The sequence below is a fragment of the Eptesicus fuscus genome, chromosome 11 (assembly GCF_027574615.1).
Source record: "Eptesicus fuscus isolate TK198812 chromosome 11, DD_ASM_mEF_20220401, whole genome shotgun sequence".
NCBI classification, from domain to species: Eukaryota; Metazoa; Chordata; class Mammalia; order Chiroptera; family Vespertilionidae; genus Eptesicus; species Eptesicus fuscus.
In genome coordinates, this window is record NC_072483.1 from 10,734,186 (window position 1) to 10,806,274 (window position 72,089).

General features: G+C 40.7%; 1 protein-coding gene across 3 annotated transcripts; it reads right to left on the reverse strand.

The window, feature by feature from the left end:
- Positions 1-23,833: 23,833 nt before the first annotated feature.
- INSIG2 (insulin induced gene 2) lies at positions 23,834-51,617 on the reverse strand. Of its 3 annotated transcripts, none has more exons than XM_028148124.2 (6): positions 51,586-51,617; positions 42,706-43,085; positions 33,066-33,190; positions 28,208-28,374; positions 27,943-28,042; positions 23,834-26,869 (listed from the first exon to the last, which is right to left on the reverse strand). In XM_028148124.2, the coding sequence occupies exons 2-6, from the start codon at positions 42,947-42,949 to the stop codon at positions 26,828-26,830; spliced, it is 678 nt and encodes a 225-aa protein (XP_028003925.1). In that variant the 5' UTR covers positions 42,950-43,085; positions 51,586-51,617; the 3' UTR covers positions 23,834-26,827. The 3 variants fall into 3 exon arrangements, with proteins under 3 accessions (XP_028003925.1, XP_054579167.1, XP_054579168.1); XM_054723192.1 differs by lacking the exon at positions 51,586-51,617 and adding an exon at positions 49,391-49,411; XM_054723193.1 differs by lacking the exon at positions 51,586-51,617 and adding an exon at positions 45,341-45,363.
- Positions 51,618-72,089: the final 20,472 nt, after the last annotated feature.

Genomic DNA, 72,089 nt, shown 5'->3' on the forward strand with positions numbered 1-72,089 from the left:
GGGCCTCGTATGGAGACGGAGGATTCAGAGATGACTAAAGCAGAGCCTTGCCCTCAAGCGATCACAGTCGAATAATAATGGTTAACACTAGTGCAGGGGCAGTCCTGCACCACACTCTGTCCCCAGACCTCTCCATATATTGGCTCATTTCATCCGCACCACAGCCTGAGAAGCAGGCACCATGATTACTCTCTCACTTTGCAGGTGGGGAAAATGAGGCACAGAGGGATTAAGAAACTTGTGCCAGGCCCCATAGCTGATGGGTGGTAGCATCAACATGTGAGATGTGAGGTGGCTCTGGAGCCCCCACTTTTCAGCACTACCTCATACAGGGAGCTGGACAGTTAGGTAACCATAACCCGATGTTATAAGTGCTATGAGTGTTATGATACTGTTAGTGTACTTGATGTCTGGGGACAATAAAGGAGAGCAAATTGAGTGAGGGGTGAAGTGTTGTCAGCAAAGGTTTCTTAGAGATGGTCCCTGAGCTGAGTTCTGGTGAGGAGGTGGGGGAAGGTGTGCCCAGCAAGAGGAGCATGTGAGAAAAGATGCTGAGGAGTGAGAGCAGAGCTTCGGTCCTGCAGTGTGGGAGGGGCAGGGAGAGAAAAATGGGAGGCAGCAGGATGTGGTTGGAGAGGTGAATAGGATACAGGTCCTGAAGGGCCTTGGGCACCATGCCTGGGGGCCCTGACTGTCATCTGAGGGCAGCAGAGACTGTGTCGAAAGGGTCACGCTGACTGCAGGGTGAAGGCTGTATTGGGAAAGGGATGGGTGGTAGCTAAGAGCAGAGAGACAGTCTGGGGCCACCAAGGAAGTCTAGCTGCGGTTACTAGTGTCTGAAAGTAGACTGAGCCAGTGGGGATGGAAAGTCTGAGAACTATTAAGATTCGGAGGAATGAAAGAGAAAGAAGAGGAATCAAGAGTGACTGCTGGGTCCCGGTCTGGATGGCGGTGGGTCAGGGTGGGTGCAGCAGACCCTGAGGAGGACCACCTGGAAGGCACCAACGTTGAAGAAAGGGTGTAGGAAGCAGAGCCCAGAGGCAACTGGCAAAGGGTGAGCGGAGAGGAAGGAGGAAAACAGCGAGTGCCTGCCCAAGGAGCCAGAGGAAGCTGAAGGTTAAGGTTTAAGGTCAGACACCAAGAAGTTCCTCCCAACAGAGTCCTGAGTCCTTAAACCCAGGCTTAGATATCTAAATGGCGGTGCTGTCCCTCGTGACTCGGTCTTATTTTTTTCCGGCCTTCATTTTCCAAGATTTCCATTTCACTGCCCACTCATTTATTATGTTCAATTAATTTCTCAATATCTTGGTTTACTCATCACTGCTCCCTGCACACATAGACATAATAGGATGAAGGAGGAGGCTCTGCTGATTGGTATTTGTAATGTGCTGAGGCTGATGAATGAGCCGATAAGCACACCATCAACATCACCAATGATAATAGCAACCCCTATTATGAAATGAGAGTCTCCTCTCTTGTTTATTGAGCAGCTATTATGTACCAGGTGTTGTGTTATGAGTTTTACACACATGGCCAATAAACAGAGTAGAAATGACATTTCTCTTTTATAGAGGGAGAAACTAAGGCCTGAGGAGTTAAGTGAGCAGCTGGAGATCAGGCAGTAAGTAAATAGCAATGGGGCTTATGCGTACTACCCGCCAAGAGGAGAGTCTTCAGTCAGCCCTTTGAAATGTGTTTGCACCTAAACAACTGACTCCCTTGATATCCTTGCTATGGTTTACGGGGAGAGGAGGAGTTCTGTGTGGGGAGTAAAGAGTAGGGAGGGAGCAGAGCAAAGAAAACAAAGAATTAAGTGGACTCGGGTCAGGGCATTACTGTTCCCAAGTATTTTAAGTTTAGTCCTGCCCTCAAACACTCTGCCCCACATCGTCCCTTTCGGAAATGAATAAGCACACGAATGGTTTTCTTGCTTGCCAGAGAGATTTATCCCAAGAAAGAGGACATGCTGAAGCAAAACTTCCTGGCCAGCTTTCCTTAAAGAACACAACTTACAACTCATTTATTCATTTAACAAATCTTTACCAAGCAACAACTGGATGCCAAGGAATGGGCAAAGTCCTAGGCGTGCATGGCGGACATGATCAAGCACACCAGCCTGTGTGGGGCAGAAGGGCAGAGGGTGCCCTTCTTGAATTGTCTTTGTGGAGGGGACTTGAGGGCTAGAGTGGTTGGAGGGCCTTTCCAGCAGAGGGGAGGCTTGAGCCAAGGCCTCTTGCTCTCACTCTGGGTTCTCTTTGTCTTGCAGCTCCAACTTCCCCATAAAAATTTGGGAAGTCTTGGCTGGCTGGAGCTCCCTGGCTGCGTCCCTCTGTAACTTTTGTACGTGTCTGCAGGAGCAGGTATTGCTTCAGCGTGTCCTCTTTCTTGGGATAAATCTCTCTGGCAAGCAAGAAAACCTCCCCTTCTAGTCTGAGCTCTCTGCAGGAAGGGGAGGAGTCATTTAGCTCCATGCCCCTGGTGCCAGGACAGAGTAGGTCTTTGATAAACGCAGGGCAGTGCCTATAGCATGCTGGAGTGGGTTTCTAAGGACCCTTTAGATAGTCCTGAGCAACACGACCCATTTAACCACTTCACTGTTCCTTTCTAGGAAGGTAGCTGCGTGTAATAGAAAGATTGGACACTGCTTGGGAGAATGTATTTGTCAATGTTATATTTGATAAGGGCCTAATCTAACTGCTTGGGAGAATGTATTTGTCAATGTTATATTTGATAAGGGCCTAATCTCCAAAATTTATAGGAACTCATACATCTTAACAAAAGGAAGATAAACAATCCAATCAAAAAATGGGCAAAGGACTTAAATAGACACTTGTCGAAAGTGGACATACAGAAGGCGAAGAGTCATATGAAAACATGCTCAAAGTCACTAATCATCCGAGAGATGCAAATCAAAACAATGCGGTACCATCTCACACCTGTCAGAATGGCTATCATCAACAAATCAACAAACGACAAGTGCTGGCCAGGATGTGGAGAAAAAGAAACCCTCGATCACTGCTGGAGGGAATGCAGACTGGTGCAGCCACTGTGGAAAACAGTATGGAGTTTCCTCAAAAAATTAAAAATGGAACTCCCATTTAACACAGTGATTCCACTTTTAGGAATATATCCCAAGAAATCAGTAAGGACATATGCACTCCTATATTCATAGCAGCACAATTTACAATACCTAAGCTTTGGAAACAGCCTAAGTGCCCATCAGCAATGAGTGGATTAAAAAACTGTGGTACATCTACACAATAGAATGCTATGCTGCTGTAAAAAAGAAAGAACTCCTACCATTCGCAATAGCATGGATGGACCAGGAGAGCATTATGCTAAGTGAAATAAGCCAGTCGGAGAAAGATAAATATCACATGATCTCACTCATTTGTGGAATATAATGAACAACATAAACTGATGAACCAAAATAGAGCCAGAGCCAGAGAACCATTGAACAGACCATCAAACTTCAGAAGGAAGAAGCGGGGAGGGAAAGCAGGGGGAGGTAAGAGATCAACCAAAAGATTTGTATGCATGCATATAAGCATAACCAATGAACACAGACACTAGGGGGGTGAGAGCATGTGCTGGGGAGTGGGGGTGGCCGGGAAGAGGTCAATGGGGGGAAAAGGAGACATATGTACTAGTAATACTATATGCAATGCTTTAAACAATAAAGAATTTAGAAAAAAAAGATTGGAGGCCAGGCTGTGCCAGAATGACTTGAGTATATCACTTAGGGCTTCGTTTTCCTCTCATCAAAGGCTGGAGAGACCAGCATTGTGGGCTTGGGACTACAGAGGACTTATCAAAGCCCACGAGCAGGATTGTTTGTGCTAAAGCAAGAACAAGGTCAGCCTGCATCCTGTGGTCAAGATGGCACAGAGAGAGACAGTCTAGAAGGAGAGTGACAAGCACATTTGGTCTTTAGTTTGGTTACCTCTGACCTACAAGGGATTCACTGGAAGCTTCATTTTTCAACAAAAACGCAGTTCAAAGTGCCTGGCATAGAATTCAATGGTAGCAAAAATAATATTTGTCAGTTACAAAGAACTCTAATTTTCAAATGGCTAAAAGGATCACCTGGCTCCAAAAGAAAAACGACATAAGAGTTACACTGAGAAACTTGCCCACTCATGCTTGCCTCTGCCCCATTTCCTTCTCCTGCTCTCTGCCCCATGATCACCCATTTCATTAGTTTCTCAACTGTCCTCCTAGTGTTTCTTTATGCAAATACAAGCATGTGTGGAATTTTGTCAAATGCATCTTCAGTATCTATAGAGATGATCATATGATTTTTCTCCTTAGATCTATTTTGATGAACTGTCTTTTGTTCTTAGAATAAGCGGCACTTGATCATGAAATATTATTCTGTTAGTGTGCTGCTGCATTCTGATTGTTAATATTTTACTTGGGATTTATGCATCAATATTCATATGTGAGATTCATTCATCATTGCTTCTTTGTACAGCGTCAGTTATCAATGCTATCTTTGCTGGATAAAAAGAATTTGGAAGTTGTTCTTCATTGTCTATCTTCTGGAACAATTTAAATAATGAGCTCATCCACTCTTTAGGCTTTGGTTCAATTTGCCTGGGAAACTTCTAGCCGTGGTGCTTCTTAAAAATTAACTCCTTTACAATTCCCTCTTCCTTTTTTTATGAAAATTAGCTTATTTAGATATTCTGGAATTGGTTTCAGTAAATAATATTCTCCTAGAAAAGTATCCACTTCTTTCAAATAAAGTTATGCAAAACTGTTTTTAAAATTTCTTTGCTTCCTGCATTATTTCCTTCTTGTTATTTATTTATTTGCTGATTTATTGCATTTGTTCTCTTTCTTGGTTTCTGGAATGCTTACCTATTTTACTGATTTTGCTCCAAAGATCCAAGAATTCATTTATTTACTCTGTCTTCCCCAACCCCTATTATCCAACTCATTATTCCTTTTATTTATTTTTGTTCATTTTGCTTTCCTTGGATTTTTCTTTTTTTGCTAATTTTTGAGGTGATTCTCAGTTTCATTCCTTTCATACCTTGTACAACTATTTCTTTTCTATTTTAGCCCATGACATTTTCTATGAGTGTTGCTTTAGTTCTAGCCTCTAGATACAGAACATACTATGTAGTCTTTTCATTATTAATTTAATTTACATATTTTTAAAATTCTGTAATTTGGATTTGTACTTTCCCTTTAACCCAGAAGTTGTTTAAATGACAACTTTCTTAAAATTCTGATTTTTATTTTATTTTTAAGTTTACTGCACTCTGAACAGAAAATGATCTCTAGTTTTGAAATTTATTGTGGTTTCCTTTGTTTATTGTGGTTGTTCCATAGCACTCAAAGCAAAAATATATTCCCTACCTTCAGGGCACATAGTTTGATTTATTTTCATCACATATACCTTTATGTTTATGTTGATGTTGTCTTTTGTGTCCTTAGTTAATTTAGGTTTAACTGGTCTGATAGAATGTGTTGCCATCTCCTGAGATGTGGAAAAGCTGAGCAGGAGCCAGTTCCAGGGGAAGGGGGTGTGGAGAAATCATAAGATCTGTTGGTGTCCATTAAATCATCTCCAACCAAAATTCACTCTTACCATAAGAAAAGGGCTCCCTTAATTTGACCAAAGTCTATATATTTTTTATTTTTATTAGTATTACTTGAAAGGAGGAAGAATAAACTTTTAATTTAATCAGATAATTTTGTAGTTTTCTAACTTTTTCAGGCATAGATGTGGTTTCAGAAACCATGTTGGAAAAGCCAGTCCTTTTATATATTTCCATGGTTGGCAGGACAAAGTCCTTTCACGGGTTGGAGGGGTTTTAGATGGTGATGTTGCTAAATAACATTTTTACACTTACTGTGAGCTAAGATCTCTTCTAGGTGCTTGGATTATATAATGTCTTAGATTATTTAATCCTCACATCAGCTCATAATATCCTCGTTTTATGGGTTAAAGAGCAAATCAAGTGGCGATAAAGAACTTGCCCACATTCAACCTGCAATTGAGTAGCACAGTCAGGATCCCAACCTTAGTCATAATGCTCTGTTGCTGTTTTAGAGACCAGCTCATCCAGTGGTTTCATTTTAGAGGTGAACTTAAGTTGTTGAGTCAGCCAACAAACTACCAGCAAAGCTAAAAATAAAACTATATCCCTGATATTTGGACCTTTATTTAGAGCCTTCCCACCATACAGCACTGCCCCTCACTATGCATAGAAGCAATATCTTGTAATTTGCTGGATGATATGGGCTAATCGCTGAATACCAACTCCTGCCTGCCTAACTTCATAGGGCTGCAGGGCTAACACCACAGTCAATGCAGAGATGTTTTAATCTAGTGCTACCTAAATAGTGTATACATTTTTAAAAATAATTTCTTTTTATTTTTCAATTAGAGTTGACATAATATATTATATTGGTTTCAGGTGCATTCCCTTGTGTGGGCTATGTGCACCCACCTGTTGTAGTTAATCTTGGATTACTGTTGGCATGTTAATGAGAGAGATTGACCTAAGGCCAGTGGGTTGCAAAGACTGGCTGCAACCACTGTGGAGGAACAGCTGTGCAGAGGCCCATCCCATGAAGTAGGACTTATTTCAGTGGGTCTTTGGTGCACACTGAGTCTGCCCCTTGAGTGTGTTGCTTGTGGAGGTGCTTGGGTAGTGCTTCAATGTGATCTGAAGCTGTCCACCAGGTGCATGGGCTTTGGGGCCTTTCAGGAGGTGCAGGCCGAAGTCAGCCATCCTTTGTGTTCTGCCCGGGACCACCTGGCATGAGCTACAAAGCTATCTACAAATGGCTACTACTTGTGCTGGGCTTGTAGGTGCCCAGGAGAGGCCAAGCTGCAAACCAAGGCTGGCTTCCACTAGTGCTGGGTCTGGGGCCGCTTAGAGAGGCTACAGGACACATCAAGGCCAGATGCTGCTTGTTTGAGAGATTTGAGGAAAGTCTGAAGCATGCAAGACATGCCATTAGTATGGAAAAGCCACTGGAAACAGCTTGGGTGGGCCCCCAAGTTGGTGGATCAGCGTCTCAGGAAATCACCAGGGTGGGGATAGCAGTGATAGCCAAGTTGATAAAGACTCAGATATGGTGCCCATCTGCTTACTTTGTAGGAGAAGGGGCTCAGAAGAGAAACAATGGCCCCTGCCAGCACTTCTGTCTGGGAGAAAGCTGCCCCTCCAGCTCTCTCCCTGATGTCAGACATTTCAGTACCTCCCTATCTGTCCTTTTTGAGCTGCTGCCCCAGTACTGGAACTCAGGGAGTGAGTTCGAATAAGCCCATGAGTGTGAGCCTTTTAAGAGGAATGTTTGTGACTCCAGCAGCCTCTATCTCCCTCAGCCACAATCACTGCTATTTTTATTATTATTGATTTATTTCAGAGAGAGAGAGAAACAGCAATTTTTTGTTCCACTTATTTATGCATTCATTGGTTGCTTCTTTTATGGACCAAGACTGGGGATAGAACCCACAACCTTGGTGTATCGAGAGAACACTCCAACCAACTGAACTACCCAACCAACCAGGGAAGGTCTTTTCCCGGCACTGAAACACTGGGATGAGGGGCCTGATGTGGGACTGGGAGCCCTCACTCCTCAGGGGGTACCTCCACAGATGAAATATCCCTTCCAATTTTTATCTACCACAGGTGGGTGCAGGACCAGCCTGTTCAGCATCTCCGCCCCTCCTGCCAGTCTCCATGTGGCTTCTTATTTATTTTATTTTTTTTAAATATATTTTATTGATTTTTTACAGAGAGGAAGAGAGAGGGATAGAGAGTTAGAAACATCGATGAGAGAGAGAAACATCGATCAGCTGCCTCTTGCACACCCCCTACTGGGGGTGTGCCCGCAACCAAGGTACATGCCCTTGACCGGAATCGAACCTGGGACCCTTGAGTCCACAGGCCGATGCTCTATCCACTGAGCCAAACCAGTTTCAGCTGGCTTCTTATTTATATCTTTAGTTGTAGTACTTTTGTTCAGCTAGATTTCAGGTGGTTCTGAATGATGGTTGTTCTGTAGTTGAGTTGTATTTTTATGTAGTTGAGGGATGATATGAGTACCATATTTACCTATGCTGCCATTTTGACTGGAAGCCAATAAGGTATACTTTTTAATTCCTAACTAAATCATGCAGCTAGAGAATAAGTTCACTTTTAATATGACTAAGATATTAAAATGACAGAAAACTAAAATTCTACATGGGATTAATCTTTCTTGGAGGCTGTATTTTTAATAGGCATCTCCCATGCACATGACCTTCATTCTTTGTTTATGGATCGTGGGTGTCAGGCGTGGAAACAGGCACTTTCCCAGGACAAGTTGAAACTAAAGATAGCCAATGGAAAAGAACACTAATCAATCCTTAGGGGAGAAGATGATCATTAAAAACCAACACATAAAGGGGTGAGTTTCACATATTTCTTGTATCTAAGCCCAGTTCTGAGAGCCTTTCTCTCTTGCCAAAAGTGATCTAACATCTCCCTACATAGCTTGGCTTCAGATGGCAAGATTTTTTTTCTTCATTCCATACTTATTCCAGTAATTATGAAAAGAGAAAGTAGTTTATGACATTTGGAGGGAGACTGACCCAGTGTATCAACTTTACTAATAAAGGACATAATGGTGTTGGCAAGATAAGAGAATTTCATTCTGAAATTGTAAAGATGTCTTATCCCAGTGAAATTATTTGGCTTGCCAAAAATCAAAGTTATATGACTTGCTAGGGCAGGGACCTAAGCCAAATGACTAGATGTGGTATTCTCGTACAACTCCACACAGAGGCTTTCAAAAACTCAGGTTAGGGAACCTGATTCTGATGCTAGAGTTAGTGTTGTTCCACTGGTTTCATTCATGATGAGCCAGCAAGATGGGGTCAATAAACAGCCCTGGAAACCTGTCCTCTAGTTGTATGGAATCTCTATGAAGAATGAGAACAGAAACACTGATCTTTCTCTCAAATGAGGGCATCAGGGAAAGATTTGTCCCACAAACTGCCTACTTTGGGGTCTGCAGCTGAAACTGCATAAAATGCATTCTTATCATCTTAACGAGCAAATTGATCTTCCAAGCTTTCCAACCTAGAATTTGGTAAATTCCAAATAAGGATAATTGCAGATGAAAAATTGGGATGAATTTCTTGGAGACTTTCTCACCTTTCCCAATTTTCCTAGTTTTCAAGAGATGTAAATGATTTGGTTGTGGCCTAGCTCAGGTTCAAGGGAATTGTTTCAATGGTGTCTCTGGGCCCACTGACTAAATGTTCTTATTTGCAAAAGAAGAATCTATTTAGAAGGAGGTGTGGGCAATTCATGCTTTACAGCATATCAGGAGCCTCCTCTCCTACCAAGTGAGAAAGTTGAGCTGGGAATTGTCTCACTTGGTTTAAATTCAAGTCATAAATGACAAGGTATCTGATAAAAGTGATGGAAGTGTTAAAAAGGGTGAATTTTGCATGAAACTGCGTGTAGATATATTCTGAGAACCAAACACCCTCAGAACAGCAGGTTTCCTGGGGCCTCCAAGATCACTGAGTTCAAACCATACATCAAATTGCTCCAAATAATCTTTGGATGCTTTAAACAGGCTTCTCTTTCTATTGAGGAATACAAGTTATCTGTAGGACATCTGTAATTTACATATTACCCAGAATCCATCCTGACCCAGTAGAGGGAAAACTACCACACTATCTTAGTTTTGGTTATTTAGTTAAAAGAACAGAAAACCAGTGAGTTTAAATCCTTTTTTATGGCGTTTATTGGAGCGGAAGCATAGGTTTCATGGGAAGTAGGAAGACATCAGATGGTTTTTCTCTCTCTTCTCTTTCCTTATAGCCTCTGATTCTCCCTTTGCAACTTCCACATCAGTATTACTTTTTGGCTCTGATAGAGGACACTTTTATATATATATATATACCCTTATTTTTGTCATCATATCCTATCTTCTCTGTGGAGAACCAGCCATGGTGATTGATTTGGTATTGGACCTGACCTGATCTGATCAGAGCCAATAGATATGATGAGACTTTTGCAGAGACTACTGAGAGATAGATGTGGATGGGAGAGCATCTGAGGTTGGAGCTGCCTACACCAGTGGTCGGCAAACTCATTAGTCAACAGAGCCAAATATCAACACTACAATGATTGAAATTTCTTTTGAGAGCCAAAATTTTTAAACTTAAACTTCTTCTAATGCCACTTCTTCAAAAGAGACTCGCCCAGGCCATGGTATTTTGTGGAAGGGCCACACTCAAGGGGCCAAAGAGCTGCATGTGGCTCACGAGCCGCGGTTTGCCGACCACTGGCCTACACCATCCTGCCTCTGTAAAGCCCAGACAAATGCCAATACAGCAAATAGAGCAAAGGGATGAAAAGAAGCTGAATCCTGATGTCAGTTTTTACAAACTGAATCCTAGCTATAATGTGAAGCCAGTCCTGCTCTTCAGTTTCATGAGCCAATAACATTCTTTCTTGCTTAAGTCATTTATGAACCAGGGATTCTGTCATGCATAACCCCTAAGATCCCAACTGATAGAGCTACGATAGGTCAGTAGGCTTCCCACTGAGCCAGCCAATCCCATCCCTCCACATGGCCTGTGCCTCTAGTCTCCTGATTGGCCTAGTTAGGAAGGGCGTGGTTAGGGAGGAGTGAAGTTTAATGTGGTATGTAGGACTATCCTTTTCAGATATAATTGTAGGGCAGAGGGAGAGGAAATAATTAACCTCTTGCATTTATATTCATTAATTAGAGTCCCCACTCTGATAATTAGCCTAATCATATTTTTTCTGTCTTGGCTTCATAAAGGTTATGAACTTTAAAATATAAGGAATAATATGCAGCAATTACTTCCAATTTCATCAATAATGTTTGTGATTTTTTTCATATGCAATTCTAATGGGAATTTAGAAAATAATGTGTCTATTTCATTATTATTTTCTTGTGGACATGCTAACAACATTTTAATGTTTTAGCTATGCCAACTTCAATTTTAAAATTGAAGAAGACAGAGTGGCTTGGAAGTTCATATTTAAGTCATAAATGAAAATGTATCTGCTGCTTTACATCTTACTTCTTCATTATGAGAATATTTAACCCAATTCCTTGATTATAAAATAGCTCCACTTTACTCTCATGATGCAAATAATCATTCCCCACACCTCTCTTTTAAGAAATCCAACTTATTTCAGCAAAAAATAGTGATTCTCGGGCTCAGAACCTATTGCTTAGCCAAGAGTTGTACAGTGAAGTTGTTCGTTCCTCCAAATGAAATTTAAAATTGCTTAGGAAGGGGAAGGGCATGATTTTCACATTATGTTTAAGCTCCACAGCCCATTTCTTAGGAATAAGCCAAGTTCTACCAACGTACTCCTGTGCTGACATCACAAGCAGTGCAGGTGCAGCCTGGGGACAGTGCGGGCTGGCTCCCTCCCCAGCTGTATTCTCCTGTGTGACATGGGCAGGTTACATTTGATCTCTGTAGTTCTGTTTCTTTACATAGAAAGGACTGGCTTTATACCTTTATAATCATATTTACCCCATGGTTTAAATGGGTTATTAAATCAGGTGGTATATGTAAAGCATATAATAGATACTCAATGTTAGTTACTAGTTGTAACTTAAGGTAACAAATAATTGTCCTTCATAATAGAAACATTCATAATTCATGAGTGTTCATTGCCTACCAGTTGTCAACATTGCCATAAATCTTCCATAGTTATAAAATTAAATCTACCTTGTTCATGAATTGAAATGTTAATGCCCTGTTAAAGCGACTAAAATGTCTCTTTCTGCCACTAATTGGCTCTGTGACCAGGGACGAGCACTCAACCAATGCCATTTGCAAAATGACAAGACTGGGTGGCCCTGGGTGAACTTAGGGTCCCTTCCAGCTCTACCAATCTTCTCTGTGAACCTTACAATTCATTAAGTGGCTATGTGACAGATATGAATCGGCATGAGATCACTGCATCCTGACACTAAGTGAATCCATAGTCTTCTTAGAAGAAAAACTGCTGCACTTTAAAACCAGTCTCCCAAACAAATATCAGCCTCAGAAAAAGAGAGAGAGAGGGAGAGTGGGAGAGGGAGAGAGAAAGAGAGAGAGGTGCTAGTTTAAGAATTCACATGTTCAGATTTCATAATTTTGAAAATCTCTAAAAATTATTTCTCAAAATGTAAAATGTGTTTGTGACATAGGTGTAGTTAAAGCAAAGTGCGCTGCAGGGCCTGGTCGACACTTACCCATTAGGTTTATAATCTGCTGCACACGGAAAGCTCCAAGCACAAGCTGTCTGTTATCAGAAATCCTAATGACTGGTATACGTCTATTTTTCTGAAAATGCACAACAGACTTGTCTAATTAACCATTCCTTTGGTATTTATTTCGAAACCAACCGCACATTTCTTGGCCTCTTCACATACAAATAATGCCAACTCCTACACAGTTCCATGGAATTCTTACTCAGTTCTCACTCTGCCCAATTTTTTTATCCTCCCCTCCATTACCTCATAAATGGTGAACATTTCAGAAATGATGATCCCATTAGAAAGAGGTGTCTACATGCTCGTCTGTAAGGCATTGGAGGAAAAATTCAAAAGATGCCTTCACCCAACAGTAGGGGAAAAGGGCGCATAATGAGGTGTCTAATGGACACAGCAACAGAAGACATTGCTGTGTGGGAAGAGCCCGGATTCTCTCTGGCAGGTGGCACGCAGTGCATGCTGCTGGCTGGGCAGTTCTCAGGGGCTTGCTCCATTGCAAATGCAGAAACAATAAAACTGCTTATTGATTTTCTAAGAGATCTGTAATTAAGTATGACATTCTAACAGACAAAGGTTTACCAGGGCAGAACAGCCGGATTTAAGGGGTCTTATAATGGGATACTACTTAATTGATACAAATGTCATCCCTAGGATGGCAAAACTTCAGGGCTCTGACGTGTGTGTGTGTGTGTGTGTGTGTGTGTGTGTGTGTGTGTGTGTGTGTTTATGTCTGTGACTACACACATGTGCACAATTAGTTCTAAAGTGTTAAGTGGTGTGCGCCCATTTGAAATTGTATCAAGCTTAGAAAGGCAAAGGTCGCCCCCTTACATTCAGCTGCCTTGGGCGAGCAAGAAAAATATCTGTCAAGACCCAGGCCTCACTACTAAGGCTGGAGTTGAGAAATGCCCTCCGAATGCCTTCAAGTCAACATTAGCTATGACAGAAGCAAGACTATTATTTAACAGTAGCAGCAAATGTCAAAAACAAACTGTGCCTGGCGTTTTGACAAGGCGCTATTGAAAGAGAAGCACTTCTTCCGCACTGTGTAACCGGGGAGAACTTGACAATTACTATCCTGAGGTCTGGTAATGGCATGCACGGGCTGCTGGGTGGTTTCCTTCTGATTCAGATGAAAGGGGTAGGCAGGTGGCGGACATGGGCAAAAGGAATCCGAACCGCTGGGGCCTCAAGGAGAGAAGTGATGCGTTAGAAATCGGGCACCTTAAGGCTAATGAACATGTAACTCTTCCTCAGGACACTGCACTCTCACGGTGGTGACATTGTAAAGTATGAGGACAGAGCCATCATCCCTCGTCAAAAAGAAGATGCTGACAAAACCTATCTCCTATTCCCCACTCCTTCCTTCCCTCCGGTGCCCTCCTGCCATCGGTGGCACCTTGCCTTCCCCTCCCGGGAAAACACCCAGTCCCTCCTGGCCAGACCTCCAGCCCAGTTACCAATTACGCAGCTTAACGCCACCAGCGACCCTCCCTGGGACCAACCTGAGGAGAGCAGCTCGCCAGGTGGCAGAGGGCGCAGTGGGCCCAGGCCTGCGCCGCCTTTCACTCGGACAGAAACATCCGGAGGATCCGCACAGAGGAAATGCTAATGTGCTGGCTCGCACCATGCTCTGAAGTAAAGAAGCAGCGGCAGGAAAGGAACTAATATTCCACCGATGTCCGTTTACATATTATCACATTTAACGTTACAGCCCTCAGAGAAAGGTGGTAGTGTGTCTCCATTTCACAGAGGAAACGCTGAAGGTTAGAAAGCTGGGGAGACTCGCCCAAGTAACTCACCGGCTGTTCAGGTCTGGAGTCCGATTCCAGGGCCGCCTCTCTCCCGACTCTGCCCAGCTCCCGAGCACATCGTGATCAGCCATCGTGATCAGCCGCTGGCGTTCTTTCTCAGTCGAAGTCTCATACAGGCGTTAATCGCGGGAATGCTGTGGACTGTGGTCATCGGCAGCCCCGACTTGCAGGCCGCCTAAAGGGAACCCCAGGGCCGATCTGCACGCTGCCTAAGCAGAAGCACGTCTATTTCTAGGCTTCATGGGAGCCAGTGAAATCCCCCAAGAGAAGTAAATCCCCTTGCAATTCCTGCCTCCCGCAGCCTCCCCCACTGCCATCTTCACCCCTTCAGAGTGCGGCCACCTGTCTGTCTATGTGGTTTCCTGTCCTTCCCACCCAGAGAGCAATGCCCTCACGTCCTCCAGCTGAGTGGGACCCTCCCTTCACAGCCGGTCAGCACCTGTGCCCAGCCTTTCAGAGGCCGGTCCTGACCAGCGTCTCACTCTTCCAGACTTCCACCCACACGCCCATCTGCATGGACCCCACAAGGCCAGTACTCGAGTCTTACGGGGCACATCCAAACTATACCACCCGGCACAATAAATCAGACTCTCTCACACTGAACTTTTCAAAAGGTCAGAAGTCAAAGCCTGTTTGAAAAATTTATCTCCTTCTATTCTGTCCGATTTCCATATGGGACTGTGCGTGTGGAGGCTGCCGCGGAACATCAGTTATGGGGAGGCGGGAGGCCAAGGCCCGGCATTCACCGAGGGCTGAAGTTGCTCAGCTTTCTAAGAATGCTGTCATTAATTTCTAAAACCCAGACTCCATAGCATGTGTCTGCGAAGTCAGGGTGTATGTGTGTCAGCAATGCCACAGTGCCAAGTCTCTCCTTTCAGCAACAGCCTTGGGAATGTGTTGGAATTGCATGTGAGAAACCGCTTGCAGGAACTTGCAAAGACGGTACAGTGTGGGGACAAGGGGAGTCCTGGGTCACTGCAGTGAAGTCAAACCAGAGTTTGAAACCCTGTCCTGCCATTGAGAAAAACATCGACACTGGCAGCTGTAAACTGGCCAACATCTGCAGCATCTGCAGGAGTGGGGTGGGGATGTTCGTAGGAGGCACCAAGGAAACGCTTGAGTCATTCCTGCCCCTCAATTCTCCTTTCAGAGGTAAAAAAGAAAAAAGAAAAAAGGCGAGTGAGCCCCTTCCTTCCTTCCCACCACTCCAGGACTGGATTACAGTTTATAGTTTATGTATTGTAAAGACTGTAATTTTAATTTTACCACCTAAAACTATACACAAATCACTTAGGAAGAAACATATCCTCCTAGGAAAGAGAATGCTACAAAACACCACACCAGGTGTGTGAGACATTACGTGGCTGCCATGCGTGGTGCTCCTGTCCTCGGGGAAGGCCTTACACATACCTGTCCCCTTGCAGTGAGTTTGGGGCCAAAGGAGCAGAACTAATCCCAGCAAATTTTAAAGATCACTAGTTTATTTTTTCTGGGATAAAATACTGAACCTTCTCAACTTTGCTACATCCTATATAACAAAAGCCTAATATGCTAAGTGTCTGGTCATCCGGTTGGCTATTCAACCAATCAAAGTGTAATCCTATCTAATAAAAGAGAAACATGCAAATTGACCGTACCTCCGCTACACCCACAAGCCACGCCCACAAGCCAATCAGGAGCGAGTATGCAAATTAACCCAACCAAGATGGCGTTTAATTTGCATATCCAGGCACAGAGCGGAGACTGGAGACAGTAGAAGGAAGCCAAGCACTGCAGAAGGGAGCGAAGCTGCGGAGAAGCAAGCAAGCAGGGTGGTGGCGAAGGGAGGGAAGCAGGTGGGGCAGGGGAGAAGGGAGGGAAGCAGGCGGGGCGGCGGAGACCACCGCAGGAAGCCCTATTCTTGCAGGAATCTTCCTGCAACAGGCCTCTAGTATGCTAATAATATGCTAAGGCCCCTCAACTGCTTGCTATGACATGCACTGACCATCAGGGGGCAGACGCTCCAACTGATAGGTTAGCTTGCTGCTGGGGCCTGGCCAATTGGGACTGAGCGAGACTGGCCAGACACGCCCTGGAGCCCTCCTGCAGTCCCTCCCTGGCTGGCCAGCCTCCCGCATCCCTCCCTGGCCCTGATTTTGCACTGGTGGGGTCCCTTGGCCTGGCCTGCACTCTCTCACAATCCGGGACCCCTCAGGGGATGTCAGAGAGCCGGTTTTGGCCCGATCCCACAGGCCACGCCGAGGGACCCCACTGGTGCATGAATTCGTGCACCAGGCCTCTAGTATTTTATATATAACTTGGAAAGAGTTACTTCAACATATGCTGACCTGCTTTCTCTTGTACAGGCATATTGACACACACTAGATCTCAGGCATAGAAAATTCCACAGAGATTTGTCTTTACACAGATCTTAAACATCACCCTCTGCGTGTCAGTCTGCAGGCTCCCCAAGCCTGGGAGCAGCCGCAGCCAGCTGCTCTGGAGTGATGGGGGGGCGCATCGTCTCTGTAACGCAATGCTGGAAAACCCCAAGCTTTTGTAGAAGCAGAAAGAATTGTTTCAAAACAGAACTGCCACTGTCACACTTTGGTTGAGCAGACATTCCCAGAAGATCTAGGAGTGACATGTGATGAGTATAAAGGGAATAGAAAAGAGTTTCATTCAATGGCAGAAATTCCCAGGGAATACATTTTAGAAACTTTTCTTCTAAAACAAACAGACTTAGCCCTTGAGTTCTTTCTTTCCTCTGTCTACTCAATTGCTCATCACAATGAATTGTCCAGGATCACATAGAAGTTTCTTCAAAAACTGTTTCTGGAAGAGACAAATCTTGCAAATGGAACAAGCTCATGGAAACAGTAGTGCCGGGTGAATTTGTCTTCAGAGCAGGAATAAAACAGATTATTTTTCAAAGGCCGTGCTTTTCCTAAGTGCTCATTACGTTTAAAGCCTCCCCTCCCCCCGCCCCGGGGAAGCCTCAGCACCTGAGCAGTTACAAACCCTGCCATGAGAAAGCAGAACAGGACACAGTGGCACCAGCACACAATTTCAGTTTGGAATCAAAACTGCCCCTTGTTCATGGAAATCCCCCCAGAGGCGGCGGCAGAGGCACAGCGAAAGGGAAACATCACACATACTAGTACATGGCAATCAGTTTTGACACAGGGCTCATCAATAGCCCAGGCTTTCCCAGGCACATCATTATCTATCTGATCTGCCAAATCTGATACTTAACAACATTGTCTTCAGAATAGTTGACATACCCTGGAAAGTCTGTCTTGTAAATCACAAAGAAAGATGACAGGTCTCACAGATTTCATCAGTGATCAAAAAGAAGGGAGGCATACAGGAACAGGCACTAGTATACTTACACTTCCTGGCACAATGAACTCAGTGAGCTAAACGTATTTCGGGGAGGGGGAGGGCGGGAATCACTGCCTCAATTTTTATTGAAACCAAGTAAGAGACCACTGACTTCACCTATTAAACTCGGCTCTCAACTAAATGGACTTTTAGAAATGTAAAGAAATATGAACAGGCAGATGGCATGATTCTGTGGTATAAAGAAGTGGTGGGGAAGGCTGAGTCGGGGCAGCAGACTCATCAAGCTGTGGCTCCTCTCCCCTATCCTAAATCCATAGAATGAATAGGAAAATGCATTTTTTTAAAGAAAAGAAATCCACAACTATTCTGCCAAATGAGGAGAAGAATCCTCCATAGGTTAGACACAAGAACTCCCTGAAAGCAAGAAAACACTGAGAGCAGATAGATGGAGAGAAACTGTAGCCCAAAACACTCAGGAGAAGACTGGCTAAAAATGAAGCCAGGGACGTTCGAAGCTCAAGGTGGTTGGTGCCAGGAGCCAGAAATGTCAAGGACAAATGATCTGGCAAGTTTGAGCAGGCTCCTGCGGAAGCAGCTCTCTGGCCAACCCTCTGCACTTCTACTGACCCACCTCGGACTAGGCAGACAGCACCGTATCTGCCCGCCAATGCTAGAGTAAGTGTGAGCAGTAAGGTCAGAGAGGCAGGGCAGTGTGCCCAAGGCAAACCAGGCCCCTCACACACAGAGACAAGGCCAGTCAGGTTCATCCTGCCCTTGCCCACAATGGTTCTTTAAAAAAGAGGTTAGAACTGTAGAATGAATATCCTCAGAAAATACAAGAATGACAACACACACACACACACACACACACACACACACACACACACACACACAAAAGAGATCTTGAAAATTAAAATTGAGATCACTGAAGTTAAATTCAACTGATAGTCTGAACACTGGATGGATACAGTTGCAGAGCAACTCATGGAGCCAGAAGATCCACTTAAGCAATTCTTCCAGAATGTCGCACAACAGAGAAAAAGTAAGGGATACACAGAAAACAGAAACAAAAGGTCAAAGATCTCTTAAGGAAATTTTAGTCCTAGCCAGTTTGGCTCAGTGGATAGAGCGTCGGCCTGCAGACCAAAAGGTCCCAGGTTTGATTCTGGTGAAGGGCACGTACCTCGGTTGCAGGCTCCTCTCCAGCTCAGGCCCTGGTCAGGGCTCGTGCAGGAGGCAACCAATCAATGTGTTTCTCTCACATGGATGTTTCTCTCTGTCTTTCCCTCTCTTCCACTCTCCCTAAAAAAAAAAAAAAAAAATCAATGGAAAAATATCCTCGGGTGAGGATTAAAAAAAAAACAAAAACAAAAAAGAATTTTAGAAACAAAAAATAGAGAAAGTAAACAAAGGAATAAAAACATTGTCCAGAATTAAAGAGATGATGTCTGAGTGAACAGGATTAATAGAAAAAGACCCACTCCTAAATATACTGTGGTGAAATTTCAGAACACCTAGCACAGTGCAAAAAGACTAAAAATAAATAAATAAAAGGAGGTAAAAAAGACTCTTATTAAAACCTCAATGCAGGCGACCTTCTTAGATTGCGCTTTACTTTATGGCACTTCACAGATATTGCATTTTCATCCATACTGAGGCAGGACCTTCCACCAACAAAAAGATTATGACTTGCTGAAGGTTCAGATGATGGGTAGCATTTTTTTAAGCAATAAGTATCTTTTAATTAAGGCATTTACATTGACTTTTCAGACAAAATGCTATTGCACACTTAGTAGACTACAAGATAGTGTAAACATAACTTATATGCACTAAGAAACAAAAAAATATTCATGTAACGCGCTTTGTGATACTGGCTTTATTGTGGTGGTCAGGAACCGATCCCGCATACCTCCAAGGTCTGCCTGTACAATCAGAGCATCTGGGTATTTCACTTACAGGTCATGAGACTACAGATGAGCCCTTCCTTTCCACCTGACCTGAGTCATTCCAAAAACACTGACACTAGTATTAACAGTCACCCAGGCCCTGGCTCTCAACTCCACTGCTGTTCATCTCCACCCACTTCAGTGAACTATGTAAACATGGTTGTTAAGATCACACCCTGGACCTCAAGATCTGGAAATGTTGCACCGAATTCCTCTCTGACTATGAGCTCCAAACTTATCAACCCTCTCATTAAAGAGGGTTTTAACCTCCTTAAGACTTGCCCTCCATTTACCTCACCCTATTCTTTTGTGCCATCAGGTCAGTTCTGCTGATTCAACTTCCTTCTCTGATTTGCCTGGATCCCATGATAAATCTCTTGATCTTTCATTGAATCCAACATTAATTTTTCACATAGCCTTGTCTACCAGTGAATCCCCAACTAGAATCAATTTACTTCATCATAATTGGCTTAAATTCCTGGGCTACTGAGCCCACTTAGATGGGCACAACCATGTCAATTGGCTCCAAATTGATCTGATCTCTAATTTCACCTGGGTTCTCGATGACCTCAAAACTGTCTAACAATTCTTCATCTCTAGTCATTTCCTGTGTCCATTCTTCATAGATGTTTCCAAATCTCCACCATTCTTTCAAGATCTCTAGCTGCCCCCAGTTCCTGTCACTTGCAATAAATGTCTTACTATATGATCAGGCTTTTCTGAAATATATTTTGTAAGTTATGTGTATACAATGAAAATATATTAAATTCTTAAGATAAAATAGGTTAGTAAAAGCATTTTTCAACATAAGATCTCACCTCCGTTGTCTAAGGTAATTATTCCTTCTAACTGCACTTCATACTACCAGTTGGGCTTTGCTTGAACCACCTTCCAGCCTTGGCTTTATCCATACCACTCTTCCGCTTTCCCTCCTTCTTCTGACCACACCCCCTTTATTTCCTCCACTGGTTCCACTGCCAACGTGCCAGTATGCCTCAGACCTCCTCTTTTCACTGTAACATGCTCCCTGGGTGACCTCATCCACTCCACTCCCACAGCTTCATTTATTACTGCCACATGCTGACAACTCCCTCATTTATATCCAAGAACCCTGACTCAAATATCCCACTCTTTATGACTCATCTTTCCCAGATGTCCCCTCCATATCTCAACTTCAATACACATCCAACTCATTATCTTTACCCATTCACCTACTTGTCTGCATACTTCTTTTGGCTTTCTTTCTTGGGAAAGAAAGAAAAATTAGGTTACCTTTAATACTTCTTCTTAACCTTTACACTCCAGTCACTAAGTTCAGATGATTTAATCCAAAATTTAACTCAATGTGTCCATCACTCTTCATTTCCAAAGTCACCACTCATCTCCTCTCTCTCACCCTCCACCTTATCTTATATGCATTACACCAGTCATCAGCAACCTGGGCTGCACATTAGAATCACCTGGAGAACTATAGAAAATCCTAATGCTTAGGGCACACTCCAGACCAATTATATCAGTCTCTGGGGATTGGAGCCAGGCATCAGCATATTTTTATAGGTTCCCATATTATTCCAATATGCAACCACATTTAAGAATCTTCCAAAACTGAAGACATAAGCCCACAGATTGAAAGTGCATACCAAACACTAAGCAAGAAAAATAAAAACAAATCTACAACCTAACAGGTCAATATGAATAACCTTGAAGATAAAAAGAAACTTATGTAACAGTGCCTAGAGAGAAATACAGATTATCTACAAAGGAAATTACACCAGTAGCAGACTTGTCATATTAGATGACGAGACAATGAGTTAAAAATCTTCAAAGAGCCCTGGCTGGGTTGACTCAGTAAATAGAGCATTGGCCTGTGGACTGAAGGGTCCTGGGTTCAATTCAAGGGCACATGCCTGGGTTGTGGGCTTGATCCCCAGTTGGGGGCATACAGGAGGCAGCCAATCAATGATCTCTCATCGTTGATGTTTCTCTCTCTCCCTCTCCCTTCTTCTCTGAAATCAATATATATATATATATATATATTTAAATCTTCAAAGAGATGGGAGTAGGAAGGAAACTGTGAGCCTAGAATTCTATGGCCTGCTAAATTGTTCTTCAAGAATGAAATAGACTTTTTCAGACACACAAAGGTAAGACTCTACTGTTCAAAGACCATTACTGAAAGAATTATCTTGCAAAGAATATACTCCATTATGCAGGTAAGAGAGCCAAGAAAACCAGAGAGGTATTTAATGATGCTGACTAAGTTTGGATTCTACCTAGAAAATACAAGATGTGTGAAATGTATGCATCACTCAAAGATGTCTATGACCTTAAAGATGATATGTAGTTCAGTGCAAACAAATTTTATAACGAAAGTATTAGCAGGGTTCTGGCTAATTTTAATTGTTTTCTTGTGTAGTCCCAGTTCAGCTCCTCAATTTCTATAACTTTAGATAATAAAAGCAAGAAAGCAATGCAATAGAGATCATCATTTCACCCAGGCGCTTGTGTTGATCTCAGCTCCAATTGGAGACCCGGGCAAAAACAGGGTGGAGAAGACTCAAAACAGGATGAAGATTGCTTCTGGAGTAGTTGTGTGTGTAGAAAGTTATGTAGGACCTAGGACAATAATCCACCCAAAGGTACGGATCATTGCAGAGGCGAGACCAACTGTGATTAGTGTAGTGTATGTCAGGATGTAAATACATAACAATATGCCTTTTCTTATTAAGGGCAGGCTTGTGTGTAACTAAAATGTGTGGCCAACATTTTATATAACAAAAGAAAAGTAAATCTGTAAATTATCAGAAAACTAAACATTTTATATAAAATATAAGGGCAGTTACAATGAAAATCCATTACTTTTCTAACTCAGGTTTACAAAATAAAGTCAACCTGTATTATGTTGTGACCTGCTAAGAGGACATAAACACTTGGCCCTTTCAAAAGATAGTGGTCAAAGACAAAATGTTGATTTCATGGCTTGTTCTCTGTTCTTAACTGGAGTTGAGTCTCCTTTCATAGTCTTCTGTAAGTGGTTTGGCAAGATTTTCATCAGGAAATCCAGCTGCAATGCCTGGGGCTGTGTTTGCTCAGTCTGCACCTGACAAAGGCAGTCTACACCATAGATCACTGTATTCTCAGGGATGACTTTACATGTATTTAGCTTGCACAAGCCCCAATAATGCAACCACTTGTCAATATTATGTTTTTGCCTACATATGCTTTTGATTCTTTAACATTATTATCTCCTATTTTCAAGGCTTGGGAATAACAGCCAACTTCCTGGGTTTGGGTTCTGGATCTTCAGTGTTAGGAGTGATACTATTAGGGTTGACTTTATTTTGTAAACCTGAGTTAGAAAAGTGATGGTTTTTCATTGTAACTGCCCTCTATAATTTATATAAAATGTTTATTTTCATTTTCTGATAGTTTATAGATTTACTTTTCTTTTGTTACATAAAATGTTGGCCACACCACGGGGGCATAGGCTACCAAGGAGACAAAACTGAACCTCACGTCACCCTGCTTGGCCCCAGAGGATGGCTGGTTAGCCAGAGCCGGGTAAGATTCCTCAAGGAAGGAACAACCTAAGACAGGCACAGTCGCAGAGGGGCGGGCCATCAGGATACAATTTGGGGATCAACAGAGGGGGGGCACAGACCCTCACTCCCCCCCCAACATTGCAGGGGCCTGAACCCTATCCCCTTCTGAGGGAGGTCTCCTGCCCCCATGGCTGCTTAGTGCTTCCCATGCCCAGCTCAGATCAGGACCCAGGTGACCGACAGAGACTTGGCCGACAGCATCTGCCCTCTTACTCCAACAAGAATTGTTTGAGTTGTCTTATACCCATGGTGTGGGGAAGTGGGTTTACGATATCTAAATCCAGCCTACCACCAGGAATGCTCAGGACCTACTCAAGAAGGCAAATAATCCCTTCCACTAATATTTACAGGGTAAAATAAGATTGTTGTTAGAGTAATAAATTTGACAGTAAAATAGTAGTCAAGTTTTCAGGCAAATTTAAATTAGCTAGTTGAAACAAGCGAATATTCTAGAAAAATTAATTGTACTGGACAAAAAGGTGTTCCTAAAGTGTTAACTAAAATTTTTATTGGTACTTCATCTCATGATAAAATTGTGCACCATGTAATGAACCTAAAACAGTAATATTATAGTGCAAAAAATTAAAATGTAAAAGCCATCAAGACTACATTATAAAATTTTCAAAAGCCTCCTAACATTTAAATCAAAAAAGGAGGGTATAGTAGAAGAATATCATGAAAGGAAAAATAACCTGTAAGTAAATTACATCTAGAAAATTAATACTTTAGAAAATTAATTGTAAGGCTAAAAGCAAGACACCCATGAAAAACACACAAGGTGTCAAAACAAGCCAGAGGAAAATCATTTGGGCAAAAAATGAAATAGGATCCCAAGTCAAATTTATAGAAAATATTCCTTTATTAACTTTTGGTCGAGAATGTGTTTGTTTATTTTCAGAAAACAACTCCGAGACCATGTGGATTCCAGCAACAGAGAGGAATCGACAGGACTACTCCAGCCATGAAGACAGAAGAGAAGCAGTCCAGAGATGGAAGACGCTGACGTGGTCTTCCCATACTAGCAGTTAGCAGCTGTGCATCACTGCAGGTTGCCCAGGACCAAACCAGAGAGAGTCGGACCTGCATTACCACCGTTTGTCCACCATCCAGAACTGTAATGTCAGTGCTGACATGTACACATAAGGAACTGTTGGACATTGTAATTGGGTCTCAAAAGAACTGTTGGCCCAGAAAGAAACTCACTACAGACTGATTCATTTCCTGTCACCATAACCATTATTGCTTGTCTCATTTTCGGTTCTTATAAGTGTATTTCTAATAGCACATGATCTCACTCATCTAGTGGAAATAATGAACAACATAGACTGATGAACAAGAACAGACCCAGAAACAAGGAGGCACGGATCAGACTGTCGGGCCTCAGAGGGAGGGTAGGGAAGGGTGGGGGTAAAGGGGAGAGATCAACCAAAGGACTTGTGTGCAAGCATATGCGCCTAACCAGCGGTTGGGGACAACAGGGGGATGGGGCATGTGTGGGGAGGGGTGTGAGATGGGAATGGGGGCATGAGGACAAATATGTGATACCTTAATCAATAAAGAAATTTAAAAAAAAATGTTGGCCACAAATCTTAGTTATACAAAAGCCTGCCCTTAATAAGAAAAGGCATATTGTTATGTATTTACATCCTGCCATATACTACACTAAATAAAAATGTAGATGACAGAAAAAAACAAAAAGCACTGCAAATATAACAATGTTAAGATGTTTACTACTTACTTTTATTCCAAAAAAAGATGTACTATATCTAAATACTTATCAAAATTTCAAATCAATTTTACTTTTGTCATATCTTTTCATATTTTCTAGATGATTTGAAAATAATTTAAGAACCCCCAAAATGACATCATTCAATTACTGTAAAACTAAACTTAATTTCCTTTCATCATATCTTAGTAAAATCAATACATCTTAATTTTATTAAATTAATCCTCAGTACAATATTCTATGAGTTAACACAAGAAAGAAAAAAAGACTCTTAACCAAGAATATAATTATGTATTTAATACACCTTGCTTTTAACAGCAATATTCAAAGTAAACACATAATAGACCTTATAACTTATTAAAGATTTATAGTGCTTACAAAGTTGATTCTAAAAATATACTTTTGTTCTAAATGAATAACATTATCTGGAAGATAGAATAATAAATTATAGTAGTATGTTAACCACCACTATAGTTAAGATTGTTTACATTTATTCAATATCAAATCCTCTTAGGATTTTAACACTTTCAGCCTTAAAATGTAAAAAGCATATTAAAATTTGGCATACAAGATCTCAGTCTGACAGCAATGGTTTTATATCCAAAATTTTTTTTTTAATTTCTAGTTAACATGTCAAAAGAGCATGGGCACATGCACATCCATATACGTACACACATACATTCTCTCTCACTCAGTTCAGCACATACGTACACACACAAACACAGAGTAAGCAGAAGATTTCATTCACCCTTATTGTATCAGAAAACTGCCATCAATTTCAAAACTAAAAATTGAGGGAAAAGTTAACTAAAAATATATTCAAGCCATATTTAAATGACTCTAGTTGTGTTAAAAAATATGCACAAAACTGTTATCAAGATTTCTAACATGAATAATATGCCATCTCAATACATTCTTAAACAGGTTTGAACTATTCACTAATGGGCATATGAATAGATAGGAAATTATGTGCCCATCCATTCCCCAGATGGCATTCCTCTGACAATGACCCAGCACAAAGAAAGGGTTTATTTTATACAGCCCAATAGATTATGGAACCCAAGAACGAACCCAATAGAATTAGAAACTTCATTAAATCTGTTTGGGATTTTTTAGGTGTTCCATGTGCAAAAGCAGCAGGATTCTATATTGTGAATGATAGTTAATATTACTCAACACTTTGTGGCATTGCAGAAGGTCATTTTGTATTTCTATAACATACATTTATTCTACGTAAATTCCCCAATGGCCTTTACTTTTAATTACATATACTCTTAGATTTGGAGGAAAAACAATTTAATGCTGATAGCCTTTTCTGCTCATCACTTTTACCTCCAGTAAAATCTGCCAAAACAGAAAATTACTCTTTGGACTCTCTCCAGTAATGCAGGTTTGAAAAATGTTCTAAGGAAGTTCATCTTCATTATATATTAAAACGTCCAAAGTTCTCCAAAACAACATTAAAATATAGGGTTGGGCAAAAGTAGGTTTATAGTTGTAGGTGAAACAGTTTATTCTTGTATTATTATTTATTAACTATTGTGTTATTTTCCATATGAACAACTATAAAACTACTTTTGCCCCACTGTGTAGAAAGTAACTACACATTAGGGCACCCATAACTCAAACTGCTGTAATTAGAAAAATAAACAGGAACAACAGTAAGCGAAAGAGAATATACCAGTTTTCCATTTGTTTTTTGGCTTTCTCCTTGTTTTATTATACTAAGTTTATAATTGTTCAAAGCATTCTTATACTCTGCATGACAGTAAGAGAATATTTTGGCACATCAACATTGTGATACAATATATGGTATGTTTAAAAAATTAATTTAAAAATTTCATCTATTAATCAACATTTTTAATGTAGTGCATATATATCTTACAGTTATTTAAGTCAAATACACAAGGTTTGTAGCTGATTTACAGAGGAAGCAATCACAGATTGCAGGAATATATGTGTGTGTGTATATATATATGTATACATATATATATACACACATATATATATATACATATATATATAACAATCACAGTAAAAACTGCATCCTGGCAATTTTACAGTCCGTAGTTTCATTGGTATATCTATCATTTACATGCCCTTTTCATCTTGTTTTTCTATACAAAAAATATATTTTTGCCTTCTTCATTCCTGATGAGATTTTTCTGCGATCACTTTACATTCATACTGCAAAATTGAAAAGGTTAAAAGATTAACATGTAAAGGTTTATTTTGAAAAGCAATTTAAACTTAAAAGATCTAAAAATTAATTCTTTATTAATCTATGCACATTTTATTCCTCAAAGAATATCAGAGTTAGACAACTATTAGGATTAAATGACAAATGTGATAGGGGGAAAACTTCACATTCTAGACGTGGAGGGACAGGCAAAAGCAGAGGAAAGATGAGATTTTCATATTACAAGCAAATAATGACAGTATATGATTTAGATGAGTCCTAGAATATGAAAGAAAGCAAAATAGGTTTCTTTGAGGGCTCAGTAAGGTGAATCAGCAAAGGAAAGGTCACGAACTTAAGGATAGAACTGACACTTTTGACTTTGAATTAAGGTAATATTTTTTTCAAATCACTTTACAATTTAAAGGAAAAAAACTATTACATTAGCAAAAACTTCTAGTCAAAACAATACTAGTGTTTTAAAAGTACAACTATAAAAATGTACACCCACAATTCAAAATAAAGGAAACCAATGAACTTAGAATAATTGGGTGGATTATCAAAAAGACAGCTTTGTAAACCACTCGATTCTCCTACTGATTAAAGTAGCAACCATTTGGTGAAACTGGTATGGCCTATGAATATTACTCCCGGACACGTGCCACATATGACTGGGGTTATCAACAATGTCCCTTCCTTCTCAAGTAAAATGATCAAACATCTTGATTTGCTGAAGCTAATTCTAATTTATGTAATTGTAGCAATGTTGTTATTAATAAAACCCCCTTTCACTGTTAAAATTGTTCCTTTCTGAAGAGTAGAAACCTACAAACTAATTTACAAAAAGGGTGGAAGATAAATCAGATCACCATAACATATTTTAGCTTTCCTATCCATGTTTGCTTCAACTTGTAATATACTTATGATTAAATTCTTCCAAATGATTTATTTCAATGGAATCGCAGAGAGAAATCAAATGCTGTCTTCACAAATTACTTTCCCTTAAAGAAGGACTGTCATTTGGAGAAAACTTGTCTTACATCTCAATAACACAAAAGTGATTAAATAAGCATCAGCTTACCATTGCCAGTTGTCGACCAATATTTCCCATTGTTATGCCTCCAGCAAAAAATATGCATGGTAACCAAGAGCGAACATAGAGAAAATCTGGAGAAGTATACCTAGAATAATAGAAATGTTTTTAATGGTACAATACTTATTTAAATAATTACAATAAAAATAAATTGCTCCTCAGATTAACGTGGCTAACCCAATTTTAAAATCTCAATCTGAATTCCGTTATCATTTATCTATTTTAGCAAACAAGCACCAAAAAGAACACTTACTGATAAACACCATTATAGACGAGCAGTTGAGTGACCAAGGTTGCTAAGAAAGCAATTCCTACTCCAAGGCCAAAACCAGTTCGAGATCTATCAAAAGTCCACCACAGTCCAATGGAGAGAGCAGCCAGTGTGAGAGACAACTGTATGTTGTTATCAAAGTCCACTTTCTGAGATCAGTGTTAAAGAGTCATCTTAAAACTTATAACCAAATAATATCATCTGTTCATTTTTCTAAAATCAGACATGCTACTATTAAAAAGGGAATTGCTTATTCTACAGTGCATTCAGTCTTTTAATACAATGTATGCGATTAGATGGGATTAAAATTATCTCTGGTATTTACTAAAGACACACAGAGGGCATGATATTTCAATAGATACTACCAACGTGTAATTCCTAAAAAAAAAAAAAAAACACTTTATATACATTCCCAATTATAAGATCGGACCCATTATATGAGAACTGCTTTCTTCGCTAAAAATGTTAACAGGAAGCCTCAGAACACAAGATTTACTACAGAAACACACTTTTAATAAAAAGAAAACCAATCTTACTTCTCAAACAGGTTGAGAGTTAGTTGAGAATCATACAGGAACTCGAAAATAGAAGAGCTGACAGCTATTTAACAGGGTGCACATTCTCTATATGATTTACTGGCAGACACATTTTATAATAATGCAGTTCAGAAACAAGAGTACCAAGGACACAGTATCCCTTTCTATTATGTCAACTGTTCTAGTTTTAATTTGTTGAGGATAAAGCCTTGAAGTGAATATTATCTTGCAACCTGCCAAGCTATTTTGGTGCCTGAGACATTCTGGTATAGGACAGTTAGCACAAATGATATTTTATTTCCATCACCTACTTAAGCGTCAATTCACCAATGTACAGCCCTTTTCTATTCTAAAATCTCTGAGCAAAACGCAGCTTTACACATTCAATTTCCCATTTCTTTGCTAGAGGATTACACTAAAGGAATGAATTTCAAGTATTATTAAAAGGGCATTATCTATGTCCCAAAGGCCACATCTTGGCTCTATATCCAGCTCCCCAGGGGAAAACTACATATCTCGTCAAACCGGCCATGCTGCAACTGGAGAGAAGAAAGCAGAAGTTCAAAAGATGGATCTGAAACCATCTCCTACTTCCTTTAACACCCAGCTATTTACCCCCTCCACACCCCCCACCCAACCAGCTGGTATCCTGAGCACAGTGTGCTTACTTCTCAGATGTTAGAGGCCTCTCCTTCGAGGTCACTCCCTGTTGAGGCTAGATTTATCAAGAAACCTCCAGGTTATGAGTATGCTTTCTGAAAAAGTTTTGCTTATTCTTTAGCGACTTAATACCTCAAACTCCATGAAGGAAGCTTGTGAGCTCTGATTTCTCTATGCAAAAACATTCTTGTAAAGAGTAGACTTTGACATTAACTGAGTTCTGTCTTGCTAACTAAGTTAACTTCATTAAGAACCAAAGCAAAATAAGGAGGCTTCTATGGTAAACAGGTAAAACATCAACCTTAAAAACAGCACCATGTGATTTTTATGAAGTCAAATTAATTTAAGTCTATGCTATAAATATGTAAACACTTTATGTTTGGCTTAAAGGAGGTCCAGCTAAGACTGCCATATTTAAGTATTTGATTGAGAGAGAAAGAAAATAAAGACCAAAGCGTTTAAATTAGATATATAAACATTTTTAAATTCTAGGAAAAGGCTATTTAAATTTCTCAACTTAAAAGCAGTTGAACTGTCTGAGATGAAAAGGTCTAGTCCACCATATAGAGAGCATTTACACACTTGTGGAGCTCCTGATAGGAGAATGACCATCCCCAGGTTGGAGTCAGGATCTCTGGGGCCTGGGCTCAGCTGTAGGACAGCCTTACAGTATGAAAGACTTGGCAAAGCACCTAACCTCACTAGCTTTCATTTGTGTTATTTTAATAAAGAAAATGTGAAACTAGGCGATTTCTAAGTTTTCTTCTAGATACGATATTCCATGAGTCTATCTTTTTAAGCCCTCCTAATCATTAAGTTTGTTTGCTATAAAATCCTAAATATCAAAAATTTTCCCCAAACTAAAAATGTTGCGACATTTTTTAATACTAAAGGAAATGGAAAACCAACATAATAACAGCCACTGAGAGCCTTCCAAATCCACAGATCTCCAAAGGCCAGAACATTGGGAACAGAAAGGCAGATGCAATGTGTTTTTAGCATAGAGGACCTTGCTCTTTTCTTGGCTCCTCTTCCCAAGCTTCTCCAAAACACCTCAATACTTTCTGCAAACGGCATAGCAATCTAGCTGCCACATGACCCACCCTCTCTCTAACCAACTAACAGCCCTGAGCCCAATGCAGTTACAAGAGGAAATGGTGGGCAGCGTGAGTCACACTTCCTGCTCTTCCCAATACCACAGGCTCCACCACAACCATTCTGTAAGCAACATCTTCTAGAAGAGGGAAGACTCAACTAGCATTTCCCAGATCCTCTTCTACAAAGGAAAGTTGGGGTAGGGAGAAGAAAGTAGGGAGGATGACAGAATGAAAGCCTTATGAGGGCAAAATCTTTTGCTCTGGGGGTAGACATTTTTCTCTGAGTGGTAGAAGGGAAGAAGGGAAATACTAGGTGTACTGGTTAATAATGCGGATTTTGTAATCAAAGAAAACACGATAATTTCAAAAGAAACATCAAAAGTGCTTTATTCAAAGTAATGTCCATCGCTAGCTACACATTTCCCCATCTTTCAGGTAATTTGTGGATACCATACCAATAAAACTTCTCTTGTTTTGAGGCAAACCATTCAGAGACCCAATTTTCCACTTCTTCATACGTTTTGAAGTTCTGCTCAGAAAGTGCATGTGCCATCGATCAGAACAAGTGGTAATCTGAAGGAGCAAGGTCTGGTGAATACAGTGGGTGGGTTAATACTTCCCAGGCAAGATCTTTCAATGTGTCTTTAACTGGTTTTGAAGTGTGTGATGGTCTGTCATCATGAAGCAAAATTACTTTGCCGTGTCTTCTGGCACATTCTTCTGATCTTTTCACAATCAAAGCGTGGTTCAAATTGATTATCTGTTGTCGGTAGTGATCAGTATTAATGGTTTCACCTGGTTTTAGAAGCTCATAATACACCACACCTTCCTGATCCCACCAAATGCAGAGCATTGTCTTCTTTCCAAAGCAATTTGGCCTTGCAGTCGATGTTGATGGTTGACCTGGATCAACCCATGATTTTGTGCATTTGGGATTCTCAAAATAAATCCACTTTTCATCGCCAGTCACAATTCGATGCAAAAAAAGACTTTCTTTCATGCCGTTGAAGCAACATTTTACTGATGACTTTTCGGCTTTCCATTTGTCTTTCGTTCAGTTGATGTGACACCCATTTTCCTTCCTTTAAAATCTTTCCCATTGTTTGTAAATGATCGGAAATTGTTTGCTGAGCAACATTTAATCTTTCTGCAAGTTGTTTTTGAGTTTGACACGCAGCTTCATCCAATAATGCTTGTAATTGTTGGTCTTCAAACTTTTTCGTTGTCTTTCACATGGAAATCATCACTTTTAAAGCATTTAAACCAGCGTTCACAAGTATTTTGAGATGGAGCATGTTCACCATTAGCTTCCCGAAGTATACGATAACTTTTTCTTCAAAATAAAGTAATGAATTAAAACTTCCCGCAAATGCTCTTTTTGTGGCACGAAATTTGACATTTTTAAGCGTAAAAATATCTATGATGTTAACACCTTCAGCAAATTTGATATATGAAGTTTTGAAGCTTGTTGTCAATACAACAAAATAGCATACATATCAAATCATGTGTATATATATATATATATATATATATATATATACACACACATATATATCAACATATGTGTAACTCCATCTATTGAAAAAAATCCGCATTATTAACCGGTACACCTAGTACAAGCTATTTGTCCTTCTAGCTAGGACACTATAAAAATAATCATTAATCACTAAATGAAATGTCAGAATTCTTAAATGATCAAACTGTAAAAATATGTCCCTGGCCTGGCTGAGTGGCTCAGTTATTGGAGTGTCATCCCATACACCAAAAGGTTGCAAGTTCAATTCCAGTTAGGTCACATACTAAAGTTGTGGGCTTGATCCCTGGTCCAGGCATGCATGGGAGGCAGCCAATCGATGTTTCTCTCTAACACTGAGGTTTCTCGCTCTCTCTCTCCTCTCCTCTCTCTTTAGATCAATAAACATATCCTCAGGTGAGGACTAAGAAAAGAATACACACACACACACACACACACACACACACACACACACACCTCTTAGGGGAAAATAAGTTCTTTTTGACCATGGTCTAAGCTGTATATTTCTATGATGACACCTTTAAGAACATTTATGTGGTTTGCTGGTGTTGATCAAAACCAATAAATAACAAATAGTCTTTTTTTTAATTATAGGTTCTTGAAATTCAAAATAAAACAAAACAAAAAACCAGCACCTGAAGCCACCACAATTCTTTACTGGCAAAACTTAAATGAAAAAAGAGGAAAGGAATCCTTTGAAAATTTACCTGTTTCAATCCTAGATTTACCAAAACTGTATGTAAGTAATTTAGTAACCTAACTTAAGAAAAACATGTAAATGTTTTAAACATGCAAATTTTCTAAGTTATATGGAAAGAATGGGATTTAAATGAAAGGCTAAATCCCACACATATAGATGCTACTGTGATGTTTTGACAATATGAAGCACATTCTTTTTATGACTCAGTGGGCATATCACAATTTGACAACAATGAAGTTGCAAGGGGCCCTTAACCTTTGGTTTGTCGGGAGCTGCTTTGTTATTATGCATTTCATTACGGCAAAAAGGATACAGCGCTGGCATGATTTATACCAACAAAGACGGCTACGCACCGCATTACACTGGACCACTCTCTTTTAAATTTATGTGGTTCTCCTAGATGCCTGTCAATGCAGGGGTATAATAACCCAATCACCGCTGCAGAAAAAAAGAGAAAAAATTATGTTATCTTCAATGTGATACTGGCGAAACTTAAGCTAAGAGTCACTAAAACCACCATAAGCATTTGAAAGATTCTTTAAAAAAGCTCTTCAAGTTACTTAATGTCAATTGCTGATATTTTAAACTTACCTCCCAAAAGAAAAATAAATGAGAGCACCACTGAAGCATTATAAATGATTGTAATATAATAGACACAACACTACTTCAGTCTATGATTCACAATTTAGCAGAATGGACTAGATTCATACTACTTTTCTAATACTAATGTCTCTGAGACTTGAGAAGCATCAAATCATTTGGCAGCTAAGCAATGTTCTCTCTAAGCTATATTACCATGAAACATTCTATTAAATGCCACAAATCTACAGAGAAGGTAGGAAATAACCATGTACAACAAGCTCACCATACACACAATATTCTGATAGCTATGGCTGACCCGTTCCATAGATCACCTTTGCCCCTCTAGCTTCTTGTCTCAGTCTCCTGCATCTAGCCCTTGATCTGACACTCCCTTCCACCCTGGCCCTCTAATGAGACTCTAGGTCTTGTTGCCAAAGCAGAGTAACTCACAACAGAAATCTACATATAAGACTCATTCTGCACATAAAAATGGAGGAAACATGGTCTATAACAGTGGTCGGCAAACCACGGCTCGCGAGCCACATGCAGCTCTTTGGCCCCTTGAGTGTGGCTCTTCCACAAAATACCACGGCCTGGGCGAATCTATTTTGAAGAAGTGGTGTTAGAAGAAGTTTAAGTTTAAAAAATTTGGCTCTCAAAAGAAATTTCAATCGTTGTTCTGTTGATATTTGGCTCTGTTGACTAATGAGTTTGCCGACCACTGGTCTATAAGAATTACATATTTTTGGTAAAACTTTAAATTCACTGCTAAAATATATCATTTTAGTACACTTCTTTTGTAAAGACACCCTTGATTGCTAACTGTGTAATTAATTATTAATAAATATATGTAAAATGTCCAAAATTGAGTATCAAAATATTCTCACACAATTTTTAACTTACTTGTCAAACCTCAACTTTTTATTCACTTAGTTGAAGATTTGAAATGCTTAGTCATTTTTAAAAAAAGACTTTTTAATGAACCCAAGCTTTCTTTAACAAGTTATAAGGAAAATGTATTTCCACCGATTAAAGTTAGCAAAGCAAAACTGCTAGCTATTTCCAGTTAATCTTCCTAAAAACAGAATGCTTATGCTCACTAGGAAACAAAGACACAACTGTCACATCAGTTGAAAAGCATGTTTAAAATGTCTCATACTACCTTTGGCTTAGCATGAAACTGTTGTACCAAAATCTGTGTCCCCGAGGGTCAGACGCTCTCCCTGGCCTGATTTTGGCTACCTATACCTCACAAAAGATGCATTCGATCATCAAGGAAAATGGAAATCAATTAGTATCAAAACTCACAGGCCAGCAGAGCAGTGGAGCAGTATGAAGAAGAGGCTGCAATAATGTATGCATTTTCTAACCCACAAAACACTTAAAGGTGCCCTTTTGAGTTAGACCTTTGCTGACTATAGATGGTTCATAGACCATCACCAGATTAGCAACAAACTTCAGTTAATGCAGAAGTGCAAAAACTGCTAGTAAATTTAAAAGTTTTATATTATAACAGGTCCTTGAATAATGTCACTTCATTCACTGTCATTTCACTGCAACATTATAGGAGCTTAAACTCTTGTTTACATCAATTAGCCTATGATAGACTGAGTTGTCTGTCATTTCAATTAAAGTTGAAGAACCTATGAGGACTTCAAATGAGAACTTACTGTATATTCCTATTTAAAAGGCTAGGCTCTAAAATCCTGTAATATTTTCAAATTGACAGCATTTTCAAATTTTTACAAAATTAAAATGGCAACAAGTATGCCTAAGAGTTGAAATGTATCTAAATGAATATTATCTTTTTTTCTTTCCTTAAGGGGTCATGAAACTAACAGCTCAGATGTCATTCCTCACTCTCATTCTTGCTCTTTCTCCTCCTTTTGCCTATTGCTAAGTAAAATCAACTAAGATCAGGCATTTCAAGTCAATTTTCCTCAGCAGCTGATGCCATAGGTAAAGAATTATCACACAGAGAAGACCGATGTGTGTGCAAAGATATAAATAAGTAAACAGACTATATTTTTATGCATGTGATGTCAGACTCACAAGTGAGAGAGAACTGAGGAGAGGAAGCAAAAACACAAAAGGAATTTAAACCACCATGCTGCCAACCTTGGGATCTGGCAGTAAAAATCAAATTCATTGAGTATGCATGGTTTTCCATTGCTCACTGAGAGGGAGAATTCAAGGAAGCTTGTCACTTCCCATTACATATCTTCTTTCTTTCCCTTTAAATAAAGGCATGGCAGAGTCTGATAGCAATGGCTACAGCACAGTGAACCTCACTGTGTCAGAGCTCAGCAAAGGTAGGTCTGGTCTTCTTTCCCTCTTTCTCCACTTTCTTATTTCAACAAGAAAGATTATTTTATAAGTATGCCTGTGTAAAATCATAGGCAAACAAGTCCTGGTTAAACAGATGGTTCTCTGATGCAAAACCGTATTTCTTGGGATAGCGGCATAACTCATTGTATTGGACTTTGCTTTATTGAGCTTTGAAGATTTTTTTTTTCCAATTGAAGGTAAGACCCTCCACCAGCAAAAAGATTACAACTCACCTCAAGCAAAGATGTTTAGCATTTTTTAGCAATAAAGTATTTTTAATTAAGTTATGTATATTGTTATTTTAGATATAATGCTGTTACACACTTAATAGACTAATGTATAACATAAACATAACTTTTAGATGGACTGGGAAACCCAAAAATTGATGTAACTTGCTTTATTGCAATATTTGCTTTATTTTGGTAATTTGGAACCAAACCTGCAAATCTCCAATGTATGTCTATATATTTATTTCTCAGTGACTAGATATAGCCTATCAAGACTATAAACAAAAAGAGTTTGTAAAACACCAATAGTATCATCACTTTTACATGGTAATGTGTTTAATGCAGTGATACACTAAAAGGAATAGTTGAATCAAACATTTTTCAAAGAAAAGGGGCTAAAAAAAAAGAAAACCACTGAATGAGATATACTTTCATGGAAAATGATTATAGGATAGGCAGTGTTTTCATGCAACAAATAAGCTCCTACACTGTATCTGGTTCTTGGTATTTGCTGGGGATTTAAAAAGAAAAAAAAAAGAGGAGAACCAAGATGGCAGTGTACATAAACACCTGCACTCTCCGCCTCCCACAACCACATCAAAATTACAACTAAAATACAGTACAACCATATCACTCAGAACTGCCTGAAACATGGCTGAATGGAAGTCCTGCAACTAGAGAAGGGAAGAAAGCACATTGAGACTGGTAGGAGGGGCAGAGGCACGGACTAGATTGGTCCGACACCCATATGTGGAGTTTTTTAATCGGGAGGAATATCTCTAAGGACTCCCATGAGAAGCAGGGGGTCCTAGCCGCAAACCAGACCCCCATCCCAGGGTTCCAGAGCTGGGAAGAGAAGTCCCCATAACTTCGAGCTATAAAAACCAGTGGGGATTGTGGCTGAGTGACATGGAGGCTGCTGGAGTCTCAGGTGTTCCTCTTAAAGGGCCCACACACAAACTTACATGGTCTCGCTTCCTCTGAGCTCCAGTGCCAGGTGGCGGCATTGGGGGAAATCAAAGGACATCCAGGGAAGAACTAGAATGCCTGGTATAGGGGGAGGAACTCAGGGGTGGCTTTCTCCCAGACAGGGGTGCTTACAGGGGTCATCGTTCCTGTGCTGGAACCTCCCCGTTGCAGAGCTGACTGGCAGCCATATCTGAGTTTCCATCAGTATGACCCACACTGTTCCCTCTGCCCTGGTGATTCCCTGAGATGCTGCCCCATCCAATTTACAGCCCCACCCAAGCTGTTTGCAGCTGCTTTTCCATATGAATGGCCTGTCCTGGCACAGGCTTCAGACTTTGCTAAAATCTCTTAAACAAGCAGCAGCTGGAGTCAACGTGTCCCAAACCTATCAATAAAAGGCCCAATACTTGGCTCCAGCACCAGCCTGCCTTGCTTCACAGCCAAGCCTCACCTGGGCACTTCCTAGCCCAATACAAGTAGCACCCATCTGTAGACCTCTCTGTAGCTCCTGATGGGTGGCCCCAGGTATTGGCTGGCTTTGCACCTCCCAGGAGGCCCCTGAGCCAGTGCAACCGGTGGACAGCTTCAGACCATACCAGATTACAACTCTACACATTCACAAGCAACACACTCAAGGGGCAGACTCAGTGAGCACCAAAGCCCTACTAGAGAAAGTCCTGCTCCACAGGGGTGTCTCCTGCACAGCCACTTGGCCTGAAGGTCAATTCCTCCCAGTAAGCCAACAGCTAACAAGGCTAAACTACAACAAGACTGCACACACAGCCCACACAGGGGTGCACCTAGAGTGCCCAGCTCAGGTGACTTGGGGAGACTGAGCCACTGGGCCCTACAGGACACCTAATACACAAGGCCTCTCTACCAATTCCAGAAAACATAACAGCTCTACCTAATATACAGAAACAAATACAGGAAAGCAGCCAAAATGTGGAGACAAAGAAGCATGTTACAAATGAAAGAAATGGAAGCAAGTAAACTACTGAATACAGAGTTCAAAACAATGGTTACAAGGTTACTCAAGGATCTTAATGAGAGCTTCAAGGGACTTAATGAGAGCTTCAAGAGAATAATGAGAACATCAAGGGACTTAGTGAGACTTTCAAGGATCTTAGTGAGAATGTCAAAGACATGAAAAAGGACGAAACAGAAATGAAGCATACATTAACTGAAATAAAGAATTCTTTCATAGGGATTCAACAGTAGAAACAAGGGTTCTTAAAAGCAAATCAACAATTTGGAATATGAAGGAAAAAAACACCAAATCAGAAGACAAAAAAAAGAAAGAAAGAATCCAAAAATATGAAGATAGTGTAAGGAGCCTCTGGGACAACTTCGAGCTTAACAACATTCGCGTTATGGGGGTGCCAGAAGGAAAAGAGAGAGCAAGATATTGAAAACCTACTTGAAAAAAATAATGACTGAAAATTTCCTCTACCTGGTAAAAGAAATAAACTTACAAGTCCAGGAAGTGCAGAGAGTCCCAACAAGAGGAACCCAAAGAGTAACACCAACACACATCATAATTAAATTGCCGAAAGTTAAAGACAAAGAGAATCTTAAAAGCAGCAAGAGAAAAGCAGTTCGTTACCTACAAGGAAGCGCCCATACAACTGTCAGCTGACTACTTACAGAAACTTTGCAAGTCAGAAGGGAGTGGCAAGAAATACTCAAAGTGATGAATAGCAAGGACCTACAACCAAGATTACTCTACCCAATAATGCTATCATTTAGAATTGAAGGTCGGATAAAGAGCTTCACAGACCAAAAAAACTAAAGGAGTTCATCACCATCAAACCAGTATTACATGAAATGTTGAAGGGTATTCTTTAAGAAGAGGAAAAAGAAGAAGAAATAGATTTAAAAAAATATGAACAATAAAATGGTAATAAATATATAACTATCAACAATTGAATCTAAAAATCAAAATAAACAAACAAGAAATCTAATGAACAAAATAAACTAATGAATAAGTAGAATTAGAGGCATGGAAACATGGAACAGACTGAGGAATCTCAGAGGGAAGGGGGGTGGGGGGCAAGAAGAAAGTAAGCAAAGATCTTATATGCATATATGCATTACCTATGGACACAGACAATAGGATGGTGAAGGCCTGGGACCGGGCAGGAACTGGCTGGAGGAGGGGCAATGGGGGGTAGAGGGGACATCTGTAATACGCTCAACAATAAAGATTTAAATTAAAAAAAAAAAAGAAAAAGAAAAAAAGAGTAAGATATGACCACATTCCCAAAGTGACCAAAGCAACAATTAAATACAGCAATGTGTTTAGGGATAGCACTAATAGGGCCAGTGAGGTCTCAGTCTTCTCCTGGCATGTGCTGAGGGGAGGAGAGGTGTCAGGAAAGCTAGGTTGACAAGAAAGCTTCACAGAAGAGGTGATCCTTGAGGCAGGAGCATTTAGCAGGTAAATGGTGTGAAAAGAGCTTTCTAACCAAAGCATTTGGGAACAGAAAACACCAGTATCACCTGGAAACTGTAGGGGTTAGGCAGAAAGGGAGCTCAGCATCCAGAAAGGCTCTGAGGAAGGTAAAAGTAGGCAAGGGCCATATCATAGAGACTTTATCCTGCAGATATGGGGAACCAGGAAAATAATGCCATCACACCTGTATCTTGGAGGGAGGCTGAAGGATGATACAAAATTAGAGGCAGGAAAAGAAAAGACCTGAAAATGCCAAACAGAGTGGTTGAGGGCTTCACCCAAAAAAGAGACAGAGGAAAGATGTAAAACTTGGAAACTGGATGTGCGAGTTAAAAGAGAGAGGCAGGAGACTTGCAGGGCTCTCCAGTAATTGGGTAACTGACTGCATGGCTAAACGGGAAAGATTTATTTTTTTTCTTTTTAAATTAGACATTAGTTTCATAAGTATGAACACAATCTGGTAACTTGTGATTTTTGAGTCAACTTCTCTACTTACTTTACCCACATAATTATAGTTGTCTTTTTTCTATTTATTATTCAGAAAGATTCCTTTATGGTCCTCAATAATGTTCAAGAATTTTCTAACTCCAATTCTAATGCCCTGCACATAAAGAAGTTAATCAACACCAAACACTAATCATTATTAAACTAAAAACAGAGAAGCAATTTACCAGAGTTCTCTACTAGTTGGCCCTCCAGAAGCACTAGTAGCAAATTCTCAGCCCTATGTGTTATACAGAAAGGTAGAAATAACCAGGGACCCTTCTGTTTACATGTAAAGAATGGGGGTTGCAGAGACCCTCAGTCTGTGAATACTAGTTGGACAGGAAAATCAAAGGACAATAATCAAGTTTTTTTTTTTTATTTAAGATGGTGAGAGCTTAGAGAGCTTTGAAAATGCATACCAACACATACACAAAATACATGCATGCTACGTACACACGCAGAGTCATACACATGGTATTTCTTACATCATTTATTTTTTCGTAATATTTTCCCTAAAATTGGGGGCAGGAGGAGGCAGCAATTACACAAGAATTCATTTTCCATTTTTGGCAACTTCTCCAAATCTGATATCTTACCCAACAAAACCAGTAGCAGAGGTGACTGAAATCTAGATTTCCTAATGCCTCTACTTTCTTTTGCCTGGGTGCCTCATAGAATGCACTGTTTTCAGAAGAAACAATTAAGCAAGAAATGCAAATCCCCAAATGAAAAGGTGTGATGTTGAGTTTGTAAGTGCGAGAAACCTACTGGCTGGGAAAAGGAAGGAAAGCATGGACAAAGTGAATGAAATGTAGTAATAACATTTAGAAATTTCCTTTGTGGCAGAAGTGCCCCCATCACCCTGTTCTCCATAACAGAGGTACAATAAAACCTTAGTTAAGTTCTGCCCAAGTCCAGAAGGTGCAACACACGCCAGTGCATTCCACTCAAGCTTCGCACTTAGGAGGCTGGAGGCTTTGAAAAAGGCACCCTGAGTAGAGGAGGCCTGGGACATTTGACCTAGCAGCACCAGTCACTGGCTCTCGAACCCTGGGTCCCTTAATATCCTCTTATCATTCAGCTTTCTCATCCCCCCAAAATAGGCACAATGCTCCCAAAGTTGGCCTGCAGGTCCTTGGGGTGGAAGCATGTGTCTGGCACATTAGTAGACATTCAGTAACTATTTCCCTCCTCTGACTTTCCACTTTCTATTCCTAAAAGACATGTTCTTCCAAGTCACCAAAAGCTTCTACTGGTGGCCACAGAGCAGTTACATGATAGTAGAAAATAACCAAGAACTAGTAAAAGTTGTTAGGAACACTTTTTCTCTTTTCAGAATTTTTACATGATACAACAGAGAATGATGAAATATAATTTATACTGTCTTCTCTTGGTTTGGACTATTTACCTATTCTCTCAGAGAATAATAATAACCCTATGGAAACTAAGAACCATCACCTTTACAACCTCTCTTTTGATGTGAATGCTATAATAGTGAGACATCAATAAATAAAGCACACTGAAGCTTCACCATGACAACACACTTCCACTCATGTGATGGAATTATGTAACTGTCTAGTTAGTTTCACCAGGACATTCAAAATGCCTTACACCTAACTTCCTACCCTTCAACCTCCAGTTTTGGATGTAAGTCAAGAAGTATCTATATTACACTGTAAAGTATTCATGTACATTAAGTATGTGACACCAAGCAGATATTCAAAAAAAACAATTTTATCCCTCATCAGAATTCCCTTCTACTACACAATTATGGCTTCTATGACCTTATTATATAAAATATTATTAATCTATTAGAATTAGTCATTAGAAAAAGCTAAACAGCTACTCATTATGACAGATCAGCATCATCACTAAGGCTTCTGAAATGCTCCACTTTATCCATTATACACTGTCCACCAAACAAAACATACGACATGAAGCTTTTAACTTGAACAAAACTATCCTGTCAGGTTTTTATCTACTTCAAAATGAAAACCATAACAAACCCTTCAAACCACGCCTTCAAACCAAACAGTGGTGATCATCATCAAAATAACCTAAAGTAAGACTTACATGAGATGGGTTGAAGATAGGGGAAAAATTAAGAGGTTGAAAGCCTCATCCTGAAGGGAATCAGGTTTTCAGGATTACATTTTTGAAAGATGTAGGACAGATAGAAATCAGACACAAAAGAGTATATGCTCTATGATTCCTTTTACATTACATTTTATAACAGGCAAAAATAACCTAGTCATGGAAAGATCAGTGGAAGCCTGAGGCTGGGGGTGGGAAGTAGACTGTAAGAGGGCACAAGAGAATTTGTGGGGAAAGGCAATGTTCTATAACAATTGTGGTGGTAGTTACATGAATGCATGCATTTGTCTAAACTCACCAAACTGTTCATTTAAAATAGGCACATTTATTATATTTAAACTAGAGGCCCAGCACACGAAATTCGTGCACGGGTACTGTCCCTAGGCCTGGCCTATGATCAGAGCCATCTTCCCCAGCTGCCCGCAGCCAGCCCTGCCCCCCGCCGCCACCCACCCCTGGTTCCCCGTTCCCTATAGGGTGATCGGTGCCTGACGACCAGGGGAAGGGACCAAGAGGTTGGCTGTTCCCACCTGCTCGCCAGCCCCAGCCCCGCCGCAGGTGGCCATCAGGTGATCGGAGACTGCCGGCTGGGGAAAGAGACCAAGAGGTGGTCAGTGAGCCTCATAGTGACTGGTCCAGCGGTCATTCTGGTCGTTCTGCCATCAGGGTCAATTTGCATATTACCCTTTTATTATATAGGATTACACCTCAACAAAGTTGAATTTTTAAAAAATATGAATCCAGCCCTGACAAAATCCACACTCATTCATCCCATTTTCTTCCTAAGCATTACAGAAATAACCTGCACATACCTGAAGCTGTGCCACAGCACGGTGGCACCCACCATGCTGAAGAAAAGATGCTTGCAATCACATCAGGTGGGAAAAGCGTCACATTTCTCTGAATCTGAAGTAAATTTAACACTAATGCCAGAAATACTCCAATAAAAAACAGCACTACTCCTCGAATCATCAAATTTACACTCCAGCTCGTTACAGATGAGATGTAAGGACCATGCTTTTTGGGCCCAGGTGACTCTGTCTCTCCTTCTGCCATGGTTTCATAAGTTCAGTAGGCCAGCAGACAAAAAAAAAAAAAGGCTTCCCAGCTGAAACGACTTGTCTGTGAATCAAAGCAGATTGGCGTTTCAACAGAACCGCATCTTGCCCTGAAATAGGACCTACCAGAAATCCTGCAAGAGACAAAAAAATATATATATATATATTATTATGGGTCTAATAAATAATTATATAATTGTCCTGATTTCAACAGTAATTAATGTAAAAGAACAAACAATGAAATAACAATCTTATATATTTATTTAAATTAGTTACTTACTGAATAAAAAAAGGTTTAAAAGACATTTTTATATGAATTATGTAATTTTTAAAAAGTATAATACTTAACACTTAACTAGGATAGAATATGTAACCTAAGAGACTTAAAATTAAAATAATAGTAAGGACAGCTTGCTCCACATCAGAGAAAAGGTTATATGGGATACTTCCATTAGAATCTGGAAGATCAAATCTATTTCTACTACCTAAATATTTATACTTTACAGAAAACACACTAATTTATACTTTATAGAAAATGAACACATTCTGACTGAAAATCTTGAACTGTTCACAATAAAATGTGACCTGTTCATGAGGACAACCTTCAGTGGGGAACAAAATGACATGTCTTAAAGTTTAATGCTTATATATTTGAATTTCTGCACAAAAGTGTCTTAACAAAAGCAGACCACCACTCAGTCACCTACATATACACCAAGCACAGAAACTAGACCTGACCCTTCCCTCCAGAGCTACAGCTGTCCCACCCCTGCCTGGACCCAATCCACCTTTCTTGCAAGCATGGGAGCTTTGGTGAGAAAGCTGGAGTAGGAAGCAGAAGAAAGGAAACTAAGAAAATGAAGAATGACCTAGATCCTAACGAAGAAGCTAGATTCTAATGAGTTTTATCCACATAGATCCTGACTCCTAAAACCTAGATCTTTGCTAGTACAATCAGTGTAAGTATTTGTTCACTCTAACCAAAGTTATCTTTCCTTTGTATTTAAGACAACACTTGAGGCTTTCTATGAGCTGCTCTAAGCACCTGACTTATGGTCACTCATATAACTCTCACAATAACCTAAAAGGTAAGTGCAATTATTATATCCATTTTACAGGTGAGGCAAAAAAGAGGTTAAATGACTTAACCAAGTTTATAACTCTAACAAGAGGGTGAACTGGGATTCAAATCCATGCCATCTGGCTCCAAAACCCTCATCCTAACCATGATGCTCAGCTTCCCAAAGTGTTGCATATTCTTCTGTGTTTTCTATGAATATAACTATATTTTTTAAATGGGAAAATACTATACAATTTTTATAACTTACTTTTATCCCATCCAACAATAACATATCCTGGGCACGATCAGAAGTCAGCACATAAATGATGTTTCCTTTGAGTCTCAAAGCAGTTTATTTAAAAGGTTAGGATGACACTTAAGTAGCTACCTTATAATAATATGTATAACTGCTTTATGGATTATAAACTTTTTATATAGGTCTTATTCACTACCAAGTCTCCAGTGTGTCTATATACCCAGAAAGGTGCCTGCCTGGCCCACAGTGGGAGCTCTACATATTCATATTTGTCTAATGAAATTGGGTTAACTCTTTTTGCTTATTTATTTGTTTATCCTCACCTGAGGATATTTTTTTCCATTGATTTTTGGAGACAATGGAAGGGAGGGGGAGAGACAGAGAGAGAGAGAGAGAGAAACATCAATGTGAGAGAGACACGACTGGTTGCCTCCCGCATGTGCCCCGACTGGGGACAGGGATTGAGCACACAACCAAGGTACGTATCCTTGACCGGAACCGAACCTGCAACCCTTTAGTCTGTGGGCCGATGCTCTAACCACTGAGATAAGCCACTTAGGGCTGGATTAACTCTTTTTGAATCAAACTACACTGGGTTAAACAGGCCTTTTGAAAGGCAACTGAACACATAATCATATGAATTATGAGTTCAGTTGCCTTTCAAAAGGCCTGTTTATATTTCCTCTGAGTTTCCAAGTTCCAATTTACCTTACAAATGAGCTTTGGAATAAAACTCATGTGTAAATTGAGGGGAAGGATACTGACTTTAGAAATAATCAGCATGAAAATGAGAATATTCGTAAGTACCAGCAACTTTCACAGCTTACCAGTGTCATGTGATAAACACAGACAACAGACTTTGTTTATTGAGCCTCTGCCACACCCAAAGCCTGTGCCCAACACTCAAGGGGGAAATTCTGTCCTCAAGCTAGTCCTCACAAACCTACTTAGTCTACAGCATAACTAAGTTCTACAGCTTAGAGGACTAGAGAAAACAGTACATGTTACAGCTGATTCATGGGAAAATAGACTCTAAACGCCAGTTGAAATTGCCCAGAAACATCCCTCCTGACCTGGTCTTGCAGACTAGTCCTTGCAGTAGTATGCAGCATGTCTGCATGTCATGTATTCTAAGCACTTAGCAAGGTGTTCAGTAGCTACAGAATTCTTCTTCATCTTCTTCATCATCATCATGACTACTGATATAGCACCCATTTATGGAGGGCCTACTCCATGACAGACATAGAGTAACTCTAATCTTCAAAATAATCCTAAAGGTAGGTGTTATCATCCTCATTTTACAAATGAAGATATTAAGTCAAAGAGATTTAGCAACTTGCTTATGGTCACCTGACATACAATATTAGAAATGGATTTTTTCCTTACATCTGACTGATTCCAAAACCCCTTCTCTTTCCTCTAAACCTTGAGTCCCATTCTAGCCTAACTCCTCAGGCTTCTCTTTTGGCATCTGGATCTATAGAAGAGGATGACTGAAAAGATGGGTATGAGGCAGGATAGTAAGAAGCTAGGAAAATTCCCTGGCAAGTGGAATGAGGAAACTGAGACAGATGGCTGATTCAAACCAGCCTCATCCAGCACCCTAACCCACCTGTGTCCTCCTCCCTGGCACGACCACTCACTTAAGGATTAAGCCCTCAGCGTAATGAAATTCTGACCGGTCTCAATAATCTTAGCAGCAAAGCCTTGGGTCTGCTGACCACGTAGACAGAGTTTTGGTCAAACTAGAGATAATACCTAGGCCTCAGTTGTGTATCAGCTACAGGCCCAGAAAAGCAGCAAAACCAGATGAAGCAACGCCATGACTAACATTTGGACCAGATGCAATGACTAATGAACCCCTACCCTAGCACTGACCCTAGAGACCAGGATCCTGAAAGGACACAACTGGAAAGCTAATAAATATTCTACTGAGATCCTCCCCCTGAAAACTCCCCTAAAATGCCCACCTTTAGAAAACAGACACAAACCCTTAAGACAAAGGACCCAGTATGCTCTCTCTTTGGAGCATGCCTGAGCCTGCCCCCTCCTTTTTTCCCTCAGGTATGTACCTTTGCTTTCTTCCTCCTAAGCGCCAAGGCCTTTCTTTTGCCTCTATAAGTTGTTTCCTGATCCACACAACCTAGCTAGCTCACTTCTTCTACCTCTGTGACTTTCTAAATAAACTTCCTATGCTAGAGCTCTTGGCTCTGAATTCTTTCTTTGCCAAACTCAAGCTGCTGCTAAAAGGTAAATATTAGAAAACAATCTCAACTATAATATATTCTCAAGGTACCAATGCCAACATAAGTGGAAGACTATATAATAACACAAATAGAGTTTTGGTCAAAACTCACCATGAGAATAAGTGTACAAACACCTTGAAATTTTATTTGAATGTACTAGATTGAAGAGTAAAACAAATGTTTTAAAGGAAAAAAATCATATTGCCAACTTAACATACTGCACTAGACCAGTGGTCGGCAAACTCATTAGTCAACAGAGCCAAATATCAACAGTACAACGATTGAAATTTATTTTGAGAGCCAAATTTTTTAAACTTAAACTTCTTCTAACACCACTTCTTCAAAACAGACTCGCCCAGGCCGTGGTATTTTGTGTAAGAGCCACACTCAAGGGGCCAAAGAGCTGCATGTGGCTCGCGAGCCGCAGTTTGTCGACCACAGCACTAGACCAACAGCTGACTCTTCACTTCATAAACTTCCAGTAGACACAGCAAACCCCCACTTTTGCTGTTAAAACAGCTACTAGAGGACAAAGAATATTCAGTGGACTCTTGAACAATGGGGGGATAGGGGTGCTGATGCCCTTGCAGTTGAAAATCTGTAACTTCTGCCCCTGCCCCGAAAACTTAACTAAATTGGCTCTCAGTATCTTGGAGGGACTGGTTCCAGGACTGCCCACAGATATCAAAAGCCACAGATGTTCAAGCTCCTTATACAAAACTAGAGGCCCAGTGCACAAAATTCGTGCACGGGGGTAGGGGGGTTCCCTCAGCCCGGCCTGCACCCTTTCGCAATCTGGGACCCCTCGGGGGATGTCCGACTGCCAGTTTAGGCCCAATCCCACAGGGATCTCTGCGGGATTGATCCTAAACTGGAAAGTGGACATCCCTCTCGCAATCCAAGACTGCTGGCTCCTAACCACTCGCCTGTCTGATCGCCCCTAACCACTCTGCCTGCCTGCCTCATTGCCCCTAACCACTCTGCCTGCCTGCCTTATCACCCCTAACCACTCTGCCTGCCTGCCTGATCGCACCTAACCACTCACCTGCCTGCCTGATCGCCCCTAACCACTCACGTGCCTGCCTGATCGCCCCGAACCATCTCTGCCTCTGCCCCCACTGCCACAGCTTCATCCAGAAGGACATCCGGAATGATGTCCGGAAGGTGGTTCGGCTGTCCGGTCTAATTAGCATATTAAGCTTTTATTATTATAGATGGCATAGAACAATGCATAGTTGGTCCCCACATATGTGGATTCCCAACCATAGATTGGAAATTCATGGAAGGCTGAATTCGTGGATACAAAAGCAGAAGTACCAAGGGCCAACTGTATTTATTGGGGGTTGGAGGGAATTCCGCATATAAGTGGGCCCATGCAGTTCAAACCCATGTTGTTCAAGGTTGAACTGTACATACATTTTTAACTGCTCTAGTAAATCATTTGTTTATGTTCGTGATTTTTTTTTTCCAAAAGGGAATGACTGGCAAAGGATATTTCATGTACAATAAATAATGTTTTTAAGAGAGCAAAATAACTAGTTTTAAAACTTATTTCAGTTGTGGTAGGCCCCATCTCACAGTCACTCACCAGGGGTTGTCAGAGCTTAGGCATTTGGGACTGGACAATTCCTTGCTGTGTGGACCTGCCCTAAGCATTGCAAAACACTTCCCTGGCTCATGCCCACTAAATGCCACTACATGCTCCCTCCCCAACTTGAGACAATTAAAAATGTCCCTACACATTTCCATATGCCCCCAGAGAGGCAATGCTCTCCGCTGAGAGCCACTGATTGCTGGAGACTCCTTCCTCATTCTATTTCAAGGCTGCCTGAGACTTTCTAAACGGTTTACCTTACTCGACCACAGCTGTTTGTTTACTCAACCTTTCCTGGTAGTGCTGGTTTATAGCTTCCTATTTCACCCCAAAAGTTCTCTTTATAAATAACATGACATTTGTTTGATGTTTATTTGAATGAGTTTTTAAGCTAATTTTTACAAGTCCAAAAATCTAATTTTGTGACTACATAATAATACAATAGTACGTATTTACTATAGGCAAAAATAAAAGTTAAAGTGCTTGAGAATCACAGTATCCTAAAATTTAAAAAATGGCAGGGAAATTGGAGATCATCTCTTTCAAGGGATATGTGAGCCTAATGCAAAAAATAAAAAAGGTGTGTATATGTGTATTTTCCGGGAAGAGAGTTCCATAGTTCACATCAAGTGCTCAAAATGTCCACGAACCAAAAAAAGTTAAGAGGCAGTGATCTAGCTGTTCTCTCATTCTACTGGAGAAGCAAATGACACCTAGTGTGGGCAAGTGAAGTGACAAGATCAAGACTGTTCCCCTGGATCCTGCTACCATAAACATGTAACGTGAACTCCTGGAAATGGCGAGACTCTTCAAAGACATAAGAAATTCCACTAGACCGTTCATTCCCTACTGTGGAACACTTAAAATTACTAAAAAGGCATGTTGTTTATAATATTAACCACACACTAGGGAATGGGTTGTTTTAAAGTAAAAGCTCATGTAATTAAGTATCCCCTAATTGGTTTGTTTTAAAGTTTGGTTTTCTGATTATGTGTTGAAATTATTTTCTTAAAACAAAGAGTACCTATGCCTTTAAATATTACTCTTACATTAATGATAAATTTGATTCTCCAAAATTAAAAAATAATCTATATTTGAAAAATTTAGATCACTCAAGAAATAATTTGCTGATCAGGCAAAAAGTCTCTGGTATAAAGGTACCCTTTAGAGAATAATAACTCAACAGATCCTCAACAATAATAACCTTCGTAAATAGGCAAGGTAATCTCCATTTTATAAAATAAAATAGGCTAAGTAACTTTCTGAGATCATAAAACTATTACCAAAAAGCACCAGTACTGGCCCCAAGCACTCTGACTCCATGTGCGGAGCACTTCCCATCACTCCAGGGCCTCCATCTACAAATGCTATACAAAAAAGTTAAGTGCCACATAAGATACACTTTTTAGAGTCATGTTGATAAACTACTGTTAATACCAAAATAAGCTTTTTATTTCAACAACTGACAAAGAAAAAACTCCCACAGGACATGAAAAAATTCTACCTTGAACAACACAATGCAAATAGTTTGGATAGATAAATAACAAATCATCAAAACTGAAAAGACATATGACTACCTGTTAGTGGATTAATATTACTTCTAGATGAATAAAAGAGGGTTAGAAGTGATCCTGGGCTTTGTGAACGAAAATCAAAGTTGGTATTTGCCACTGAAACAGTTTCAGGCAATAGGCAACTGAAAACACACACACAAACAAAATCTCCTAGTGACCTTCAGAGCCATTTGCATTCTCACAATTACAACCACCCCTGAAACCAAACAAGGTCGTTCATCTTCCAATCAGGCAGCATGTTTGCTGCCTCAGATTAACCTGTCCCTTCAGGTGCTTAGGTCACATAGGCTACTAAATAATAAACTGAATTACTACCTCACATCTTTTTTATCCGTCTGCTCTCTTCATTAGAATGGCATTCTCAACATAGAATAAGCATTAACATTAGGAAAAACACACTTAAATCAATGAAAAAGTTTAACTCTCCTTAAATATAAGCACACACATGTGAGTCATAAGCTAAAGTCTTCCAGGAAGAAAACCATTTGCCTTGAAGACACTGAAACTCACCTTTCCTCTCAACATTAAAACCCAAACACAGAAACTATTAAGCAAGCAGCATTCACATCCCATTACTGCTTTTAAATGTCAAATCTCAGTCTCTAAAAAGGTCTTCGAATAATGTTCTAACAATAAAAACAACTTGTCTTTAAACTACTGAATTACCTTTTATATCCTTTCTTTTCAGCCCACCATATGGAAAAGCAACAGTTGTCAGTTTAAAAAGAATAAACCTGTTCCCCAAATGTACACAATTCACAGCTTGGTCACTTTATATCAGGTATCTACTGGGAACTCTAACAAAACACTCTACACAACATAATGTCCAGAGAAAGAATGAAGGGGGAAAACAGAAAGAATAATGGCTAATTTTTTTTTCTGTGGGAACCCTATTAGCGGCCGCATTCTCTTCATTCATTTTCACAAAGTGGTTTGCTATCAAGGCCAAACCCAAAAGTTGGAGGACACAGTCTAGCCACTGCTTGGCTGCCTTCATTCCTCCTGCACCCAGGACTGGGGAGTCTCTTCCGTGCAATCCTCAGCTGCCCCGCAATACTGATCCTGGCCAGTTACAGCTGCCAAGTCCATCCATTCCTTTCTAAAGCATTTCTTCATCAAGCCTACAACATAGTAAGCTCTTCAAGGTATATTTTCCTAGACTATCTGGCTAAGACCATACTTCAGTAACTTTTTTTCCAACACTAACTGGACATGGGTCCTGGTCACTTTTTTAGCACCACTTCCCTGCCCCCCGTCATCCACACTGCTTTCCTTTTCCGGATTGCTAATCCCCATTGACCAGCTCTTAAATCCCATGATGATAGTTATCACCAACGACTTCTAGGTTTTGACAAGAGTTCTCTGGCATACCCACACACCAACTCCAAAGGTTTCCAATTCCAATCCAAATGCCAAAGTCCCACTCCTCAATCCAAATCAACACAGCTTTTTGTGAATTCTAAACTTACTGCAATATCCACCTTTTGGGACCCACCACCCTCCCACGCCTGGGTCTCCCCGGTTACAAGCCTCCCAAATCCTGACAGCTCTATGCTGGACAGCTCGCCGACCTCCACCCCCATCAGATCTCCAGGGTCGCCCATCCCGCCGTCCTCCAGCCTTCTTTCCTCTCGAACACTCTCCCAATGTCAGGAGAGCCTCGGCCTCTCATGAGACCTCTCCCCGACCCCGCCGTCCCCTTCCGGACCTCGCCGACCCTTCTTCAGGTGAGCGGAACCCCTCGCCCTTCAGGCCCCATCCGCAGTCCTGGCTCCCGCACTTGCCAGCTGGGTTCCTAGGATGCAAAATCACCAGCACTTCCTCTTCCCGAAGGCCACCCACTTCCTCAGACCACTTTCCTCAGCACCGAGGCACTGGCGCTTCGCAGGGGGACCCCAACTCACCCCCGCCTCCGCCATCTTCTGGGACGGCCCCGCCCCCCTCCACCTCTTCCTTTTCCCCTCCCACAACTCGGCCTGAGCTCCACTGCGCCTGTGCGGCCGGCGCTGACGCGCCCAAAGGTCGGGGCAGAAGAGCTTCCGGTTTTGACCAGCGTAGTTAATAGACCCGCGAGTCGGGGCAAAAGGGCTTCCGGTCTGCCCGAAATTAGCGGCTGTTTGTAGGCGTGGACAGTCTAGTAGTGGGAGGGTGCCAGATCAGCTGTTGTTTGCTGACCAGGCGATCAAGGGTTGTGACGAGTGCCCAGACCCTGCGGGCGGTGTAGAGATTCGTGCGCTGACTCACGCACACTCTCGCACACTCTTTCGAAGGAGCAGCTATCAGCGTGCCCCTCTCCTCGCAGCCGAACCCGGAGGGCTCTGGAGCCAGGCCGCCGGCTTCTCCCGCCGAGAATGCTGACTGTACCTTTGTGCTTTTGCTTTACTCATGACCTTTTTTCCTTCCCTACTGTCATCATTTCTTTTAGGAGGACACAATTGATACTTTTTTCATCTCCATTCCACAGTACTTTATGCGGTTTTCATTGATAATCATTCACCAGGTTCGGCCACGTAACACGGTTTCATAGGAAGAGCTTGAGAGGTTTACAGCAAAGTAGAGAAAATACAGAACCATACAATTTATCAGAAGCAGTATTAAAATATGGATGTGGTCAGATTACAGTGGTCTTGGGGAAAGTTTTCAATGAAATTTGGGCCTAGAGTAATTGCTTAAGAGCTTTGCAGAGGATTGTCAATTGGTGAAATTTCTTTTTTGTTTTTTACTTTGAATTGGTAAATGATAAAGTGGATTTATATGTTTCTGATATTTTTCTATCGGTACATTTATTTATGAAAATTGAAGGAGGAATTAAATTGCAACAAAATGCATCCAGGCAAGTATTTATGTGACCTTTCTTGTTTTCTCTTTAATGTTTCCTATAGCTCTTAAATTTATCTCTGTAGGTTCTTACACTATAAATAGTGTGTGTGTGTGTGTGTGTGTGTGTGTGTGTGTGTGTGTGTGTTATATCTGGGCCAATTACACTGAATAGATGAGGAGTTTAAAAAACAAAAGAGAAAAATCACCCAGAAAAGACAAAATGTCCTGACACCAAGGCTCTCTCTAAAGCAATCTGAGTCTTTTTCATCCCACTCATGTCTGTCTCCCTGTCCTAGCATTTTCAAACACTTAGCAACTGCCTCAAGAAAAACTTTATGGAAAATTTTAGCCTCAATGGGCATTTATTTTAGTTTAAATATCTATTGATTGCAAGGAGGGACAAGAGCTAAAAAAAGTTAGAACTATGTGGCACTGGTTCCCAAGTTTCTTACACCCAATACAGTCATTCCTACTGCAGTGTAAGGCAGAGTACAAAATCCTTAGGAGAAATACAAAGAGCTATTGTCCTCTTCTGGTTAGGTTTGAGGACAGTTCTCATGCAAGATGTAGTCTTTCAGTAGACATTGAGGGTAAGTAAGCAGATACAAGGAGAAAGTGCATTCTGGTGGGAGCTCAGAGTTGGAAAAACATTGTGTGTAGACCCTGGAGTATGGAAGGATGTATGGTGAGACGTGAGATCTGCATGTCAGGTTCATGAATTTGTACTAAATGTTTGTTATCATGAAAACATTAAAATCTCAAATTAATTGATTCCATAAAATGAATTGTCTAAGAACTTTGAGAAATCAGAGCAATTTGGATTACTTTGAAGTTGGTGTGATGTGGTCAATAGAACATTGGTGAAGGATTCTTGAAACCTGGGGCTATGACAGCAAGTGCATATTCATGTCCAATAAATTTGTTTTTTAGGCTTATTTACTCATTTGTAAAATGAGGGATTGGTCTAAAATATTTCTAAGCTCCTCTACATAGGCAAAAATATCAATAATTTGATAAATCTGTGACTTCAGAGAAAAGTTTCTTCCATTAACCTTATATGTTGTTTGGTCTCCCAACTGAATGGGCCAAGAGGTAAACTACAAAACAAACAGAAACTGTTTTCTTGGCTCATACAAACACCCACAGTTCATTTGCCTTGTTGAAGTGAGATATTGTTAGATTAACAGAGTTGCCCAAGAGTTCATTACTAAGCCTTTAGTAAGCTTTTGAGAACCTTGGACTTGGATGCTTTCCCAAATTAAAAACATCCAGAAAAAGAAAGAATGGAGATGTTCATCATCTTTGTAGCACTTGTCTCGATTTAAAATTGTATCATATAAAATTGTATGTTAATTGTATATATTGTATGTTTACTGTGTGTTTCCCCAACTGAACTGCAAACTTCACAAGAGCAGGAACCTTGTTTTGCTTTCCTCCTGAGGTCCAGTGCCAAGTGCCTGGCATGTGCTAGATGTTCAGGTGGTGGCTGTTAAGGGTATCAGTAGATTAATAAATGATCCATCCTGTAATCTCAAAAAGGCAAAATTTCTTCCCCTTTTGTGTCCCTCACTCTATGTATGCCCTTATCAGAGTATCACAACAAAGACCAAAAACAAATAAATAGGATTGTCTCTAGTGTTTGGGGAACTACCATGGTTACAAAAGTATTTTTATGAAGCCTTCTTAATATAACTGATATTTGTCCTGAAGTATCATAAAGAAGTTTGTTTGAGAATCTGCATTGTCCACTATGGCAGGCACTAGCCACATGCAGCTATTTAAATTAATTAGAACAAAATTAATTAAAAATTCAGTTTCTCAATCCCACTGGCTACATATCAAGTGTATAATAGTCCCACATGGACGTTTCTATCGTCACATGAAGGTTTATTGGAAAGTACTGTATTAGATGATATATATAAATTTAGCTTTCTCAAAATACTGACAAGGTAAGGAAAAGAATCACAAAGTAGAAGTGAAATAAAATCATTACCTACCAACAATTTGGACACCTAAAATTTATAAGGTCTTTTAGCACATTGGAGGCAGAATTGGGTAATGCAAAGGAGCCCAGTGACGAGTTTTACTTTAGGAGCAGTTTGCGTTATGGCAATCTAAGCCTTACCCGGTACCAACCTCTTCCAGAGGGGCGTATCCATTTCAAAAGCCAGTTTGTTTTTTTGGCAAGAATCATGAATAAGTGGCTTGTGGAAAGTCTATAGCGTGTTATGTGGGCCAGGTTACAAAGAAAAACCCTCCTGCTGAAAACAAAGTGTTGGTTGGAATATAATTTAAGTATCATCAAAGAGCTGAAAAACTAAAGAGAGATTACCAGGCCAAGCTTTAAGGGAAAGTAGGGCCCTAGAGAAGTAAGCATAGGAAAGAAGCCACTCTTGCCCTGAAATTTTTTCCTGATTGGAAAATATTGAAATTCTGTTTTGACAGGTTTTTTAGACAAGAAGACAAATATAAAATCTTTGGGCCTGCTAAACTTTGGAGTCAGAGGCCTCAAATTTAAAAGGTGGGACCCCAAAGAACTGTGTCATTGGCATAAGAATAATATGGAACAATACTACGCCACACCCATAAGAGGGAATGAGCAAAGCAGAGGGAAGTAAAAACTTAAAAAAAAAAAATAAGTACCTATGAAAATGTACCACAAGCTGGCCCTCAAGCAAATTCGCATTCCAAATTCAACCCATCTCAGTAAATACAAAAACTTCCTGTCTTTAGTTTTGTTTAAAATGGCCTCATACTGATAGAGTCCAAAATGCCTGTGATGTGAACCCTTCTAAATGCTGTGTCCAGTCTTATACAAATACCTAGCCCACATTTAATACATCTGTATGTTTCTTTAGTAACATTCACCTTAACCAAGTCCCCAGCACTTCTCACTTATTTGTCACAGACATAAAACTGCCCTTTTATATTTTCATTTCATCAATTTACAAATTTTTTATTACATTATGTAATTACAAGGACCCAACTGGCAACAATCACAACGAACTCCTAGTGGACACACACCTAATTGCTGGGCCGGACGTGCATGGGGCAACTAGCCCAGGAATGAAGTAGGCTCTACCAGGGAAAAGAGGCTGCCCTGTTACTTTAAGTGCAGGGTCTTCTTACCTTTTGTCAGTGATATGAGATGGACAAGAGAGGCTCGCAGACAGGATGGATTTGCCCAACGTTTAGGGTCAAAATAGATATCAGATCTTTTGATTACTGTGCTTTTTTTTTTTCTTCTTCTTTTAAGCAGATCTAAGGACCATGCTTTAAATTTTTTAGGTCATGGTAAAATACATTTTTTCTACTGTATTAGTTTAATAGACTCTGAGATGGTAATGGGTAATCCTTGGTATATTTGTAGATAAAGTTTTTATACATTTCCTTAATAATATGCCCATAATATTCAATATAAGTTATTTATCATTTTGTAACTCACTATACTGAGGTCAACCACTATTCAATAGGAGTTAACAGATGTGAGGGGATTTCATAATAGGGATACTTATCTTCATGGATATAAATTTATTCAATATTTTCTGCAATTGCAGACCTGATTTTAATTTTTTAATCAGTGATAAACTCTATACCACATCCAAACAAACTGAAAAAAAGAGAGTGTGTGATGACAATCACAAGCAGACAAACTAACCTGAATTCTCAGGGTTACATTGCTGCAATCTGTGATTATCTGTAAGATCAACGCTGGTTACTGAAAAAGAAAAAAGAAAAGAAAAGAAAAGAAAGGGAGGGCAGGAAGGAGGGAGGGAAGGAGCGAGGGAGGGTGGGAGGGAGGAAGAAAGAACATGGCCAAAGAGGGAGGCTGGATGGGGAATAGGAAGGTTGAACCTCCACAGCCCTGAAATGCCCTTCTCTCCTTCAGTGAGAAGGGCATTCACCTTTTAGGGGTGACCTTGGTGTACACCTTTTGGGGTGCTTTTTGGGTCTGTAAGGCAACAGTGATGACTAAAGTCAATAAATGGAATGTGTATAAAGTCAATGGTCCCTGTAAGGCTTGGTATGTATTGTCAGGCACCAAATAAACTAAACAAGGCTCAAACAAGGTCACCATGGATGAGCAAGCAAATGCAGAACAATTCTAAGACAGAGTCACTGAGTTATGAAACACCAGGGTGAGAAGACAATAAGAAAGATTGTGGACTATAAAGTATTTGTCAGAGAGGCAATCATAGAGACCAAGAATGAAGAGGCAACACTAGTTATTATTACAAGGGCCCATACAATTTGAGGTCAAAAATGCAACCAGTGTCCTGGCTATGTGGTTGAGTGTTGTCCCATACACCAGAAGGTCATGATTTCAATTCCTGGTCAGGGCGCATACCTAGGTTGTGGGTTTGATCCCCCATTAGGGCGCCTGCCAGAAGCAACCAATCAATGTTTCTCTCTCACATTGATAGTTCTCTCTTTCTCTCTCTCTCCCTTCCTTTCTCTCTGCAAATCAATAAAACATATCCTCAGGTGAGGAGTACAATAAATAATCACAGCAAGGTGTTCTCTAAGAGATTTATCTCATGCTAATTTACCACACTGTTGTTGCAGCTCTGTGACACTCTTTCTGATTTGCCCAATGATGTGTGTGTGTGTGTGTGTGTGTGTGTGTGTGTGTGTGTGTGTGTGTGGAGTGAGTGAGAGAGAGAGAGAGAGAGAGAGAGAGAGAGAGAGAGAGAAAGAAAGAAAGAAAGAAAGAGAGAGAGAGAGGAAGGAAGGAAGGAAGGAAGGAAGGAAGGAAGGAAGGAAGGAAGGAAGGAAGGAAGGAAGGAAGATTGGCAAAGCAGAAGCTTTCATCTGATAATAGATGAAGGGCACAAATGATCAGATAGTTGAAAACTTCCCAAGAGCAATGTGAATAAGGATAGGTAATGTGATGGACATAAACACACTTATAGAAACTCCTCTGGGTTTATATTTTAGATTTCTTCTGGGACTCAGATTTGCCAAAAGCTAACTAACGAAAGCATTTTCCATAGTAATAAAGACATTATTTGAAGTGACTTTAATTTCCTTGGTATTTGAGAATCATTGCTTTTAAAATGTATTTTTTACTTTTTATTTTATTTTTTTCCATCACCATTTATCCTATGCCCTATTCTACCTTCACTGCCCCACCCCCTCCCACGATCACCACACTGTTGTCCATGTTCATGAGTTCTCTCTCTTTTTTTTTTTCTTTTATGCTTAACCCCTCCACCCCATCCCAATGTCCCTCCCAACCCCTGAGCTGGAGAAGCCTTGTTTGTGTGTGTGTGTGTGTGTGTGTGTGTGTGTGTGTGTGTGTGTTTATTTTATTTATTCATTTTTGTTAATCCTCTCCTGAGAATATTTTTTTCATTGATTTTGAGAGAGACAGTGGAAGGGAGGGAGGAAGAGAGAGAGAGAGAGAGAGAGGCTTCAATTTGAGAGAGACACACTGATTGGTTGCCTCCTGCATGCACTCCAACCAGGGCAGGGATCAAACCTGCAACGAAGGTATGTGCCCTTGACGGGGAATTGAACCCAAGATCCTTTGGTCCATGGGTCGATGCTTTAACCACTGAGCAACACTGGTCAGGGTGAGCATTGCTTTCTTTAAATAAAGGCTAGGAATTAATGCTGTAATAATGATTAGAGAGAATTAAAAGGACTTAGATTTTTCAAGAGCAGATCTTAAATTATTTTTAATATTGAAGTATGATAGAACCATATACAAGGCATTCCAAACTGAGAAACAATATGTGTAGCTCAATGGTGGCCTGGAGAGTCCTGGTGATGCTTAATATTCTCAGAGGGGTTGTCAGACACTTCAGCTCCAGTAGGTGCTGTAGCTGCTGTTATTTTAAAGATCGATACAGCATCCTCTCAAAGCTCAGCTCTATTTTAAGATGTCTGGGGAAGTGGAAAAGCATGTGGCCTGTTTAAAACGAGGTAGATCTGGGTTCCAAACCCTGCTCTCCATTATCAGCTGGAGATTCTTGGGCAAGCTGCTTGACTTCTCTGAGCCTTCGTTCCCTCATCACTAAAGTACTTCCTATTGTAAGGAATATGTCTGATAACGTCATAAAAGGTTAGAGTTTTGGGGGTATTATTAATCACTTTGCTATTCTTGACAAATGACCTTCCTCTTTCTGTTGAATGCCTCCAGGATTAGGAATTCCTCACCTGGGGGAACTGCTTTCATCTTTACAGAGCTCCAGATATGAGAAAGGTTTCCCAGGGGTTAGCTCTACTCAGCGTCTTTGCTGCACCCGCCCTTGGACTCCATTTCATGTGACAACCTTTACATTCTTTAATCCTCCTCCCACTCTGCGCTCACCACAGATTCTTGTCCTGGCTAAATATACCCCGTTTCTTTAGTCATTTTCTGTATGACAGGTTCTCCACCCCCTGACCATAATTGTTGTTTTCTGCTTGACATACTTTAATCTGTCAGTACCCCTCCATAGGGTCACTTCCAGAACAAACAGCAGAACTGCATCATCACATCCTTTGTTCTGGATCCTTCCTTTAGCACAACATCCCATCACGGTAGCATTTTTGGCAGCTTTAGCCCACTATTAAGTTGTATTGAGTTGTTAAATTTAAACAACTCTTAAATCCTTTTTATGTGCACAAACCCGCATTTTCTCTATCCTGTTCTTTTATACTTGTGGGTAGAATCTGGGGGTGTTTGTATTTTTCCATTGAGGTTGAGGGCTGGATGCCTAAATAAAAGGGTTTATGATTTTCCTGTTGAATTCCTTCATCTTAAACCATGTTCATAGTTACTACCAATGGAGATCTCTTTGGTGCAGAGTCATTCTACCATTCAACATAATGACGAGCCCTCTCGGCTTGTGTTACCTGCAGCCTGCATCAGCATCCCATCATGCCCTCAAACTCTAATTCCAAGTCCTTAATAAGCATTTTGGATAGTGCAGTGCCAAACACAGAGGCCTGTGGTGGGCTCCAGAGGCAGTCCTGCCTTTTGTTTCACAGAAATCCGTTCATCAGAAAGAACTCTGTTTACTATACACCCAGCTCATCTTGAGTGATATCATTAGACTTTGATACACTCATACAGAAATGCAAGCTAACCATTTCATGTTCACTAACTTATGCTGACTTCTTTGCCAGCTTGCAAATCATGTCTTTAATGATTTATTCTAGAATATTCCCCAGATATTAAGCCCATCTCCTAAAGTTCACAGAACTCACCTTTGTTTTGAGAATAAGACATTTGTCCATTTTCAATCTTCCTTTATTCTCAAGATTCATCAAATTATTGACAGTAGTTCCTCTATTTTACCCCAAAATTCAGTGTCAAGAAATGTACCTCATCTAGGTCATGAGATTTATATGCATTTTGACCACCCAATGCTTTCTTACAGGTTCCTCACCTACCTTATTTTTAAAAAACTAATGTTAGTACCACTCTTCCCCTTCTGACAAACTTTCAGCTGGACAAAAATAAAAATAAAATAAAGGAATTAAAGCCCTGGCCTGTGTGGCTCAGTTGGTTGGGCAACAGTCTATACACCAAAGGTTGCCTGGTGTATCTAGCCTAGGTTGCTGGCTAGATGCCCAGTAAAGGGCGTGCAAGAGGCAGCCAATCAATGTTCCACTGTCACATGGATGTTTCTCTCTCTCTTCCTTCCTCTGTCTTTAAAAACCAATAAAAACTCTTTTAAAAATAGGAATAAAGCAATTAAGGGGTTCTACTTGCCTCCTCTTCCCTTTTAACATTGTAAGTATCAGGCTCCCTAAACTTTAGGCACATTTCTATGCCACCTGTGAAAATGTGCCTCGAATGATTCACCACCATGTCAGTCCCAAATCACTTCCATTGTTGTGTTCATAACTTCACCCTGTAATAATGCACTCCACAGTCTGACCTGTATCCAGTCTGACCCTATGACTTGTTTTGTATCTTTTGATTCCACTTCCCTCCTTAGACCTGATACTTCTCCTACTTTGACTTTGCTCCTTGCTCCTAAGCCTTGCCTATATTCCTTTGTCCTCCTAACGGTAAGCGTCCCACCTCAGCGAATGGGCTCTTTCCTTTGGGCGATACTCTTGGGTCTGACATTCTCACCAGGCGTGTGTCCTAGTTATCCACTGCTGGGCATCAAACCAGGTCGCAGCTGCATCACCTTTAAGTCATATGGCATCACGTCTACAGACTTTGTTGATAGCTGACCACTAAGGTCGGCCCAGATTCAAAGAGAGGAGACATAGTTAGCAGACAAGATTTTAAAACACCACCTGATTAATGAAGCCCAGCTATCCGAGCCCAGGCATCCTGCAACAAAGGCATTTGCTACTTGTTCTTCCTTCTCCACATAAGCGTACAAAGCCTTCTTGATTGCTTATATTTTTCATACACCTCCCTTCATTCTGGACATTAACATCTAACATTCTTACAGGCTTATATTACTGTTTTATCTCTGAACATGATTACTTTTCTGTTTGCTGTTTGAATTAATCAAGGAGTGCCCTCTGAACCAAATCAGTTTATTAGGAGCTCTTCCATTGCCTCCATCCCACTGTATTGCCGAAAACTAAACTTTGAGAATATTAAATTCCTTTTTTAGCTTCCTTATAAATAGAATGCTACCAATCCTTTTCTTCTCTGTCTGCATAACACACTTTAATATATACAAATACACACAGTAGATGTTTGCCTCTTGTTGATGCTTGTCATCCCTTTCTTTGGGTGAATGACCTGATTAAGAGTCAGACAGACTCAGGTTTTAATTCCCATTCTCCCTTACTAGCTATCGGTGTAATCTGAAAATATTGCTTTACTTCTTTAAAAATAGCAATTTTTAAGTGATAAATAGGATGTTAGTGGATTAAATGACAGATTAAATAAAAGAGTACATGTAAAAAACTTAGCACATAATAGGCACTCATTAAACAGTAGCTCTTAATATTATTCATCTCTTATTCTTTTAGCTGAAAACTGCAACCATCTCCTCCATTCTGTACCCTAATTCTTCATAAAACATCACCTGTCTATGTGTATACCAGGTGACTTCATAACATCACATGTTCTCTGTGAGCTGCTGCCTGCATTCTGCCTGGTTTTATCAGCAAGTTTAGTAAGATCCACTCGCAGTGGTTCTCAACCTTTCTAATGCCGCGACCCTTTAATACAGTTCCTCATGTTGTGGTAACCCCCAACCATAAAATTATTTTCGTTGCTACTTCATAACTGTAATTTTGCTACTGTTATGAATCTAGCTCTAGAGGCTAGAGTCATGGCATCACCCATTTTTCTCTTCTTTTGTAACTTGTCTAGCCCCTACCAAGGCCAGAGGTGCACCAAGATGATAAAAACTGTCCCTATGCTGGTCAGTTGAATGCCAGAGCCAGGACATGCCCCAAATTTCTTCTCTGCAAATAACTTTAAGACACCTTCCTACAGAGAACCTGGTGTGGAGGAATGCTGCTTGTCCAGGTGATTGCAATGCTTGCAGGTGTATAATTAGTCACTAGTCTGTGTGTAAATACCCTGTCAATTGCTTTATTTGTGAATGTGAAAAGCTCTTTAGGAATACACAGTATTATAGGAACCAGGCTGAACACAGGAGATAAGGCATTGTGGAGAGAGAACAAGTGAGTGAGGTATCAGTGTGTGTCATGTATCCCTCTGAGGGACGAAGCTTATAGGTTCTCCCCCCGCGCTTTCTAAGAACACCGACTCCCCTGGGTGAATAATTTAAAGGACAAATTACCACTCTTCTGGGTACCAAAGCCAGCCATAAGCTGAAATTAAATTAAATCATAAAGCCCTACCAGAAACTGAGGGAAGAGTCAGAAATAAAAACCAAGGGAATCCAGAGCTAAGCATGAAATATTAGAGTCAGTGCAATGTCCTTGCCTTCCTGTGCTGATGAAGGGAAAACTGAAAACCACCCTGGAACAGACTTAAAGGACCACCATCAAATATCCATTGTTAAGTACTTGGCAGTGGCTATTGCAATGATTTCAATTCCAATGGGGTATTGGAGGGAGGTAGGAGAGAGAACACTAGATCAACTTCAAGTCCTTGTACTTCAGCTAAGTAGCTGGGTGACCTTGAGCAGGTCACTACCTAATCTGGGTCTTAGCTTCCTTTATCTATGAATTGAAAAAGATAAAATCAGAGTTTGTGTTTCTAACATACTTTTCCAAAATATTCGTATTAGCTCAAAAGTCATAGTGCTTCAGTTAAAACATGTATGAAGTTTGCCTGCTAAAATATAGGAAGCTAATCTTTTTTTCATAGCACCAGCCCTAGTATCACCATTAAAAATCCCTTATACTCCTTAGTAAGGGACCAGGAGACATGGGGAGCAACTTTAGAAATATCAAAGTTTTGTATTAAAACACTGTGTCCACACACTTACTTCCTCCAGCGGGAAATGAACGTTTACATGGTTTAGAGGGGTGGACCCACCCTGTGTGCAGGAGTTAATGAGCACTTTAAACACCCAAGATGGGCACCTGAGAAAGGAACTCAGCATACCTGTACTAAAGTAAAAGTCCAACCACCTAGCCTATATCAACAGAATGAGAACGGATTGTGAAAGAGCTCCTTTGTTCAATCAATACAAAGCAGGGACTTTGGCAACGCTGGCAGCTCTCCTGCTGCCAACGTGGCATGTAGCTCTAGAGTCAAGTAACAGTCTGCAAAGCAGATGGTGTTTTCTAGGGTGCTGTGATGTTGAGAGACCTGGGGTATGTCCTAGGTCCAGCCCTCAAGCTTATCATCATCATCACAGCTAAGCCTTACCAGGATTTACTGCCATGACAGTATCACAAGAACAAGGAAATTAAATCCTAAAATGCAGTGGTCCTTTTCCTTGATAGAAAGCTGTACTTGACCTCTTGGCCTACATGGGTGAAGCCTGCAATAAAGGCCAAATATCAGGAATGATCACCTACGTGGTACCCAGAACTTTGAATTTCATGATCCAGTGAAATTTCAAAGAGAAAGAGAAGGACCATCCTATGGGCCCTGGCTGGGTAGTTCAATTGATTACAGCGTTATCCCGATATGCTAAGGTTGCGTTCGGGTTCAATCCCCAGTCAGGGCACATACAAGAATCAACCACTGAATACATAAATAGGTGGAACAACAAATTGATGTTTCTCTCTCTCTCTCTCTTTCTTTCTCTCCCTCTCTCTCAAAATCAATAAAATTGATTAAAATTGATGAAATAAAATTCTTTAAAAAGACTATTATATGAAGGCCAAATTTGATGCCATTACTTCATGAAATAGAAATATCTACTATCCATGATCATTTTATAAAAGGATATTTTAACAGTAAAATGAAGGAAGGACACTGCTTACAATTACTTTTCAGACATACTTACTGTAGTCCTCTTTACTTTTTTAGTAGTCATGCAGCAGTGTAAACTTCCACCTGGACAGAATGGTTCTCAGATCTGCATTTGGGAAGCCCTGCTCTTTGTAAGATAACATTAGAACTAAAAAGCCTCTTTCTCAACAATTGCAATCTAAAATCTTCTCAAGGCCAAACTTTAAGCCCCATTTCTACTTTGACATTTTCCTGATTATCTATGATGGTTATGATGGTACTACCCACTGAATTCTTATGGCACTTGTAATTTTAATATATAATCTCCCCTTTCATTTTATGGGGAAAATTTTGGAAATTTAGAATGTCTTATAGTTAACAGGTTCATTTTTAACTAAAAACTTTAAAAGTTTTATTACTAAGTTAGAGAACCACAAGTTAGACATCTCTGAAGAAGATCCCAGCTTAGGAAAGAAAAATACATATATAGAATCTAGAACAGATGAATTATCCATTACTCAAAATGCATCTGAAGTTGCATTTTTAAGTTTAACAGTATAGAATCCAATATATTTTCATCAGTAAAGTGATGTGTTGAAAATGCTCTAGTTTACATTAAGAAAGTGTTACTAAGGCTTTGATTTCAATACTGTTCCTTCTCTTCACCAAGCTAAGTAAGCATCAGGACAATTGTTCCCCTACTTCTTGTTCCAAATGATCCCATATTCTCATTTAAATAGAATAACTGAATTCTGTGCAATAGAAAATTGTCTTAGGGATTATCTAGGCCATCCCCTTGTTTAACAAATGGGGTATCTAAGGCCCAGGAAAGTAAAGTGACTGGCCCCAAATCCCAAGCAGATCAGTATTAGAGTTGGGATTTCTACCTTCATGTATGATCTTGTTAGTATTTAAAGTAAAATAGTCCTATATCCCCATAACTTCTGATTCCTTGAAATCACCACATACAGGCAGAAGTTTACTTTCAAAGTCAGCCAGGCTCTTCAGAGTTGGAATTCTGCTTTTCTTTGGTCCTCTAACTGCAATTACCACAATCCTCCATAGTTAGCAATATTAATAAATCTATGTGACAACATAAGAAACTTCCTTCATTTTCCTTTTTAGGACTAATGTTTACTTTTTTAAATTAAAACCAAAGCCTTAACCTTTCCACTGAACTACATTTTTGAAATATCTTAAACATTTTTAGATGTTATTATCAAAATCACTCGTACCCAAACCTGGAAATAAAGACTCCCATTTCTGAAACAAATATACCATCTGACCTTTGCCAATTCTCTCAACTTCTCTGGCCACAAGTTTTCACATTTGTGAAATGGAAAAATTATTCTGAATAGAGACTGAGGTATTGGAAGGTTCGGACCATGCCTTTTAATCTTCCACATGTTACCGTATAGAGCCTGGTCTCAGGCTCTGCCCGTGCAGACGCTCAGGAAATGCTTGCTAACTGAAGATTTTTATGATGGCTGATAGAAAGACAGCATAAATGCAAAACACGGCTTTCCCCCGCCCCGAGTTACCCAGGAGCATCATTCTCATTCAGAGATGACCACATTTCAGAAAGTGGGTCTCATAAAACATACAGTTTAATGAAGCCATCTGGGAAGATGATCGTCGTATAAATGCAGGATATTGATATTATCTGGCTACTTGGGGAAATACCATGTAAATGAAGGAACAGCCCAGCTTCATAATTCAGATCAAGCATTGATGTACAAGGTCTTTGGATAATGGACTTTGCAAATCCGAGGCTACTTTTCTCCCCGCCTTTACAATTGTGCTATTTTTGCAGTAAGATTTTAATTGTTGGAAAGCATCTTTTTTAAAAAAGACAAAAAAACAACAAGAATCTATCAGTGTCAACTGGGAATCTTGCAACAGAAATTTTACATCTGTCTTTGTCAGTGTTTTTTAGCTTCTCTTCTTTTGAAGCAAGAAATGATGCAAACACACTGGCATTTCTTTCCTGCTCCAATAATTATGCAGAATGTTGTTCAGTGATTCAGCATCCCAGCTGACTCGGCTGCTTTCTTTGTGTTTTGACTCTTCTGGCAGGAAGCTGTGTGCTCCCCCTGCTATTGTCCTGAAGACTCTCCCAGAGAAGCCACTCAATGATCTGTGCTCCTTTTTAACCAATGTCACCCCCTTTCTCTGAGAGACACCTGCTAAAGCACTACCAAGTTCAGACATGCTAGTAGTAACAAAACGGACATTCGGCGGGCTTTGGCACTCTGTCTTTGATGTGGTCAGGGAGGGGAGGAGCACTCCTTCGGCACTTATGATCTGCCCTACCACCTCTGCTGAAGGACGTCCTAGCATTGAGGCAGCAGCTGCCCCCCTGTGTAAACCAAAGATCCCCTGGGCTCCTCACAGTCTTTGTAGGAAAAAAATGGGATCCAGTGTTTGTTCCCGCTTTCCGGAAACTCAGAGTCCATTTGGGCCTGGCTATCCCCAACCTCCCTCTCTCACCACACACTCACCTAATACAGTCAATCCCAACACTCCTCCCATTGGTGGCTGCATTTGTGGAGGGTGTGTGTGTGTGTGTGTGTGTGTGTGTGTGTGTGTGTGTTAGGCTGGCTAGTCCCAGGGGCCACACAGAGTGTTCATCCAGTGAATGCGCATGGTGGGGAGGGAGGCGGGATGGAGGCAGAGAAGTTCTACAGTTTTTGGCCGGCTGTTGACTGGGGTGGGATAGATAGGGAGCTGGCGATATTTCCTTGATCTTTATTCCTCGTATAATCACCGAAGAAACTAGTTCTCCCATTGCTCATCTTCTTGCATCCCTAAACCACAGTCTGGCAGCACATGTGCCCAGAGCTGAGGGCCAAGACACATGCCCTACGTCCCAGGGACTAATTTGCACACCTAGAAGCAGAGTGAGCTGAATCTGCCAGCCCTTTTTCTCCTTGTGGCACTGTCACTGCCCATGCCTGATGGAAAAAGGATATTCTGGCTTCACCATATAATGGGAGGTCTGAGTGCTATGGGCCCAACAGGGTACAAGGCAGAGGGTATAAGAAGGAAGAAAACCCAATTTGTGCCCTCAGAGAGTTCTCAGTCTGGTAAGGAGCTCATAGTAAATCTGATTATATGGATCTGTTAAGATTCTCAACATTATTATAAATCTTAAGAGCCTCTCCACGTACTTTTCATGTGACAAAACGTTAGCTAAATTGCCACAGTAATGGCAGAATAGTCTGAGCATCCCAAGGGATTGGAACTCTGACTGCAGAGACAGCAAGTAGAGAAGCCACCCCATCCAAGAAGCTGACAGAAACATATCAACAACTGGCATGTTGAGAAAAACAGCAGATTTTCTGTAAATAAAACATATATCCTGGGGAAAGCCTTTTAATTTCTCATAAAACATTAGGCAATTATGGGAACTAAACATTTATTTTTAAAAGGTGCCATACATTCATTTTAAAAAGGTGTCATTACATAGAGAAATTAGTCTCTCTGATAGCCACATGTTTTCTTAGCATTGAGAGACAGGCTACCACAACATGAGAAGACAAGGAAGTGTGATGCAATCTTTTCCTTGAGTCACAATATTAGTGAGAAGATGAGGTTTTGTGCACGAAAAAATTAAAGGGATATTGATTCACACTGTAAAATACTTTCCAAACCTTTGCCTGATAGCTGAAGATTCTATGGAAGAAAAAGATGTATGACCATAACCAAGAGGTAAAAAATGGAGTTTAGAGGCTTTTTGTAGTTAATGGGGTGAGGGTATGGGGACAATGACAAAGGACTTGAGGTTAGAAATCTGGGAAGAGCTGGTAAACTGTTTTTCTGTGCAACCTAAAAAGCATAATCCTTTGTAATGATTTCCCCCAAGTGATTTTCTGTAAGCATCAGAAGCATAGAACCAATAAGATTTCATACCCTGTCGCTGGAGTGTTTGGGAAATTCTGAGTCAAATATAGATTTGTTTTTAAAAAATAAATAGAAATTGTTTTCTGATTATTTTTATCTTCAGACTGTATGGAAAACTATAAAGAGAAGAGCAAAAATCTATATAATAAAGAGCCAGGGTCCTAACCACCAAAGGCTCGACCAGACCACTGCAGCGCCCAACCCAGCACTGACTGCCTAGGGGGCTGCAAATCAGACCCGGAGAGAGGCCTGCAGAGAGAGAGGCAGGGTCTGATCCATAGCCTCTGTGGCAGCCGTTGATCAGAACTTGCCAGTCTTTCTCTCCCAGCCTGGCCAACAGCCGGGCCTCCATTTCTCTCCAGGCCTCCACCCCGGCTGCTGATCAGCCCTGCCTTTCTGATCAGGTCCCGTTGATAGGCCCAGAGAAGCTGACTGGCATAGAACTGACTAATCAGAACCAAATCTGGGTGAATGTAAGGAGTCAATGGCTGCCTAGGAGTTGGAGCTTTTGATGCTGACTGGCATAGAAACTGACCAATCAGAACCAAATATTGGTCAACTGTGAGGAGCCAATGGCTGCCTAGGAGGCGGAGCTTTTGACGCTGACTGGCATAGAAACTGACCTGGCCCTACTGACACCTTTCAGACAGCATAGGGACTTGGGCCTGGAAATGGAAAATTCTGGGTGGTCAGGAGGCCAAGTGGCTAGAAGGAACACAAAAATGTCACCACCCCTCCACTCCCTACTCAAAAACACAGAGGTAACTTATTTGGTCTCCCTTCTAAAACTGCCTGCTTTAACTACCTGCTTCCATGAACAGTTGATCAAGATTTGACCGCTATGGGAGCTTCCTAGGGTACGGTAGCAAGCAGTCTGCCATCTCGCCCCCACAGCCCAGGTGGGAAGTAGTCACCAGGCAACTGCAGTTGGAAAAGGAAGTCACCCAACCCTGAAATGGAACATTGTGCAAGCCTGCCTATTTCAAAAAGCCCACCTTTTCGAGCAAGCCCACCTTTTCATGCAAGCCCACTTTGTCCCTAGATAGCTTTGTTCCCTGCTTATAAAAGCAGCCAAGCACAGCCAGCTCCCAAGCCAGTTCAGAGGACCTTCCTTTCCTCTGTGCTGCCTCCCTTGTGCTCAAGCATACACTTAATAAAATATGTCTGCAAATTTATCTGGGGTTTTCTCTCAATTTCTATCTTGGAGAGCCCAAGCACCTTAATGCTGGTAACACCTTGATTTTGGACCTCTGGCCTCCAGAACAGTGAAATAATAAATTACTGTTGTTTTAAGCCACCAAGTGTGTGGTAATTTCTTATGGCAGCCCTAGGCAACCAATACAATTAGCATTTTTATTGGCTGCATGGCATTTATTGTATTCCATTCCACATGGATGTACCATAGGGGCTATAAATACAATGATGGGCATTGTTGATGGACATTTAGGTTCCTTCCAGTTTTTCACTATTACTACTAAATAAACCTTCTTGTCCCAACTATTGTGTACCCTTTTCTGTGGAGGGAATATAGCCTAATGATTAACAGCATGGGTTCTAAAGCCAAAGTCAGACTGTCTGTATTCAAAGTTTGGCCCCATCACTTACTAGTTATTACCCTGAATAGTAACTTAACTGGAGACTTGCTTTTACATGGAAAGTTTCTCCAGTGTCTGACATATGGTAAGTACTAAAAAAATGTTTTCTATTTATGATAAATTATCAGAGCTGAATAATTCTCTCAAGATCAAAGAGATACATTTTCAAAAATCAAATGCAATTATGAAAGGCTTAGGAATAAATCTAATAAGCATCTCAGTTCACTTTTGTTCACAGGCATACACATTTTCATAGAAAAATTACAGTGCAAAAGGCTATGAATACTTAATTTCTAATATCTTTAACAAAACAAAGAGAGCCCTTAGTAATTTATTTTCATTGACTTTGAAAAAGCAATTGTTAATTGTTCAACACATTGACTTAAGTTTTACTACATCTAACTTCAACCCTGGTTCAGCCACTTTTTAATCTGGGGAAAATTACTAAATTTCTATGCTTCCTAATTTTTCAGTCATATGCTGGGATAGTTATCTCAGTCTCAGGACTATTATAAGAGTTAACTGAGGTACTTTATTCAAAATGCCTTGTACCGAACCTGGGACATAGTAGAGACATAAAGTAGTGTGTTATTATTACTAAAAAAATCTCTAAGAAAACTCTGAGGAATAATTTATTGAATAAAGAAGACAAATCTTAGATATTTGCAATTACTTCATGGATGAATAATAAATACATGTGGTCTACAAAGCTTTTTTATCCTGCACCCCTTAAAGAAAAACAATTGGTACCATGCACCCCCAATCTATACTAATAAAAGGCTAATATGCTAATTAGACTGGATAGACCAGCTGTCTTCCGGACAAAGCCGGGGGTGTGGCCGGCCTGCAAACCCCCAGCCCAATCAGGGGCATGTTCAGCCTGCAAACTGCCCATGGCCCCTCACCCAGGCTGGCCCCACCCCCCAGCAGGGACCCCCACCCCGATCGGGGGCGTGGCCGACCTGCAAACCCTCAGCAGCCCCAAGCCCAGGCCAGCCCCACCCCCCAGCAAGGACCCCAAACCCCAATCCGGGGCCTCCTCAGAGGAGGCCAGCTGGCCCCCACCTGTGCACCAGGCCTCTATTCTATATAATAAAAGGGTAATATGCAAATTGACCCTAATGGCAGAATGACAGCTGCACCAGTCACTATGAGGCGCACTGACCACCTCTTAGTTCCTTTTCCCGGCCAGCAGGCTCCAATCTCATGATGGCCACCCACTGCGGGGGTGGGGCCGGTGAGCAGGTGGGAACAGCCAACCTCTTGGTTCCTTCCCCTGGCCATCAGGCACCAATTACCCGATGGCAAACAGGGAACTGGTGGTGGGTGTCAGCAGGAGGCGAGGCCGGCTGCAGGTAGCTGGGGAAGATGGCCGTGATCGCAGGCCAGGCCTAGGGACCATACCCGCACATGAATTTCATACGCCAGGCCTCTAGTATATGTATAATGCTTATAAATTATAAACATCTACAATGGTATTCATATGCATATTACAAAACTGAAAGTAGAAATTTCAGAGGGATGAAATAAATTTTTTAAAGTTCTGATATTTTTTGTTCACACTCTAGTGCAGGGGTGGGGAACCGTTTTTCTGCCAATGGACATTTGGATATTTATAACATCATTCACAGCCATACAAAATTATCAACTTAAAAATTAGCCTGCTACATTTGGTCAAACATTTAATTATCTCACCCCTAATGCCTTGGCAAGGCCAGACCAAAAGATTTTGTGGGCCTATATGGCCAGAGGGCCGGATGTCCCCCACGCCTGCTCTGGTGGATCACCTTAAACATCCCCCACCCTGGGTTCACAAGCTCCACTTTGAAAATCCCTGATGAAACCATCTTCTCAAATACAAAAGGGTATGGGGTGGGATGGACTCAAGGATTTGCTGATCATCCAAGTGCACATGGAACTAACCAGCAAAATATTTCTGGAGGAGGTGAATGCCTAGCTGTCTGGTACATGACCACTTCCTCATTTTTCCAGATTCGGTTCCCTGCCTGAAGCTTCCCCTGGCATTTCCAGGCAGAACTGACAACTGCTCCCCTTGGGTTCCCCTGTCTCTATGCAGATATTTAGTATAGCATCTATAACATTTGACTGCATTTATTAGCTTCGGTGACTCTCTCCCCGTCTTGACGTCAGCGTCTCAAAGACAGGGATCATGTCTTATTCTTCATTGGTTTGCTAGTACTTGTTATATAGTAGATCCTTAATAAATACCTACGAGGTGAATGAACTGACAAAACTAGATAGCAATACAGTGTATAAAAATGAGGATGACCAGGAAGCACATGGAAGGAAAAATTAAAAAAAAGAAAGTGCTATAAAATGCTAACTACAGCCTCTTCAACATGGAATTATGTTTCATTACATAGTAAAGTCTGACTTGTTTGCAGCAAATTTCACACCATTTCCTAGTGAATTCTCCAGACACTGCAACAGAATTCTTGGTTGCTTCGCTCCTCTGCACAGCTCTTCCTCTGCTCTGCGGAGGAGGGGAGTCGGGCCTGGATAGGGATGTTTATGTACTTGCTAATCATACGTTTGTGTTCCCTCTAAGCTCAGTCCTGCCTGCCAAGAATAGCTCAGGATGACAATCATTTTCATGCTTTCAGTCAAATAAAGGCTCCACTAGGACATGGAAGAAGGGAACAAAGCCAGAAGTTTAACATCAACAACACGGAAAAAGAAAAAACAAGTTTAACTATCCTGCTGCTCTCTCATCTGAGCATTTTAGTACTCCTGCTCACCTGCAATTGGAATGTTGTAAGTAGGTTGCGACAGGTAGACT

Coding starts and splice junctions, on each gene's coding strand:
- INSIG2 (XM_028148124.2), bottom strand. CDS start 42,949: ATGGCAGAAGGAGAGACAGAGTCACCTGGGCCCAAAAAGCATGGTCCT. Junction 28,043..28,207: donor GTCTATAATGGTGTTTATCA/GTAAGTGTTCTT, acceptor CTATTATTCTAG/GTATACTTCTCCAGATTTTC. Junction 26,870..27,942: donor TTGGTCGACAACTGGCAATG/GTAAGCTGATGC, acceptor TCAATTTTGCAG/TATGAATGTAAAGTGATCGC.